General features: G+C 36.1%; 1 protein-coding gene across 1 annotated transcript; it reads left to right on the top strand.

Moving 5' to 3' along the window:
* Positions 1-19,949: 19,949 nt before the first annotated feature.
* Positions 19,950-49,480, top strand: SLC16A7 (solute carrier family 16 member 7). The gene is made up of 4 exons (XM_009491045.2): positions 19,950-20,163; positions 43,990-44,133; positions 45,738-46,550; positions 49,209-49,480. The coding sequence occupies exons 1-4, from the start codon at positions 19,950-19,952 to the stop codon at positions 49,478-49,480; spliced, it is 1,443 nt and encodes a 480-aa protein (XP_009489320.1).
* Positions 49,481-72,089: the final 22,609 nt, after the last annotated feature.

The following is a 72,089-nucleotide window of genomic DNA, read 5'->3' on the forward strand; positions in this document are numbered from 1 at the left end:
TATTCTTCATTTGCATTATCAAGGTGAACTTTTTCCTTAGAAAGAAAATTTTAGTTTCGAAATTGGAAAGTGGACAGCATTGCTGCTTGATGAATTCTGAATTAATAGAAAATTTCTAAATAAGATTCTTTTGCCTCTTCATAAAAAGAAACCATAAGGCATTTGAACAGGTTTAAGTGCAAAATAATTCTTTCTAAATGCTATTTATTTTTTATATGACAAGGTGATGAAGAAAGGTTGAGTGATGGGATATGGGATTTCTAAAAGCAAATTAAAAACCAGATGATAATATGAAACATATAAATATGATCCAAACTATTAGAACAGACAGAAGAAGGGTTCATCTATACATTTCATTGCATTTGGGTTACAGCTTAGTTCCGTACATCTAGAAGATATTTGTACCCTGATGTGCAGATCCTTGTTTCTCATCTGGAAATCTTTTCAAGTCAGAATTTTAGGACTTTTGACAATTATCCAGAAATCTCAGATATGTCTGTTGTGGATGCACAGTGGTCTCCTGCAGCTCGGTACCTGAGACTCACTGCTTCTTTGTCATGTAAAACAGACACTCATATTTCTACCCAGAAAAGCTCAGGCAGAAATATGCCAGGCCTAGGCATCATTAATCTGAAATCTGGGTATTCAACCCATAAATAGTCAAAAGTCTTCTTTAAGCCTAAGCTCTTATAATGTTTGGGATCAGATGATGGTGGGAGCTATACAAATGCAGATGTGTTTGCTTTCAAAATATGTTGAATTTTGTTAGTTTCTGTATTAGAAACTTGGTCAGTGCCTCGCATACACAGAACCAGTTTCGTATTGCCTTGCACTGTAGCTGTACTGTGTTACTTTGCACAGTGTGTTTTCTACAGTTTCTGGAAATGAGTCTTTTTTTTTTGTCACGACATAAGTTGATTACTCAGAAATTGAGATTCATGAAATAACTGGTCAATTTTAAAAAGTATCCTTTCTGAGTCCTCGTTTAAAGCTTAACTGTTGTGAGCAATTCTTTTTTCTAGAACAGCTTTTTTTATTTGCATGCACAGGTGAGACAGACATGCTTCAAATAGAGCATGAGTGTGGAGAATTAATTCCCAGGGTTTTAGAATCATATTGATTTTGTTTGTTTACCTATTTTAATCAATATATTTTTCTTCAACTACTTTGGCATCAACATTAACATTTCATATGACGTTTGTCTCAGAGACATGTTGGGGGAAAAACAAACCCAAAGCCCCAGTTGCATATAGATTTAATTGTTGGAAACTGCTATTAAAGGAATCTGTGAAAAGTTTTACATAATTGTGTTCTGATAATAAAGACTGGCTGGGGTTTTTTTCCCTCTTTTTTTTTCCCCCTCCTGTGTGTAAGACCTCTGAAATTGAGGGAAGAAAAAAGGTTTATGGTAGAGATTCCTATCCTGTGAGCCTAGTTATAAACTCCTCTGTCCTTCCTCTCTAATTTGATTCAGCATCTAGTTCTATCTTGTTCTAAGATAAAAAACAATTTTGCTGCTGTGTTTTCTTCATTGTAGCTGATCTTTGCTGTGCTCACACTACTCTGTTGGCCAGCAGTATTTTGGAAAAGGGGATCAAGCCCATACATCTGTATTTCTTGCAGGAAATAATGAATCTGATCATTGCAAAGAAACAACTGGGTGTATGCTGGATGCGAGGGAACAAGCTAAAGAGTAAGAAAACAGTTACAGAGAATAGAAATTATTTTATATTTGCTCCTAAAACTAGTGTTTAATCAGATGACTTGACACATAAGGTATAAACTGTTAAATTTCAGTGAAATTCTGTGTTCATAAATTCTATCAAATAAAACCCAGCAGTTTGGCCCAGATCTACATTGTTTCCTAAATCTCTTGAATGATTTCACAGTTGAAAGCTGTTTGGCATGGCAGTTCTCCAGAATTGCTGTGGCATTCTGTACTGGTCAGCTGAGGTGAGAATGGCTATCAGAAAAAGTGCTGCAGGTTGATAGCAAGCCGCAAATACTTTTTTTAAAATACCTGTGACTGTAGTATACTGTACAAAAGAAAGATACCTTAATTATTTATGTGGAAGCACAGAATTTTTCTCTGGCTTGACTAGAAAAGAACAGAAAGGAAGAGGCAACTGAAATACCACAGAGAGAGGCAAACCCTTCTGAGAGGGGAGAGCTGAGTGCTTCTTTTCTAAGAGGTGCATATGGTTTTACACATTACTGAGCGTGCCCACATTTTCTTGCATAATCCTTCCCACCTCCTTGCATAATGCTTTCCACCTCCTTGCATGACTTAACTCAGTATATAGTACAGGCAGGGTCAATGAGGGTGAACCAAAACATCTAGTCATGAGGCTGAAAGGTGACCTTGTTCTGTTGTGATGCCAAATATTTCATCTGAAATCTCAGCTGAGTCCTCCTGTGATATCCTTGAGTGTGAACACAGATATTAACATACTGGAGAAATAAAAGACAGTTTAAATAAGATAAATGTGATGATACAGAAGGAAGAATGAATGACAAATATGATCGAGGCTTCAAAAAATATGCATGCCATGCTAATTTCCCAGAATGCTTTCCTGTTTTGTTTATGGCAACTTTTTTATGAGTAAATTCTACTTTGGCACAACAAATATGCTAATCTGCTCCTCTTTCTGTGTCTTAACAAACACTTGCTCATGCTGCAAAATACAAACAGACAATACCTTGGCTAGTGCTGAATATGTGGACTTTGCATATATGATTTCAGCTAAGTGACGTATAACACCAAAGCTGGCATTGATTTTAATTTTTCCAGTAAATCCTTATCTTTTGGGATGAATACTCTGTCTTTTATGGATTACTACTTTCATTTGCAACAAGTAAAAGGAAGAGGTTATTGCTACATCATGATTTCAAATTTTCAAAATCAAGGTGTCATATTTTTCCAGTAGAAGAACTTGGACATTGGATTTCCACTTGGCACACTGAAGATGGAATCTGTTGAATTTAGGATAATCAAAAAGATACATTTCTTTGCCTGAGAGAGAGAAATAATGTGGGATGAACTGTAGAGAGACTGTTGCTGTCATACAATCAACAAATTAACACTGCTACAAGGCTTCATTCACTCTCAATTAAAAATGTGATTGGCATTGAAATTGCCAAGTTTATACTGAAGACAAAAGGGAATATTTTTGCAAAGTCTGAAACATTGGCTTTAATCTTTTATGGTTTCTCATGTCACTAAAAGTTCTCCTCATCTGAAATGTTGACTTTAATGCTTATTGTTCACCCTGCAAAATATATGCATGTATTAATCTTGAATGAGTGTGCTAGACCAAATAAGAAAGTTGCATTTAAAAATCTGTTCTTTGGTATATTTTTTTCTTTTTGAAAGAAAGAGTGAGAAAGAATGTTTCTGAAATAACCTTGTTCCCGTTGAGTTCAGGTTATTTGCATAAATAAACCTTTGATGCTTTTCCATTAATATGGGAAAATAAATAAATAAATATCTAAAAATATAAAAAAATTTGTTTGAAATTTGGGATTCCCCACTACCACTCTCATTTTTGAAAGTTTTGGCAGAGCCTAGGTTTTTTTCTGTGTCTCTGGATTGTTCCAGAGAAACATCATGGTATCACAGCACTCAGAACACAAAGATTCCACTGCCTACCTGCAGGTAGCCTGCCTGTTGTTATTTAATCTTTGTACACCATTCTGGGGGCAGCGCCACAGTGATAAACACTTTAAAATGCAGATAGATTAAATAGGTTTTGACATTGGCTTGTGCAAAAGGCAATTTTCAAGGGCAAAAATAATACAGTGTTAAAGACCTTGCCATTGAAAAGCATATATATTTTCTCACATTGAAGACTGAAAGAGGAAAGAAGAAGCTAATGGACCATATATTCTACAACAGTCCCACTCATCATGGAATTCCCTTAATGGAGAAAATAAAGATAACAAAACTGATCATATATAGGCACTTAAATGGAGAGCTTTTCATGGCTCAAGAAAATGGTCTTGATTACCATTTGCATCAGAGACGTGTATTTGGCCAGTTCTCATCATCCCTCAATTCACTACCATAAAGTTTGATACAGAAAGGAGTATAAGCTTGATATGTAAGCTTCATACATACAAGATAATAAATATAACCTTATATATAAATTTCTGTAATAAAAACCTCAAGGAGCTGCTGCCTGATAGTGAAGGCCCTTAAATTTTTTTTCCTAGATGATTCAGAGTGCTAATGTTCTGTTTCTTAGCATGGTCAGAAATGCCCCAGCCTTGATTGTGCTGGATGTCTTACTCTCTTTGGGGTCTATTAAATAAACAGCATGAAGTAATTTGATAGGTTTGGACTGTTCTCCTTTTTTAGAGGTTACCTGGTCAATAGGGTGTCACACTGTTGGTTGTGTTAGGTGACACCAGCAGTTCCTTTTTAGGCACTTGCTAACATTCAAGTTTGTTTTCTGTCCAAGAAATTCTAGCCAATATCTTTTCCATTTCGGGAGAGTATTCAGTTGTGAGACTATTCAGGAGGACATTGTCAGTCCATCTTGATAAAATTGTTCTATTTTGGAGGCGATTATATTCCTTGGCCACTGAAAATGCAAGTACTAACAAAGTTTACCTTGAGCAGGAGAAATTGCTGCTTTGGAGGTGGATACGCAAACTTTAGGTTTTCCTGAAGTGACTGTCTTTCTGCTACAGACGTGTTGGACACCTGTAACCAACAACCAGTTTGCAAAGCTCTTGAGCCTAAATGTTTTGTTTGAAATAAAAATGGATGTATGCATGTTCTTTAGCTCTTTATTGAACTGAGACATGAAGGCTTGCCTAAAATTACAAGAAAAGTTTGATGCAGAATGAGAGAGTGGGTCCAGGTGACCTGAAAACTAAGTCATTGCCTTGACTGGAAGACTATGCTTCCATGTCAGGCATGCAGTTAAAAATAGTCAGGTGTATACTTAATATTATTGGTACATTTATATGATAAGTATAGATCATGAAAAATTCAGCATTAAGATGAAAGAATAAATACAGTGGAATCTACTAAAAACAAGAAATTGCAAAAAAGGAGGAATTAAATGTATCAATCAACTTGACACATACCAATCAACACATACTGGAGTGGAAGTATGCTCCAGGGTAGAAGAGCTAATGTACACCTTGAAAGACTTAATACATCTCTCTGCTTCATGTTTCCTGTCATGGGTACATCAACGTATTTGTAAAATAAAGATCATACTTCAGAAGAGTTGCATATTCTTCACATTCAGTTACTCAGCATCGATATCCAGAAGAAACAAAAATCTACAACCAGTTATTATATTTAAATTTATCTGTAAGTTGCATTCTTCTGTGAAGTGTAATATCCTAGAATGCACATAATAATACTATTTTGGATAGTGGTTTGTTGTTAAAATATATCTTTCTTTGTAATTGCTAAGGATAAAGACTCCATCTTGGATTGTATAATAGCCATTTTATGTCAGTCCCATAGTGCAATGGTTTTGTAGTTACTTGGCAGCAAACTGTAGAGTAGCATCACATTATTTCACATCAAATAAGGTATGTACGATATATTATAGCAAATAAACCAGCACTTTGCTCTGTTAACAAACAAAAGAAATAATTTTCTTAAAGTAAGGTGTAGCTATGCATGTCTTCATCATAAAGACTTGTAGATACATAGTGTATGTGAAATATATAACTGTAAGTTATTTTTTCCTTATGTAATTATGGAGGGGGCACAAGTGCAACCTTATTGTCTAGCTCATGTCAACATCATTACTATTTCTAAGTAATTTTCACAATTTTGAATGATTTTTTTGGCATTATATAATCATTATTCACAAAGGTTATTGTCCTATTTCACTTTCTTAGGTTTTTAGAGAAAGATACTGTTTGTAAAGTTTTTCTTTCAAACCGTGTTAACTTGTAAGTAGTTATGCTTTTGTTACAATTTTTTTTAAAAAAATAATTAATTGTAGAGTAGTTGTATTAAAGTATTTGTCTAATGAACCTTGGAGGTGTGCCTCATGCAGAAGACAAAATACAGTGAATTTCAGTGAGTGATATAAAAGCTTTGAAGAGGGTGAGCGTGAGTGATTCAAGGCTCAGGTAATGGTCAGAGTAGCCGTTTACAACACTTAGGAGCAACCCATAGCCATGAAATATGCAGATAGATATAATATATTCTTCAAGAGGGTTTTATCTTGATCTTTTAAGCAATCAGGATAAGCAGGTGCATTTATAAAAGCACAATTTATACTAGGTGATCCAGCCAGTGGTCTGAAATATATGTGCTATGCATTAATGAGTAATCACTCAGTCTTATCCTTGAGTCTACCACAGTATTGCTTTAGTATGTTTTACATGTAATTTTATCCTACATGCCTCAAACGAGTTAAGTGCTTTGTTTTATGTTTTCTTCTGGATCATAGAAGGCATGCAACTTTATATGACAGGAGTGCTGGTTTGTTTGTTTATTTATTTATGTTTTCTTTTCTTACAGTGCTTCTGGTCACAATTTTGTTCAAATTCTCTTATTAAGAACTATATTGTATCTCTATGTTTGGCTGCTCTAATAGTACAAATTCAGTATAACCGAACAAGTATTCTGAGCGCAGAGCTTCAATCTGTTTATTTTATACCTAAGAACAATTCAAGAATCACAGTACCTGTTCTGTTTAAAATAAGTTTAATATTTTATTTTTGCAGGACTGATTTTTTCTGCCAGCTTTCCAGCTCAGAACTAATTGTCAATTGACTTTTTTTTTTTTTTTTTTTTTTTTACTTCAGTGAGCACTCATGCTTAAATATGCAGGAGATAGACACATAAAAACCCAGTTGTTAGAAACTACCACCTGCATGTTCAAACGTGGGTGTGAGAAGTGTCAAAAGTACATAAAAGTTTGCTATCATTCATAATCAGATTTTTGCATTCTATTCTATTGCTTTTCTGCTGTTTTACTGAATTGACAGATTGTAATGTACAGAATACCCACTCTGTCTCTTCCAGAAATATGACTGAAGGAGTGTACATTAGGAAATATTTTATTCATTTACATACAGAATTTGTACATCATCTTTGCATTACTATGTTGTTTTCATTTAAATAATTGTAAAAAATCTATGAATTAGCATATGAAAAAATCCTACAATAGTCTTATTTAGGGATGGTGCTAGAAAAGATTAAAACTTTCCTTTGATTGATGTAAAATTAAACAGTACTTTGTGTTAATTTACCATTTAAAATATGCACAGCTATCATAAGTAGTAATAATAGCTATTTTGTAATGTATATGTACTGCAAATGTATGCATGACTTTATAGAATGCAGCTAACCCTACAAGGCAGGTTTAGGTCTGACGCATAACAGAAGCTAGAGCCAATTGAAAAACTCATAAATAGCCAGAGCTAGACAACATCTCATGTGCTCGTCCTCAAAGTCCTATTTTGTTTTGCAAAGAAGATGAGTCATAGCTTTACTCACATTTTGGAGATGAAAATGTGAGTATAAACATTGTGTTGACTGAAGAGATTAATCTCATCCTACATAACTTACAGGGGGAAAAAAAAAGAACAAAACCCAAATTCCATGTTAAATATACAAAATGCAAAATATCATGAAAAGCGAATAAGAATACTAAGGTTGAAGAGAACACAGATTTTGTGCTTGAATCAAACAGATTAAAACAAGTACAACCTCTCCTTGGGAACACCTGGCAGTACGTCCAGTAATATTTTGAGAGATAAGTGAAATATTGAAAAGTGTGTTTGGAGAAGAATCTGTAAAGAAGAAAAAATGCTTACTTAAATCCAGTCATCCCAGAAGGTGGTTGTTGTTTCATCTGCAGCTATTGACTGAGAAAAGATCTAGCCAAATGACAATTAGAAATATGGATTTGTAGTTCAAATCCATCTAAGCCCCTTTGAAGTCCGTTGGGTTGTATGTGAAAGTAAAAGTCTATGTATAGGAAATCTAAGCATAGTCTATTCATAGTCTATGCATAGGTAGGATAATAGTTTAAGACTTCAGTAGAAATGAGTAAAAGAGATGTCTTTAAAGGTTTTAGAAAAACATATAAACTCCAGAGCTGGGCGTTTTGTACACAAAGAAAAGTATTATTGTCTTGAAGACTGAAAGAGTAATCTTCAGTGGAATATAATGCTCTTAGGCTGTGAATACCAGCATTGTATTGCTTTCTTAAGGAAAAACCTTGAGATTTACAAAACTCTGCTGCCGATTCCTTGCCTTGTTATCAAGACAAAATGAGTAGGTATGTAGAGTGTGCTGTACATGGTTTTGCCCATTATGAACAATTTTGTGTGTAGGAAGTTTGGCTAAACTCTTGGGTTTATGTGTAAGTTGGCCTTCAGTAGAAATCATATGATAACAACCAAATGTGTGTACGTATCTGCTTTTCACGAGGAAGAACACAACTCAATTTTTTGCCTCTCAACTGATTAAACTTCTGTTCTGAAAGGGACAACAGAGTCATTGCTTAGATTGATGCGCTCATTGCCCTACATTCGATATGGTTTGCTCTTGATCTATTAAGCTTCCAGGTAAATATGGTTTAACTAGTCTCTTCTGTGAACATTTTTACTGTGCCCTTTTGCTAATTGGAAGCATGCAAATACCACAGAGATCTTTATATTTCTTGTCTCATTTGCTATATATTTATGTAAACTGTACTTCTGTTTCTACTGCAGCTATTATAGTGAAATTTTGAGGATTTGAATGATTTTGATCTAGATTCTCAATAATGAGAATAATGAGTGTTATGTTAGTTCACAGGAGAACAATCTGAAGTGTAAAGCTTTTCTTGTGATGATACAGAAATGTAAAAGCTAATGCTTGTGAGTCTGTTCACTTTGGTGTGGTTTTGGCAAAGGGTTATTTAGAACAGTTAGAGTCGAGCATATGTCAACAAAAGTGCATCTTGTCGTGTATTTATCAGGCTGCTTTCGAGTAATGAAGCAATGCTACCCCATATTCTCTGTCAAAAATGAGTAATTTACCAGCTAAAGCAGAACTATTGCAATAGCAAGCTAATATCACATAATTAGCAGGCTGTTGCGCTTCAGGACTTCAGTTTTCAGGTCTGCTTTTTGGGTCTGCAACCCAGACAGTGGCCTGTTTGGATCATCCATTTGTAGTAAGAAAAGGAGTTCCTCTTGTTGTAATTTTTTTTAAGGAGCATTTTTTGTAACAGGCTAAGATAGCTGGTAAGTTCTGGTCAAAAGGCATATGCTCCAGAAGGCTTATGTTCTCAACTGTAAGATGGGGAAATGGATATTATATAAGAAAAATGCAAAAGAAAGTGGTGGGATTAAATGGAAAATCTATAGTGCGAGATTCAGATATGGAAAATATGAAAAAAAAATTGAAAAAAAATTGGATTTCTAGATTCTTCAGAAATTCCTGATGTCAGCATGAGAGGGGAGGGGTTTCAGAATTATGTAGCACTTCTCTTGCATTCTTCAGTGGTTGGTCATCTCTTCATCTCTTTGAGTGTATTGACAAGCACTAAACAACTTTTCAGTGCCACTGTGCCAAAGCAGAACCGCAGGCTTCATGCATATATTCTGGACGTTCTATGGGGATTTAGTAAATGACAGAATAAAAAAGTTGCAAATGATACTTATAAGCAATATGATTTATATTAAACTCTTGATGAATTCTAAAGCTTCTTGGAAATTAGTCGAAGACTTTTTTAGCTGTAGCATTGTAGAACTACTCTCTGAGAGGTACAGCAGTATGTTGTGCTCTTTGGGTGTTGTGTACTGTGCTAGGAAAAAGTGTCCTCCACAGTAGACAAGAGAGGTTTTTTGATCTCCCCATGTCCAGTTTCTCACAATGGGTGGAGGAGTACACATCAGAATTTGATTAAACCGTCTTGGACTTTAAAGTTGTTTTGTATATATATCAGCAGGTCATCTCATTAACACTTGGACAAAGTACATAGTAAGTTTGTAATTAAACATCCTCTTCCTTCCCACAGAAATCAAATACAATCATAACTTTTTCCTTCCCTGTATTTGTTTATGCTAAAGCATTGCCATTGCCTAAATTATATTAGTTTTGGTACATACTTCAAATGAATTTTTTATCACCATGTTCCAGACTGGACAAATACTCATCATACATGCACTTATTTTAGGTAGCACAATGCCATGATACCTGAGGAGAGCTAAGTTGCCTTGATGGTATATTGAACTAACATAGCTATTCTGTTCCTGCTAGCCATGTTTAGCCATCAAGAGATTACCTGCGTAGTACTACACTGTCCCATGTAAATATGTACCTCCCCATTTGTTTAGCTGTCTGCTCAAAGTTACAGGCTATCAAATAAGAATAGACCTCCTTTTACAATCTTTTACCAGCATAATTATCAGCATAAGAAAGGCTGAAAGTTGAGTGTGCTGAACATACCTGTCTCCTTTAATGCTAGGTGGTTAGAGATGTTACTTTCCTCTGCACAGTCCTCAAGGTACTATTAAAATCCAATTTCTGTACTTAAGAAATGGCAAGTGCGTCTTCAAGGATGGCCCCTGCATGGCCCCAAACAAGAGCACTGTGTTAGCATATCTGCATGATTATCTATCTGCCTGGAACTGAGGCAGTTGGAGTGAGGAGCATACCCTGCTGTCATGTTTTGCTTTTTCAGAGCCATAGGTATCAGTGGTCATGAGATTAATAAAATTAAAATTAATGTCTCTGGCTTGAGAAAACTCTCAGGTAGACTGTCTGTGAGAAAAATTTTGACATTTTTAGAATTCTTCCACTTTGTTTTATGAAGCCACATTGATTCAGTTCTAAAAATGTTTTTTTTATAAATGTATAAAAACTTTTCATCTCTGCTAAATTCTAAGGTGAATGAAGTTCATTCATTCATCTGTTCTCTCTTTCTTTCTTTCTTTCTTTCTTTCTTTCTTTCTTTCTTTCTTTCTTTCTTTCTTTCTTTCTGTTTTTCTGTCTTTCTGTCTTTCTTTCTTCTGACCTGATATGTTTTAGTAATTCTGGAAGGACCTCTGGATCAATTTATCTTTTGGCTATATTGTGCTTTGAATCAGTGGCTTATATTTTAACTTTCACTGGCAGAAAGAGTTCACACATCAAGCCTTTATGGGCACAGCTGTATCGATTGGATTTTTCAGTGTGAATTATCCGTATGTTTTTAATTTTATTTCATAGAAATAGATGACTTACTTTCTCTAGTCTCACACAGCTTTTAAAATCTACATTAACTGAATAGCTTCTTAATTATGACCTAAATCCTGGGGAGATTTTTAGACTGGATGCCTACAATTGCAGAAACTATTCTGGCTTTTCCAAGATACAATGATTCCCAAGTAATGTCTTTTAAAAGCTGTTTTCTTCGTTGTAAGATTTGTTGGTTCTGCCCTTTTCCTTTTTGCCTTATTTATGTAATTGTCTATATAGCATATAAGTTAACTGTAGCTTTGCTAACAGATAATTCATAATGCATTAGATTCCCCAGTTCATACTTCTAAAAGTCTCTATGTCATCAGAAGTGTTCCTAACTTTTTCCATTTGATTAATAATATAGAAAATATTTCTTCAACTAGTAACAATTTCCAAACTGGCAGGAATAAATGAAATGTGAACCCTGTACAAGCTTTTGCAGTCTGGAGTTATTTTCCAGCCTTGGCCTGTTATGTGTTTCCAGTCATATGCTCTTAGGAACAGAATCCAGATCAGTTTACTTCCTATTACATAATCTAAGTAGTTGTCACTGAGACCTAAGCATTAGTAACTATTTCCACCCATGGGAGTCATGTGCTGCACGAGAATAGAAGAAAAATATTTTCCCAGTATGTGTGAGATGATGCTTCCAGGCCAGGATTTAGGCAATTGGTTGGACGTATGCAGAAAGTACACTGGGCCATAATATTGAAGTAGAGAAGACAGGCAGGGGTTGGATTCTAATCTCAAGAGCACAGAGTAATTTTGATAACGTTTACAGAAATTGATGTCAGCAGAATTTCAATTGGAATCTATTGCATCTTCATAACTTCAAATATTAAGCTGATAGATGGTTGTGAATATTATCTTCAGCAATAAATGAATTAAATATTGCCACTTCCAAATTATATATTTATGTAAAAAGATATGAATTTTGATTTTGAAAACCTTAACTAATAGCACAGCCTAAGAATAGACTAGCTTTTCTCATCATTGGTATTTTTTTTCGGCAGCTTAGTATTGAGGGAATGATATTAAAATGAATATCTGTTATTATTGATAATGGAAAATCTGCTGCTTTGGAAAGATTATGCTATTTATTTTTCAAGCAACATGCAGCAGCTGTGCAGACAACTCCATTAACACTGACCTGAAACCTTAGTTCTTCCATTTATAAAATATTACAAATAAGTAAAAGTATAACTCCCCATCTTCCAAACATCAGAACTCTTAAAAATATGTATTAAACATACAGCTCCACATATTCTGGATATTCTTCTTTTTTATAACATGTGAATTTTAAAGAAGTTGAGTGTGCTGATGTACTGAAAAGGCTTGTATTACCAAAAATGGCTCAAAATCGGTCTATACAGAGTTAAAATAATAAGCTTATACAACAGGTTGTAAAGCTGGCAGCTACCTACCTAACTAAATATGAGGGAGTAGTACTAGAATTTAAAGGATGGTATGAGTGGTTAGAAATTAATTAATAAGTGGATCAATATTCTTGCAGTGTGGGAAGCCAACACTTTGAGTTAAAAAGGATGCGTTTAGCTGATCTTATTAAAACTAGTTCTTTAATGTCACAACAAAGTTTTGGTTTGGGTTTTCTTGAAACGTTGATTGACAGTTTATTTTTTTCCAGGTATGCAGAATTTTTCATCAACCTCAATCAACTTGTTGTTAAAACTGATTAATTCTTCAGACTGGATCACTGGCATTTTCAATTTAGCCATCAACATTTCATTTCAGTGCATTTCAATTTGGGTGGAGTGCCAACCTCTTTAGGCTAGATACTCTATTGGCTGCTTTTTTGAAGTAATTAAAACAGAATTGCAATCACTTTGGTTGGAATTCATTTCACTTAACTTTACTCATCTAGGCATTTAGTCATGCAGAGTAAGCCAGTCATTTAGGTTTCCCTTAAAGTCAATGAAAAAAGGTAATAACAGAAGACATGATGAATGGAAGTCCAATGCATGACTGTGATTATGAATAAAGGTTATGGTTTCCCAGGAGCATGTGGCAGCACAACTTATGAGGTTTAAAAAAAACAAAGCAAAAAAAACCCCATCACCCCCCCCCCCCCCCCCCCCAACAAAACTCCGGTGAATGCTGCATTAATATTAGTTTTGACAAGTTATGTTAGTCATCTCACTACTGACTCAGCAGTGCTCAAAATCAGATTTCAATGATATAACTGTTCCAATCTAGTTTCAATATAATTTTTTCAGATGGGGGTTCCAGTTCTGTAAAAACCTGACTTTAGTGACTGACTTAGTAATAGCTTTTGGCCTCAGCTTCTGTTTAAAGCATGATGAAATAGGGCCTTAGTGCGAATGGGATTTTAATTTCACTCTCAGAGTGTATTTTATACACTTTTGCTTTTTATAGGGCAATATCTTACAGGCCTCCCTTTTGTCTTGGTAATCCTATTTTGAGTCCTCAAACAGGAAGAAGGAATTACATGACATGTGCCTTTATTCCAGTCATCTTGGTAAAAGTGAATTAGACCTTTCATTATTCCCACAGCCATCAGGAGCTCACATCTGTAATCATCTTTGTTTAACTCAGCAAACAGTTTTTGCTTTAACATCCAATTATCTGCTCAGCTGATGCTGTTACTAAGAATCAGCCCATTACAATGCCAGACCCTAAGAAGAAATAAAGTTATTGGTATTGTTCATTTATTTTTATCTTACATGTGTCTTTCTCTCCCTTCTGCTTCCCTCCATGGAGCCTGCCTCTGCTAACCTCCTAGGCATTTGCAAGAATTATATTAATATGCCTGCTTTGGATGTGTGAGGGGCTATTACTTTCCCACACTGTCTTCAAGCACATACTTGTCTTGTTAATGCTTCAGTGGGATGACAAGTATACTACAATATTGATTCTTAAACGTAAATTATGGATGGGTTGAGTAACTCCATGTTTGTTTCATAGATGTGAATATTTAGAACTAGTTTCTTCATCTCCTCTTCAAGAAAAAAAAACCAAACGTTGTCTTTTCTCAGTGAGATATAGCTTTATACTTAAAATACCTGTAGTAATATATTTTAATATTGTTGAATATCGTGCTATTAAAGACTGAACTTAAATAGGCTTTAAAATTAAGTAAGACTGGTGATTTTGGGTTTTTTTGTGGTTTTTTTTTAAGATTTGCTTAGACTTTTAGCAAAAATTGTAAATCCTAATCTAAGTCCCATAAAAACAATTTTATATATATTATATATATAATATATATTTTATTGTCACATAAAAGTCTGGAAAGCAGTCACAGATGTGGCCCTTTGATTCAAGCCTGTTGGAGAAACTTTACAAAGACCAGCAGCTTTCTAAAATGCTCGATAGCCTGGGCACATTTTAGCAGTTTTAGTCTCACACAGGGTGTATTTGTCCTGCAAGTTAGTGGAAAAAACTGCAGTAAAGTCAGATTCTGAGTGTATCTTTCATCTACTTGGGTTTCATTTGTTGCATACCCCTCAGTCTGTGAATACGGACATTCAGACAAAATGTAGACTATTTTCCTCTTTCAGGACGATTAGCCAGTTCTTTAAGGCTGGGTACCAGAGCCCATTAGGTGCTACTTTGCCTCCAGAACTGAGTAGTTAGAGCTAAAAGCAGAGAACAAGCTCTCTTGATGCCTTCAGTCAGAGCCTTTCCACATCCCTCCTTTCTCCACAACAAAATCACAAGTCCAAGCAAAACCATCTCACAAAATGAACAAGGTATTTATTTCATCAAAAACTGAATGTTGCTCACAAGTTAATGACAATAGCTTGTAGAAGTTGGTGAGACAATACCATGTGATGAGATTATACCTGCTATCCTGCCATCCTGCTTGGAACTTGTTAATAAAAATAAGAAAACTGAAATTTTTGCAGCTTTTAAGCAAGGATCTTTTATAAGAGTATAATTCCTATATAGCTCATTATTTTACTAATGTGACCACAGAGTCATTTATTTAAAATACAGCAATGTAATTAACATTTATTAGGGGTAAGTTAGAGCAGCAGACTATTCAAACCTATAATGCAAACATCGTACCCAACCTGTGCTCCTAACTCAAGTATGAAGCAGTACAATTGCTCTGCATTTGCTACTTAACAAGCTTCTAAAATGAACATGTACTTACAAATCTTGGTCATAACTCACAGCTTACTTGGACATTAGTCCACATCCCAGCTCTGCCACTGATTTTGGACATGACTTAGTCAGGTTATTTAGCCTCTTACTGTATTTGTTTCCCATGTTTGAAAGCGGATGATACTTCTCAGTCACCCCACAGGGATGTTATAAGACTGAATTTGCTCAAGTTTGCAAAGCTTTTTGCGGTCTTTGGCTTACTGTGTGGAACTGGAATGCAGTACGCATGTGCCAAACATTCCTACTATCCTACAGCAACTGGGGACAGATTTTTCACATCCTAGCTCTTTTAGTCTGGGACAAATGGCTGCTGAGTCAAGTGGTGATGGGGCGCACCAAGGACGAGGCAGACAAAATGCCAGCAGAAAAGCAAACAGTTGCTCTAATGTTGCAGAAACCCAAAACTAAAACTCCCAGTAAAATCAGAGTCTTTGTAAACAAGAGAACAACATAACCCCTTCTCAGAAGAGTCTTTGACAAGCTGTTGTATTGATAGCTGATTCTGGCAGCTGGCAACTGCAGAATATTAATGAAGCATTGGTACAAGAGCAGTCTGAACAGGTTGATCATGACTGACTGAAGTCTATGGTGCATGATATCAAGATACATGATTTGTCTGTAGCATTTGCTCTTAGTTTGACCTTGTTGCTTGCTTGCTGCTTTCTCTCTTTCTTTTTTCCCCTTTTTTTCTTCCTTTCTTTCCTTTCTTTCCTCCCTGTCTCCCTCCCTCCTTCCCTCCCTTTCTCTTTCATTCAGTAGTTCTCATTTGCCCAATTAAGTTCAAATATGCTGAGACCTATGTAGTAAAAAATTTTGCATATCAGATGTTTTAAAAGTGTCCTCTTGCCCTGTTTCTCTCCTATTATTTGTTAATAGACTCATGCAGCTCTTATTACAGTAAGCTGTGTTCTTGTTCACTGCTTACATAAATGGGATTTATACAGGGGAACTAGAAGGAGCTTAGGAGAAAATCCTTGTGCACAGTCTGAGGCGGGGTATGGAAAGGCTGAGCAACCTCTCTGTGTCTGACAGAGAGAAGAGAGATTGATGGCTTCACTCTGGACACGCTTCAGTCACTATTCCGCTGCTGCTTCCCTGGGCAGAGGGCAGGCAGCGTTCCTCACGCCCTGCATGCCTATAAAAGCATAGGTATGAGCAGTGCTCGCTCCTAGCTTTAAGCACATGATGGAATTCATATGACTGGCTAAAAACACTGGTGGTGGCTTTTATTTACTCAAGTGCTGTGCTTTTTTTTTTTTTTTTTCTATTGGTACCATGTCCTTCACATGAACATCATCACACGTGCCTGTTTTTATGCTTTGTACCATATTTCGTAATTCTTCACAGCCCATAATAAGCTCTGAGAGCTCTGAAAAAGGCTTTTGCTTGTCACTGCTTCATTCTTCCCTCATCTGCCTCTTCCCTTGTCAACACTGATATCCACTCACCTAAAATGCTGCTTTGTTTTGGTTGCTAATGGATTTTGCACTTGTCCGTATATTACCTATTCTACCCAAACCTTACTAGTTAGGCTTGGATTAGAGCTAGTAGACTGATTTGGGAGGAGTGCAGTTTCAGGGATATTAAGTGCAGATTTTACAGGAGAAATTTGCTTTAGCTGCTGAGCAGGTAGGGGATGTTTGGGATGTTGGATTTAATGTTTCTGACAAAATGAATACTTTTTTCCTCTTGCTGCAAACATGTATTTATTATTTTTTTCCATTTCACTTTTTATTAACTGGGGCTAAAATTGGCTATCATGATCATAAAGGAACATGAGGGAAGCTATTATTAACTCTACTCTGTGGGATAAACAGGAGGTGTGAAATACAATGATCCAGGCTCTTTGTGACAATGTGATGTCTAGCGTAGGTTAGCAGACAGCCTTTTACTGCAGCAGTGCTACAAGCTGGCCATGCAGTGGGCTTTGCAGCAGTTTGCCTCTAGGCTGAGGCATAGGAGCAGCCAGTGCCCCTTTGCTCATCTCCTTAATGCCCCCTTAGTTTACTGTGAGGCTTTTGAAGGGAGGAAAGCACTGAACTGTCAGAGCCTGTTCTGCTGCCCTAAAGGGGTGGATATAACGGGATCTTTCCAAATCACCGATACCTTCGTGACATTCGGGAACTTTCAGCATTCTTCTGTCTAATGTGGTGGCAGTGATTTTTCGAAGTGGTTGTGTATTATTTTTAGGAAAAGGAGTGCTTCCTCAATAAATTGATAATACCTTTCTATTTTTATGGCGAGCAATGCCTTGATGTTGTGTGGCATTACTAAAATTTATAATAGAGATAGAAGTGTTGTCATATGAATATGAAATATGAAAACAAATATGCTCAAACCTTTGAAGTGTAAGAAAACAATAGTTAACCTTTTTTTAGGAAATAACCAAAAGTTTTCTCAGATGAGCAGAACAGCAGCTTTCTGGGACAGATAGCAAACTCTGTTGTTTACTCAATTCACAGAAATAGAGTGCTGCTTTCCATGCCAGTTTGAGATTTTGTGCTTTTAAAGGCAATCAGCCATCACTATGTGTGTTATAAGTTACAGCGGGCTTTCTGAGATACTCTTTCTTCTAATGGGTCCTGATTCAGCAAAGAACCAATCTGGTATTTAACTACTTTGCCAAAGTTAAGTCTCAGCAACCAGAATTGTCTCTACTTGTCCAACTTCTTCTAGTGGCAGGCCCGGGTTTTCCTCAGTGATGTATGTCAGTAGACTAATATTAAGCCGAGACTAGGATAAGCAGAAACAAAGTACGTGCCAGAGGTTCTTTCTGGATGTGCGTATAAAAAGATTTATATGCTCTGTGTGCAGAGCAATAGATGTCTATTGTTGCCGGCAGCAAAGCTGTATGATACGACACAGAAGCCAAACTACCTGGGCTTTTGCAACCTTGCATAGAGGCTAGATGTTTTAGTGGTTGATTTAGCTTCCCCCTGGAGGTCTGCCAATATCAGGGTGATGTTTACAATCAGCTTCAGTAAAGTGGAGAATCAGAAGTACAGTGGGTTTCTATCACTGGGCTAGCCTAGTGATAGATAATCTTAAAAGCAATACTGCTAGTTTTGTGGCATATATTGCACGCATTGCTACATGGCGCTTACCCTGAAAGTACTCCAGGCACTATCCCGAGAGATTAATGTAAGCTGGCACAGTTCGTTTTTTAGTTTTTGTTAAAGTAATCATATCACTCCCACTGCTAATGTGGTTTGCTGTGAGAAATTGGAACATGCCGTTAAGTGGCACGGAAGAAATCACATAGAGACTTGCTGGTAATCATAAGCATAACAGCGACCTACACACTGTTATCATCCACAGCTTTTGATACTGGTATGGCAGGAGACCAATCAAGAGTAATAAGTTGCCTAAATGCCCAAGAAAGAAACAGGGAGGAAGGAGGAATTTTCAGTTCATGCTGTCTGTGTAGGCTGGATTACACAGAAGAAAACACAGTGGTCTCCAGCTCTGTGTTTAACATTAAAGGGATTTGATAGTGGAAGAATCTCAGAATTACAAAATGGATTCTTGCTGCTACATGTTTTCTAAAATGGTTATGCAAAATGTAGAAAGCTTAAGTTTTTAGGTAGCAGGATGATAATAAGAGTATGAAATTTATTTCAAGCCTTAGAAGTTTATGTGGATTACCTATGATTTCTTGAGCTGCCTGAATGTGTTGGTTGCATCTCTCAGAACCTGTACACAATATCACTCTGGTGACATCTATTTTGGTAAATTCTAAATTAGAGAATAGCTGTGGAAAGTTTGTGAGGTTCTTACTGAAAGACTTCCTGATGTCTTCTGACATGTGGAAACAGAGCAAAAATAGTACCATCAACCTCCACCTTGTTCCTGTAAGTAATATCAACATCAACTAATATGAAGATGAAAATTTTAAAAATAAGAGTACAATATGGAGTTATAATATTTTGTATTTATTTTGTGGATACACAGGGAATTTTAAATCTCTGTTTAGAACCTGCTTTTTAGATGTTGTCATGAGATAAGCAAGAGATATCAACAATGACCAAAAATTGGATAATTATACCATATAATAAAATAGTGTAATGAATTTATTGCTTGCTGTCGTTCCTGATGATTTGGCTGAGGTACCGGTAAATCACACAATAGCATCAATAGCACTTAGTGATAATTTACGCTAACTTTTTTCCATGGTTTCCTATAAGTCCAATTTCCTTTTTTTTTTTTTTCCTGTTTCATTCCTGTGCTAAATCCACACTGTAGATAGTAGAGCTACGTAAATTAACCCACACAAACACGTCACTTTCCAGTAAGTGACTAATTGGAAATACAACTTCAGTGACTGAGATCAGTGATTTGTAACAGTTGCCATATACTGGATAGGATATTCCAAATATTCTTGCCACAAGTTTTTTTGCAGACCAGATTTTGCTTCTAAAAACAGGTACTCGCATTCTGTGGTCCCATGAAAACTGGAAATTGGTCTCTGTTCTGAGGATTCTTTATAATCCCTGCAGATGATGATTGAATGCTGCAGTTTGATAAAGAAAAAAGAAACCCTGTTTGAAACCTTGTTTCTTCTCTTCTTTTTCAGCCTAGCTGGAGAAGAGACAAGAGACCAAAAATGCCACCACCAGCAGCAGCACCACAGTACCCACCTCCAGATGGAGGCTGGGGATGGGTTGTGGTCTTTGGGGCTTTTATCTCCATTGGATTTTCCTATGCATTCCCCAAAGCCATCACAGTGTTCTTCAAAGAAATACAAGAAATCTTCCACACATCATATAGTGAGATAGCTTGGATATCGTCGATAATGTTGGCTGTTATGTACGCAGGAGGTAAGACATTTGTGAAATTTGCAAATATCATAGTTGGTTTTTTGTTTGTTTGGGTTTTTTTCCCCCATGGTCTTAAAGCCACTAAAGTTAATTACTACCTGATTTTATCATTATTACCTAAAGAATTTACTAAAATACATGCCTCTTTTTGTATCATACTTTATCAGAGAGTACTGGTAGCCACATCATCATTAAAGTGCTGTTTACTTTGTCTTTTAAAACTTTTTATATTCTCTTCCATTTTGTTTTCCCTAGGGCCTTTTGTTTGTTCCTCTACCTAATTCTATTTTGCAATTTTGCCCTAAATTCACAGTTTCTGAGAGTCACATTTTCCAACAAGGCAATGCCCAAGTAACTTCTCCTGGGCCTGGGGGTACATTTGCTCAGTTTCCACTGCTTCGGTGAGATCTCTCAGTAGATCAGATGATGGAGCTTAGACACAGAAAATTATTATGGCAATGAGGGTTCATTGTTCAGGCACCGGTATTCCTCAGTAGACAGGGGTGTGTATCTTGTCCTTATTTGTCCTAAAATAAAATTGTACTTTCCATTTAGGCCAAGAGCCATGTTTCATACATGCCATCTATATGACAGCTAAGATACAGACAATCTTATTCTTGGGACTGAAATGAACAGTGAATATAAATTCTCTGATTTTTTTTGTTTTTTTGTTTTTTTTTGTTGTGAGCAAGCAAGTAAATAACAAGACAGATGAAAAAGGATTTTAAAGTATAAAGCCATGTTTAAGTACTAAGTGTCAAACCTGCTTTGGCAGGTTTTCTGTCTATCAACCTCAAAGAGTAACCGTTAAATTCTTCTTGATTTCTTCATTCTTTCAGAGTTTTTTTTTTAAGCATTGGTGGGAGCTAGCTGCTACTTAGGCAAAACACTTTTTTAGGCAGCCCAGAGGTCTGAATAACAGGTTATTTCAGGCAATAGATCTGTCATTGCCCTTTCTTTGGATATTATGAGGTAACCTCTTGGAACATCTCAGAATGTTTGCAATGATGGAACAGTTAAATGTATACATTTATATATGTGTGTATGTGTATGTATAAGTACATATGTATAAATGTGTACACATAGAAACTGAAAACATTGTCCCAATAGCACATCGAGATTCCATATCTTTAATCACTGAAGAGCATCACTCCAATATTTTTCAGAAGTGGTATCTGTGTAGGAGTAAAGTATGGTAATATCAGGTCCAGTAAACAATCTATTAAAGGAAGCATGAAGTCTCATTTTTAGCATGGTAATTTTTTATCTCTGATTTCAACCTACCTAAGTTTTGACACCTGAATGACCCTAGATCCTTTAGCAGTCAGGGAAGAAAGGTAGGTGCCTACCAAGGGGAATTTGGGCTAGCTGTTTTTCCCCTCTGACTAGAAGAAAGAACCTGCAGCCAGCATAGCATTAGCTTAAGCACCTCAGGTAAATATTTTTCAGTTAATGGGATGGAAAAATGGATCCTTTTTTCAAATGCTGGCAGAGACAGAGACCTTATAGAGATGTCTTGACAAGTGGTGTCAATATCAACAAAAGCTTGCTGTTCAGATATTTTGATCCCATTTTTATTCATATACTAGTAGAGAATCATAATTTATTGATATACTAGTAGAGAATCATAAAGGATTTTATAGGACCAGCAACAATAACCAAGTGATTCCCCAAGATTCACCAGGTGAAGAAGTAACTTGAACTAATGCAATCAAGAGTGGAGTAAAAGAGCAGGTGTGTTCCATCACATTCAGGTCCCCTCTAATGTAGTTGCTTCTTAAGGACGCGTCAGCACTTGCACTGTGGAGTGTACATGTGTAACGGTGGAGGCCCCTGAACAAGTGCTGGACCCATCTGGAACAAGGGAAGAGCACAGGTGTTGAAAAGCTGGACTTTGTTTCTTCTTTCCCTATGCTGTGACTTTTGTCCTGGGCTCTTTTTCACCACATTTTCTGATCTGAGCTAAATTTTCTAAGGGCAGATTTGCTTTATAGTACACGTGCTGTTCTCTTGTTCTAATCTTTGAATAAAGTTTAATTTATGCCGTTTTTGTCATCTCAAGTTTTATTAACAGTACAGATGTAAATCGCAGGACGTTCAGCTGTGGTCGTTTTTATCTGCGAGGTTCAACGTGCACAAGTTTTCATGTAAAATACAAAGCATTCAGTACTTCTGCCTTTTCTCTAATACTTCTTTCACTGTTCTGAGTACCAGCATAGTAACTTCACCTGTACATTGACGTTAAAAATTACAAAATGGTTTACTATTTATTCTGCTAGCACCTACCCTAGTCACTATGAAGGTTATCAGCACAGGAACAGTAGGCAAGGTTGTTTGGATATCTTGTGACAGACTCGTGGTTTTAAAATGCTGAGACTGAGGACCCTGGCTGATATAAACACTCTTTGAAGCCATAGCTTCTCTAGAACCACTTCCTAAAAAATAGGCCATTTAGACAATCATTGGCAGAATATGAAATAGCAATCAGGAAAAACATTTCTGAAGGAAATCACTCCATTGTTTTTACCGTCTGAAGGTGGTTTGATTCCTTAGCATTTGATGTGCTGTAATGTGAAATACACACTCAGACCGTGAGTACAAGGTGTATTGTTTACTATGAAGTGTGATACGTATGTCTGCAATGAACACTCTGTTCATCATACTACTAACGAAGGTAACCTGAAAACATCTAAGATCTGTCATCCTCATTAGAGCTTAGCATTCAACCTATTAATCATCACAGTAGGTTCAGTGAATAAGTTAGAGTCTGTGCAGACACTCTTGCTTTGGAGGCTGCAGCCTCTTGCAGTAATTAGCTGGCATCTGTGTTTCAGTAACAAGGTATTAACTTACCTTTCAATGCCTGAGAGGAAAAAAAAAAGAAACTAATAAAGGGCATCCAGTAAGGAGCTAAAAGAATGTTAATTATGTTTATCACTTACTTCATACTTAGAATAAATGGCATTAAATTATAGCAGACCATCTGGCAATCCATATGGTCTCCTGCAGTCCTGGTTAATTCCAGCAAATAGGTCAAGCACAGCATTCACCCTGTTAGGAAAGCACTAAGCAGAGGTGACAAAGCTGATAAATCAAATCAATATGAAACTCTTTTCCCCTCTCAATCTGGCATAATATGCACTTTCATACTGTTTTTTGTTGTTTTGGGGGATTTTGTTTGTTTGTTTGTTTTCTTAAGCTCTTTCCCCCTGCCCCCCTTGTCTCCTGGATGTTTGTTAGAGTTTACTAAAAAGCCATCCCAAAAAACAAATCCTGGGATGTGATCAAGGTTACAGGTATTGCACAGCCTCTACTGTTCAGCCCGTGCTTGAAAAAAGCATCCTCTGGAGAAGAGCAATAGTTCAGTCTCCATGGCAACTCCTTCTTCTGCCTCTCTTGAGCAGAGACTGTCAATTGTATTAAATTAAGGGTGATGGTTTTGTGATGGACTCCTACACCCAAGGGACTGTGACTGAGACCACCAAACTTTTGTTACTGAAGGACGGAAGCTGGGATAAAATGGAATTAGTTGAGTTATTCTGACAGGGCAACCTGTGTTTCTGTATGTGTATGAACGCATATGTATATAAAATGAGTGTGCACATATGTATTCTTATATACATAAACTATATATGTATTCATATACTAATAGAGCTGTATTTATGCTCTAACACACACAAGCATTAGGGAATTCAAGAAAAAGATCAAATACATTTGACCTCAAGTTCTCTCAGTTCATTCTTCTCTTTTTCAAAACTTCACCTCTCACTTGCGCTGCTTTAACAGCCAAAGGTGATTAGAGAGCTCCTTATCAAGGCTCGATCTGTTTCCAGTAAAAACGTTTTCTTTGCTTTCAGTGTAGGTTTGATAGGAGCCTTAGTGGCAGCTCTGAAAGCCGTGTGACAGGGCCGGTGATTTCAGGCAGAGCTGACCTTGAGTTTTAGATTTCCATAGGGAAAAAGCAGTTGGTATACCCACTTGTCTTTAACTCGTTTTCTGTCATTTTTCCAACAACAATTTCAGTTTGGGTTTTTTGTTCTTTTTTTTTTTTTTCGCCAAAATAACTTTTTGGGTGTGACATTGGGTTATAGAGATTAGGTTGAGAGCTGATACCATAGCCATACCCAGCTGTGAAATGTGGAATAGTCTTGCTGGTCTGAAGTTCAAAAAAGAAAGGTCCATTTAAATTCTAGATGATATTTCTAAGTAATTAATTTAAAAGGCACCTTTGGACCCCTTTTGAAGAAAGGTGCTATATAAGTGTAAGTAGTGTCCATTACCATTTTTCAAAACATGCTTCTAATTAAAAAATGCAGCATTGAATAGCTTCCTCTCTCTTCTTCCGTATTTCTTAAGTTATTCAAGTTTGAGGTTAAGTATTTCCAAACAGTAGCAGACCCTTAAAGGATTTTTCAGGTGACATCACAAAAGTAACCTATAGACAAGTTCTCATTTTGACTTTGTCAAATATTAATTTGGAAAATAACATATCATATGGTATGTTCAAAATATTTGTTATTTTATCTCAGTGGGTGTTTTGGTGATATTGCTGTGAAGATGAAATGGTGTGCACAGTGCAGATGACAGTTGCGAAATCCATGTAACACAAACAACAGATGGTTATGGATTTTTACTTTTGGACAGGACCTGGGCTCCTACACTTTTCTTCCTCCCTGGTAAATTTTCTTATTTTGGTTTTACAAATACTGGCACCAGGAATTCAGTGGCCATGGATAAGGAGATTGAGAAACTTTCTTATATTGACCTATGTCCTTTGTTGTCAGGGACAAGCGTTTTTCTCCATCAGAATATGCAAAGTGTTGAATTTTAATAACCTCATTTAGAGTGTCCTTGAAAGCAGAACTTATCAACTTTCTGAATGCCTCATGGGCATGAGGGAATACTTGACATTTAGCCTAAAATATATGTAAAACATCTATGTCAAGTTAATTTGAGACTCGCAGATAAAGGAAAAGAAGTCGTAATGAGGTGACACAAGAACAGAGCATTTTGATTCTTACTAGCAAATGGAGATAAGTACAAAAAAGAGGCATCAAGAGTAACAAAAATATTATAAATTTACAGTAGTTCAGCTTTTAAAAAAGAAGCCCTGAATGCTAAGGAAGCCTGATAAAGCTTCTGAAGGGTGATACAGACACTTCTTACGTTTCTTGGAAGGCTTTGAGTTTTAGTAGAACTGTACTTCGTAGGGCAGCGTTTCTGTGGTAGCAACGGCTGTTTTAAACAGAGGCCTTACCTAATGTTTAGAAAACACTCTTTAAAATGGTCATGGGAAGAAAGATGAAAAAAAGCTCATCTGTTGTAGATGGTTTTATACATTTTTTTCAAACGGATTTGTTGTCCTAGCTACAGGAGCAAGCCGGTTTTTTACTCTGCAACTTGTTATGTTTGGCTGAACAGATAAGATCTGATTTTTAATTATACAGTGCCTTTTGGGGAACCAATGTTGTTAAGTTTTCATGAAACATAGGTTTTACTGGGATCTACTGACACACACTCAGGAAGCCAGTCTAAAGTTACGGACATGCTGCCACAGAGAGAAATAAGGTTTTTTGTCTTTTATTGTACAATTATGTTAATTTTAAATAATTGTCAGAAAGACATTACATGACAAAGAATTCCCACTGTGCTTCTGCGAAGCTCTTTCAGTATCCAAACCATTTGTTCTTAGTAATGATTTGATGCATATCATAGAAATATTTGTGGTAACTTAAATTTAATTAACTCAAGCTCTGTACTAAAACAGTTCTCATTTACATACAAGTAGGCAACGTGGATTACATAATGAACATTAGTTAAGCACTCTTTTCCTATTTAAGGCTTTGCATTTGTCTTGATCTTCATTTGGTTTTGTAGCCAGGGGTTTCTATAAGTAACATACTCAATATTGACAACTTTTTTATCTGCAAAGAAGATTCTTTTTTCCCTCCCACTTAGCTTCAAGTAATGGGTCAAAGTCAAACAATAATAAATAACATGCATCATAAAATACATTTTCTAAGGGACTAAAACTTTGGGTTTGTTTAAGAAAGATATCAAGGGACAAACTTAGACCTTTGATATGTTCATTGAGCTTGTAAAACTTTGACGAAAGAATGCTTATTTTGTGTGTACTAATAATGTTGGATTAGTTCCCATGTAGTTTTTCATATCACTGGATCATACAATAGTTGTATTTGTGATGTGTGTCGCGTAATTCAAAGGTAATGAAACAATGGTCTAGCACAACTGGTAATCATGAGATATTTAAGCAGATACCAGAGAACTACTGTGGGGAAGGAAAAGTCTGTGTATACCATTGTAGTCACACCAACACTTCAAATGAAATAATAAACCCAGCACTTTACAAAGAACTTATTATAGAATTTTAGTGGTCCATTGTTTTGGAATGTCTAAGAACTATTCCCTTGTTTATTTTGAAGGGTATATTCAAGGGAAACAGAGTTGTACTGGTATGTTTAGAAGATATTCTAAGCCAGTATCAAATGGCAACAGCTGAGATTTTTACCGTGATTCATAAAGATAGGTAGATCTGTAGTCGTTAACAGAGGTAAGTGGACCACGGACTTAGTAAAAAGGTTTATGCTGATGCTAGGGGAACTACAGAAATCAGAGAATAAAGTGGTTTTAAATTGTCTATAATTACTTTCAACACTTTTTTAATTGGTGAACTGGTTTTGAAGATTTTTGCAGAGATCGCATATGACACATGTAGATAAACACATATACCATACAAAGAGTTTTTGATCCATCAGAACCTTTTCATATAACAGTGATATTCTATTAAGATTATGTATGTCAAAGAGCACAAACAACTGCAGCTTTAGTAGGTAATATATGTTTCATTGGTGGATACAAACAAAAGAAAAGCTTATCTGTCTTTTCCACAAATTTTGGCAGGTTTTTTCTAATTGTCAAGAAACGGTTAAGCATTTTCACTGCAGTTTTACCTGACTTTTGTTCAGGTGAATATGTACTGTGACTAGACAACCGAATGAAAGAATGCGATTAAAATAGGAGGCTGTATTGTGAAATAAGACGTTGATTTCCTACTTCAAACACTTCTTGCAACACTTTCCCACTAATGATGGGAGCATGTGCCCTGTTTGGTTTTCTATGTGTACTGCTCTGAAACACTTAGCATTGTGCTTTGGCTTTTAGAAAACTTTGAAGGAAGTAGGGCTACCCTTACAGCTTTTTAACAGTAGTAACTAAAGGTTATATGGACAGGATTCATGTGTTTAGCCTTCTTCAGCATAGGCACCTACATCAGATCTAGCTGCCTAGACATCTTCTGTTGTCAGTCAATAAGAATGGGAATTTCTGATTCATCCTTTCCTAAGTTAAATGTCTGAAACACATCAAATGAATACTGTTTTAGAAAGACTTCTCCGTCTTTTGAGTGCTAAAGGAAGCTAGAGGAGAAGTTCAAATGTCCATTTTGCACAAATCTGAGGTGATGCCACCCTATATGATTGTTGCCCTATATTAATATGTTATATTTCGCTTCCTGGAGACCTTGACATCTAAGAACATTCCTAATAGAGATATGCATCCATGGTTAGTGATTTTGAGCTTGTTGTGGTTAAGGTTTGATTTTCTTCTTTAATTTTCCTCTTGTATGTTGTACAGGTGGTAATTCTCCCATGGTTCAGTGACACTGACTCAGTTGTACTAGTTTTGATACTATTAAAAATACCTGGTAATTTTAAGATTACTTATTAGCTTGTAAATCTTCTCTAATCTTGTAATGACTTATCTCATACCCATAATTCCCTTTTCCATCACTAGCTAAGAAAAAAACACAACTCTGAGAGTAGCTGGTTTGTCTAATAATTGACCAAGTTTACATTCTTTTGTAGCTAATTATAAGCTGATAGAAATCTATGGATCTGTTATATCTTCTTCTGTTCTGTGAATGATTTGAAAGTTGAATACACTTCAGCCTCTTTGTAGCAAGATCCCCAAACACTTCCCTATCAGTATCAGCTGGCAGCAGAAATTTTGTCACAGTACAAATCTTACTCATATTGCTCTCCTGTGGAGAATTCCTTTGCTTTTCTAGGAACAGAACTTACTTGACTGAAATTTTTTCTTCTTTTACAAGAATGATCTTCTCTATCCTGCACATGCTGCTTCCAGATTTGCAGATGTATCCTAGCTTTTATCTTCTTATTAATATATCTTAATGTTAGGACTTCCAAAGGACTCTGCAATGGCTTTCAGGATAGGACTGGCACAAGAGAAGACAGTGGATGTCCTGTTTGGCCTCCCCTAGAAGGAGGAGTAATCTTGTGTCCTTGGAAGTCAAATTTCACTCAGAAAAGCTTCAAGAGCAGTTCTGTTCTAAGTTGTTTGAATTATTGGCATGTATCCAAATGGAAGAATTTATCCCTCCTTATTATGACTTTGCTAAGTTTTGAGTGTGTGTAATTAAGTAGCTGAATCTGTTATTTGCGTAATCAGAATAGTTGTAGTATCCAGAGCAGCAAGTAAGTAAATAAAGTGCAGGACATTTTACTTCTGGATATTCTACTTAAAGATTGTCTTTGCAGGAACTATTCAATACATAAGAAACCAAGACTCTTATAGCCGTTATCATGAAACATTTAATTAAGAAACATAAGGCTTTAAAGCTGGTGAGAAGCAGCATGACATTACTTATGGTGAAATAAGATTTTGTTAATTAGTTAGTTAGTTTGTTATTTAGTTAGTTTACCTGGACATCTGCCCAGCAAAATGCAGTAAAATAAAAGAATTAAAGTAAAATAGCTACATTATTGATAAAGAACTTTAGGTCATGTGCTACATATGCATTCACCAATGCAGGTCTTCTTTGAATTTATAGCCAAATGTTCTGGAGTCACAGTCTGGCTAGTGACGCTGGAAAAAATAAAAGATGACAGTAGGAAAACTTACAACAGATCCATTGATATACATAGTGATGAATGACAATTTTCACTGATGATGTTATGCTCTTATCAGAGATATGTGAAATAACTGCCTGGGACCCCATTTCAAGTATGGGCACCATGGTGCTAATTCTACAATATGTGCTCAATTTTAAATACCTTAGTGATCTCATAAAGTTCAAAGTTAAAGTAAATTTTTCACCTGCTTAAAGTCAACATATAAACATGCTTATATATTTATGCAAATATGTTTATCCATAGGTGTTTGTAACATCAAGATCTCTTGACAGTATACCTTCAGTGACTTAAGTGCTCCCAGAGGCACTCATTAAAATCTTATTTTTATTTATGTCAACCTTCAAAAGACATTATCCATAAATGATTCATGTCTTTTCCCCAACATAAAATATAAATAAAATACAGAAGATTAGCTTTGAGGATTTACAGTGTTTGAGCAAAACCGGTGGTATTCACTTTATTAAAGTAATCATTTGATTAAACTTTTCACTTATTTGTCAGTAAGCTTATCTCTGCTTCATAAATAAAAAATAAAAATCTAAAGGACACAGAACAATTTGACCTTAAGTATGAGTCTCCTAACTTCAATTTTAATTTATTGGATTACATAGAGTTCCAGTGCTGCAAAGTGCACTGAGGAATGGAGAATCAGGCACCATGACTGTGGGGATTGTTCTGATTATTCACTGAAGCAACAAACTATGTAACAAAACACTTTCAGGTAGTGACTTGAAATTGCATGATTCTCACGTGAGAAGAGAATGTAGTCAACATTAGAGATTGTTGTAAGGGGCTCACTGAAAATGAATAATCATTTTTGATTAAGACATTTTTATTGTCATAGAAAGTTACAGAAAATCAGAAAAAAAAAAAAAAGTTTGACAAAAAACCCCACAAACCCTTCTCTCCTATGGGCTGGACTTGCAGAAGGACTACACCTCCCAGAATGTGATGAGGGCAATTCATTTCAGAGCAAGGTCCAATGTGTGTTATGTGACTGCATATAATAATGAGCCACATAGTCCAGCCACTGGCCTTATACTAAACTAACAAACTGTAGAGCTGCAATTTTTTAAGACGGTTTGGTAATAAAATGCAATATAGTACCGAATGACCTGAAACAAGATGTTTGCAATTATTTTGAAAAGCTAAGAGAAAGAATTAGATCATGGGAATGCCAGATAGTTATACTTCTAATTTGTTTATTTCTATGACAGAAGACATTTGAGATATTTCAGAGTGACTTATTTGAAGGGTTTTAGTTCTACTGAAAATTCTGAGACTTGAAATTTTTCTTTCAGCTTGGGAATAAAATGGATGTTAAAGCATAAGAGTGTTTCATGAAATGCTGGTTCTAATTTTATGTATCGTTCCTTAAAAATCAAATAGCATGTCGCAAAGATAGTACATGTGGGAGTGATTCTCTTGTCTTTCACACAGCCCCATAGTTTATACCTGTGCAAAGAGTGTGCAAGGTTATATAAACCATTGCCATTGTGATTTAGAGCTTTTCATATTTATTTACTCAAATGTAAACAGTAACCTGAGTGTAAAGCACTTGACCCTACACTCAGAGAAACAGATCTGAAGTGGCATATGGGATTAAGACAAGAACAAATTTGTACCATAGAATTTCTTCTGGATCATTTCTCCTGATGTTATAAAAAATTTACCTGACAAGGTGTTCAGATATACGTATTGCCTAGATCAGTCAACTTTCTAACCAATTACATTTCAGTAAGATGTATTAAAACTTACTAAAGAAACATAGTTCCTTCTGTGGGAAGAAAATAATTCTTTCATTAGTAAACCTAAGTAATATTCTCCTCACAGGCACACATGCTAAATCCTTGCAGAAATGAGTATATTTCACTGGATTATTTTAATATGTTCTGGCTGAAGAATATCAACATAACTCCTTAGATGAAAGGTGGCTCCAGGAATGCGTGATGTTTAGGCAGCATCTGTAATACAAATCATGAGAAGCCTATATTTTAATGGCCACTAATTTATTTTGAATTTATGATGTATCACAATCATTAGAAGTAAGCTGCTTGACATTACTCGGTGGAGAATAAGGTTTCTGCTAGTGGTGGGTTGTTTTATTTCTTCACACTAGGTAAGAAAATATGTCTAGTTCAAAAGCCACACAAATATTATCTTCAAGTGCAGTAAGATGGCTCTAGGTCACCAAGCCACTTCATGTTGCTTTTTGCAGCAGAACTCAAATATTCCCTGTTCATGTAAGCAGACCCGATCTAGACTTCCCCCACCTCTTCACCCTCCCATTTTCAGAAGACCTTGTCTATGGAGATGTATCCTCTGCTGCTACAAGAGAAAGGACTATGTAGAGAACATTATACATGTTGTTTCCTCTCTAGTGCAGGCAAAACACAAATGCCATAAAGACCTTTGCACAAATCCCTCATACTATATTCCTTTTCCACTGCTGAAGTCCCAGGCTTCCTCTACTAATTTTTCATGATTGTTTCCCTCCTTACTTGGTCATATTTTATGATTTTTTTTTTTTCATAGGGGAAGGCATACTTTCCCCCTTGTTAAAGGGAGTCATGTTTTGATTGATTACAGTCCATGGAAAGTGTATTTGTTGATCCAGTCCACAAAAGAAATGGCATGAGACTATACATAGGAAACATCTAAAAATTTGAAAGACCCACCAAGTAAAGCTCTTTCCACTGTAGATAGAAATACACTACATTGTCTGCACTTACACTCTAAATACCTTAGGTGCCAAAACCTAATGAGAATGCTCAGTTCCCATTTTGTATGAGATTTTTGAAGCACAAATAAATTCCCTTCCCCCTCCTCTTTCTTTTTCCCTTTCCTTTCCCCTTCCTCTTCCTCCTTGCTCTTCCCCCTTCCCTCCCTCTTCCTGTTCCCTCAGTAGGTTGTGAACTAAATATTATTCACATATTTACCTTACGCAGTTCTTCAGACATGATCTAATTTATGGGCTGTAAAGGAATTTGGGAAATTCCCACTCTTAAGCTTCTAATTGTTACCACTGAAAGTCACCATATGCATTTTATTGAAAATTATTAAAAATACAATTATAGTGAAAATAATGATTAAATAATGTTTTAGAAAGATTTTTCTATAAAGTATGTTTTAAGCTTAATGATACATACGTATTAAATAGCAAATGCATTTGGAAATAATTTTACAATGTTATTGACAATGACCTAAATATGATGACTTCTCATGACACTTCCAAGTTATAAATACATTGAGATTTATACTTCGCATTACATATATTCTGAATATGTAGATGAGGTTTAATGATCCACTCATGATCCATAACTCACAGTAAGTGGTCCACAGAAACATCATAGGTAGTAGATTGAGTATTTTCAATTTGAAGTTTGATTATACAGTGCAAAATTGAGACCAGAAAGGAGTATGATAAAGGAGCAACTAGGAAGAAGCATGTATTTTGTGCTTTCTCTGAAATTACATATTATTGCCTGTAACAATATATAAGGAATCATTTCCAAGTTGAGTTAGTTATAGTATTATTCTGGAAGAAAACAAATAAACTGTAGGAAGATGTGCAGGGTAAAAATGGGATATTGTATGAACATTAATATGATGGGCAATTTGTAAAAGACAGAGAAATCCAAATGCCAATATTAATCTTAAGTGCAGTTGGCTGAATTTTTCACAGTAAATGAATTCTCTAAAAAAATGTAATTATTTGAGTTGTAGACAATATACACTACATTCATAAGAACTACTAAATAGCCTGTGCAAGGTCTTCTGAAAGTGTTTGCTATGACTTTTTGCTCTCTGTGATGTCTCCTAGGCTTCCAAATGACAAAGTATTGTTCTGCTTCCAGGAAAAGTAGCCAGAGATTTTTAAGAAGGTGTATAAAAATCATGAATGATAACAAAGAATACTAAATAGGAAGTGGTGAGTAATGAACATTTAAAAATATTGTGTTCACATGTGCATACACAGATTTGTAGAAAAGACAGTCATTACTCAAAAACAAAGAAAGAAAAAAGGGAAATATTTGTAACTAGCTAATAACATGGTTTAGAAGAATGCCTACGAAGAATTAAAATAAGTATTTGCAAGCATTGGGGTTTTTTTGGTTGGGTTTTTTTTTTTATTCCCAAGAATTAGCTCTGAGATTAACAATATAACTCTTATTTTCAAGTTGCTATAATTGTAGTTGTGACAATGGTGTACTGTAACCTCCATCTTTCTTTTCAGTTTTATGATCTGCAACAATACAGAAAATCATCCTCCCTTTGTAACAGCAGAATATACAGAACTTGTTTGGCAATCTGGTTCACACAGTTAGCAAGCTGTAAAGACAAGTTTTGTAGCTAAAAATTGTAATCTGCTTTGGCAAGGCACAAACTACTAAACACTAAATCTTCTTCAGTTACAAACTTTCAAGTTCCTTGAACTTGAAAGAGTGAGTTCAGAAGCTTCCAGGTGAAAAATACTTACAAATGGGATGAGTACTTTCTATTATCCCAGGAGAAACCAACTCTTTTATATCATTAGGAGTCCAACAATCAGATGAGGAAAAGTGTTGGGGTTGTTTTGGTTTTTTGTGTGTTTGTGTGAATAGGTAGTCTTTATGTCCAGGCATAGCAGTTTTTTGTAAGATTATTTTTGAGACAGAAAAACTAGTAGACATACTGGGTAGCTATAAATGAACCTCTATTTTCAGATTAGTATTAATTTTTCTTTGTTCCCTGAAAACAGACGTATTAGGATTTATTTTAAACTTTTCAGAAATGTGACGCTTCTTTCAGTACAAGTGCTCAAACACAGGTATTACCAAATTGAACTGTCTTTCACTTGCAAACATCCACAGAGAAAGAAGGAGCACCCACTGAGATGAACAGATAATACTTAAAGGATGAAACCTCTGGAAGAAAACCACGAAATATTTTCATTGGAGCATTTCTATACTTAGAGTTATGCCTCCTGAAATTCCTGGTGAAACCCTGAAAAGGATATAAATTCAGTGAAGTTTATTATTAATACGTTCATATTAACTACTGCTATAGAGAATTATATTTACTAATATTTATATATTAGTATTGTTATATTTACTCTGTTTCCGGAGAGGAAAAATGAGTAAGTCCTTGTTTGGTTTTTCATTTGAAGGAGAAGTAACCTTTAATGGCAGAGGTTCATTGTGCATGTCCACAGTAATATTACTTAAGTGAAATCCCCAACACATTTTTTGGGTCTGAAAAGCTGTTTTAAATTTAGATTCATGCAAGCCTATGAAGTCCTGAGTAGTTAATTGCTGTTAAAGACTAAGCTTTAAAAATTCATTGTCTTTTCTTCTGCAGGGAACTTTCATTAATTCTTCCAAGTACCTCATATTTGCCACTGAATTTTCTAATATTCATGTTGATACTATATGACATTTAATGCTTACATTACAAGCTGGTTGCATTGGTTTTCTGAGAAGAAAAGAACATTTTTCTGAGAAGACTGTGATGAGCATATCATGTCCTGATGCTATTTCCAGCTATCCCCATTACAGAGGCATGCAGGCCACTTTGTGAAAAATATGTGCCTCCTGTTACAATGTCTCTATTTATATGCATCTCTCTTAAAAGTGCTTTGGTTCCATCTCGTCATTAACTTGTTCCCTCCTTTTTTCTTCCTTGCCTTTTTCAAGTTGAAAGACTAGTTTCTGCAAATATCTATGCATGGGCTTCACTTTACTGCGTGATACTGAAGGTAACAGGAATACAAATATAAAGAAAGTTTAAAAAAAATGCTGAAATATTTTGCTGCATCTGACTTCATTTCACAACGTGAAATTTGGGCAATTAATTTTGGGACAGAACTTTTTTTTGTAGTCAGTGACCGTATATGTTTCTAAAAACTGCTGAGCGTTCAGCAGCTCGTAGAATTACACTCATTTCCTATTAAATATTATGAAGTTTCATATTGCTAATTTTAAAAAAAAGTCATAAATCATCTTAAAGTCTTCTGCTTTGTGATCAAGTGTTTTAGCCTTTTATGAAAAAAATTCTGTAGCAGAGCATGCAAAAGATAATTAATATAAAGCATCGATATATATCCATGTAAATAATAATCAGCATGGCTACTCCTTGATTAAAAACTGGGCAATTTTTCAACTTTTTTAAATTCATAGATGTAGGGTAATTTGCTGACGTGAAGATGTTTTCCAAATTACATGGTCCATAACTCCATACAAATTCACACCCTAGCAAATAAGAAAAAACCTGTATGCCAAATCACAGCTTTAATCAAAACACATAATGCCTTTGGTTCATGTCTCTGATGTATCACTGGAAAAAAACCCCAAAATACCAAAACAGATCAAGGATCTGCAATTTCTATATAAAAGCAATACTTTTAGAGCAAGCACCAGCACCGCTGATGATTTATTTTGTTTCTTCCGAACATTTCAGGAAAAAGACAGCTCATATTTGCAGCCAGACATATGTATTCCTGACTTGAGCACATCAGTTCAAAATTATCGGATGTAACCTTTTGGGAGGAGGAACCATGAAGAAGTAGCCAGTGTGTTGAGGCGCTCTACCATCAGCCAGGCTCCTATGCCTTACCACACACGATTACTGTATTTCTTATAAAAGTCCGAAAGAATATCTGAAGGTCAAATTAATCCTCATTAGTAATCAAAAGATAGAAACTTAATAGAATTCAAGGATCTTTCAGGACACAAGTGAGAATGTGTGCGTTCAGGGTAATGACACTGAGGAAATGTAGTGAGAGCAGGGGAAGTGGTGAGCAAAGTGTGATGGATGGTTGAACGACTGACTGCTTACTCCCTGGCATGCTGTTCTTTCAGCTGCTGAGCTATCTTAACTCATAGCTTAGCGACCCTAACTCAATGTTAGCCATTTCTTTTTGGTGATATTTATTGCAAGAGCTTTTTTTTCTCTTTGCTTTCTGTCAAGGTTACTATATTATCTAGGTTTATGGCATCATTGTAGCCAGTTGTAAATGTTACATGAAATGGAAAAAAAATACTGCCAAATGCACAGAGGAACTACAGAGAAAGCTTTCCAATAATTGTTGGACTATGTTACCTTCATTGCTGTTACACAAACACATAGGATATGTCAGAAATGCAGGTTACCATTCCCCGAAATGTGATAATCTAACACAAAAATATTTGCATGACATTTTTAATATTTTCAAATTAATCGATACTTTTTTTGATTTTTTGCTGTCTGCCTTCTCTAAATGCCTATCCAAGAGTACCAAAAGTATTTAGCCAAAGGTTTGCGAATTAGAGATAAGACTGTCACAGAATGCTCAGTATTTTGACTTAGTCCTGCTTGGAAAAGCAGTGTATTTTTAAAATGTTTTCCAACTTAATGAACAGGTTTTAAACATGATCAGTTTTGAGTTGCTTTTCCTCTGGATGCCAGAGATGACATTCCAATAGCAGTACTAAGTAGTTGCTTAAAGCATTTGTGGTTGAAGGAGTTGTTTTAAAGCAAAAGATAAGGCTCTACTTTAGCAAAATATTGGGGATTCTTTACCAAACAAAGCAAATCAGCTCCTGCAAGTGGATTTTATATTTTGTATAAAAAAAAGAAAAAGAAAAACAAGAAGAAGATGAAAAAGAAAAAAAAAAGAAAAATAAGAAAAAAAAAGTCTGACATATTAGCAAGTAGTTTATCCTAGTGTTAATTTTTGGAGCTCCTTGGGCTTTTCCAGCCTTGTAGGAAACAGAAATGAAAAATAAAGCTGGACTAGAAAGATAACTGTATTGACTCTGCAGAGCAGATGGCTAAAAATGTACCTGTGTTTAAATCACTTGACTTGACAGGATGCAATCTACAATATTGTATTAGTGCAACTTGAAATATTATTGCATTTATTTTCAACTTCATTCAGCAATTCACTTTATTTAAATAAATGTCATACTGTTCAGACTGAGTCATTTCATGTTGCTTTGGATCAATGACACTACGAACACTGTATGACATTGTCAATACATGTTTAAAAAATTACCTTTATCTCAGGAAGGTTCATCTCTAGTTCCATACTAGAAATAATGCAGGTAGCAAAATAAAAAGCATAAATGCATTGGCTGTATGTGAAACAAATTACAGGTGTGAATGATCTTTACTTACATCACTGTATTACAGCAGTGAGAAATTGAATCAGGACAAATAAATTAAATACTAAATACTAGGTTATATACTTTTTAAAGAAACTTCTGTTCCTACAGTGAATATCATAGAATCATAGAATCATAGAATGCTTTGGGTTGGAAGGGACCTTCAGAGGTCATCTAGCCCAACCCCCCTGCAGTGAGCAGGGACAGCTTTAACCAGATCAGGTTGCTCAGAGCCCCGTCCAACCTGACCTTGAATGTTGCCAGGGATGGGGCCTCCACCACCTCTCTGGGCAACCTGGTCCAGTGCTTCACCACCCTCATTGTAAAAAATTTCTTTCTTATGTCTAGTCTAAATCTATTCTTCTTTAGTTTAAATCCATTATTCCTTGTCCTGTCACAACAGGCCTTGTTAAAAAGACTGTCCCCATCCTTCCTGTAGGCCCCCTTTAAGTACTGAAAGGCCACAATAAGGTCTCCTCGCAGCCTTCTCTTCTCCAGGCTGAACAACCCCAACTCTCTCAGCCTGGCCTCATAGCAGAGGTGCTCCAGCCCTCGGATCATTTTTGTGGCCCTCTTCTGGACCCGCTCCAGCAGGTCCATGTCCTTCTTGTGCTGAGGGCCCCAGAGCTGGACGCAGTGCTCCAGGTGAGGTCTCACCAGAGCAGAGCAGAGGGGCAGAATCACCTCCCTCGACCTGCTGGCCACGCTGCTTTTGATGCAGCCCAGGATTTGGTTGGCTTTCTGGGCTGCAAGCGTACGTTGCTGGTTCATGTCCAGCTTTTCATCCACCAGTACTCCCAAGTCCTCCGCAGGGCTGCTCTCAATCCCTTCATCCCCCAGCCTGTATTGATATTGGGGGTTGCCCCATCCCAGGTGCAGGACCTTGCACTTGGCCTTGTTGAACCTCATGAGGTTCACACAGGCCCACCTCTCCAGCTTGTCCAGGTCCCTCTGGATAACATCTTGTCCTTCTGGTGTGTCAATGGCACCACTCGGCTTGGTGTCATCTGCAAACTTGTTGAGGGTGCACTCGATCCCACTGTCTATGTCATTGATGAAGATGTTAAATAGCACCAGTCCCAGTACAGACCCCTGAGGGACCCTACTTGTCACGTCTCTCCATGTGGACATCGAGCCATTGACCATGACCCTCTGGATGTGACCATCCAGCCAATCAATTCCTTATCCTTCGAACAGTCCACCCATCAAACCCATATATCTCCAATTTAGAGAGAAGGATGTTGTAGACTGGGCCCAAAGATGAGCTCATTATGGACATAAAAGACAATTATGGCACCTTGATACTTCTACAAACCGGTCCCTGCTGTTGTAACCATCCTGACAAGTCGCAGAACATTTTTTCCTCCGTCACAGAAAGTGGTGTCTATTTATGGAAGAGCTGTCTAAAGTAAATATGGTGGGTTTTTTTTCATTTTGGTAAGAAAAAAAATGATGGGAAAAAGAAAAGGCAGCAAGAATTCTAGTGTCCTACATTCCCTTCCTCTTATAAATTAATGGAGTGTACCTAATACATTTGGACTTGTAAATGTTATTCTACCTGAGAGCTGAGCAAGATACAGATTTTATGCCAAATAAATCTTTCTTTATTCTATTTCATGGCCTTAAAACTGATCTGCCTGTACTATTACCTCAAGGCATTATGAAATGGAAATATTGTTATCTGGTTTGCATCCTTTAAGCTTTTAGAGATACTAGACATAAAGTTGTTGCATTGTCTCCAGAGGCAGATCATTTTTTGAAGTGTATATTTTCTTAGGGCTGAAAAAAGCATATAAATGGATAGGTGTGTGTATATGAGTGTGTGTGTATCTCTGAGAATGTAACTATATGAGAAAGAATATTAAAGTTTTAGTGCATAGTTTGAGCCCTCTATTTGTTTCCACAAAAATAGCAAGCAATATATTTCTTTAAAAAGAAACTTTAATGTTCAAGTTATGTTTAAACCATATTAGGACAATAAGCATCTTTTAAGGGGGTAAAGTGATTATTTCTTCAAGCATCTGCTTTTTAAATGTACTACTTACTCAGTTATGTAGTCTTTTTTATTGCTTTTCATGTACAACAGTATGGCTTAGCAGAAGAAGGAAGATTTAAATGGTGATTGAAAAGCTAAACTTGGAAGTGAGAGGAAAGTATGGATTATTGCTACCTTTGTTATTATAAGAAATAATTAATCTTGTTTGTAAGTAATATATTCCTTCTGAGAAGTCTTGGTATTCACTGAAGATCAGCAAAAGCAGCTTTGTCCTCACATTTTGCACAGTACAGATGTGCAAGTGAATGTTCTGCTGAGCCATCAAAACAGAATGTAGATGTCACATTATTATAGGCTTTGTATAAAACATCGTAAACAGCTCCCAAATGCATGCTCACATATCTCAATCATGCTCACATATCACAGTCTCTGCTCACATAGCTGAAATGACTTTTGCCATCTTTCCCTTGGCATACGATGAAGAAAATGAAAAGCTGCTATTTTTTCTTGTCTTGTTCTAAAGCATTTGTGTCTTGCTGCACAGCCCTTCCTGAAACTGTTCTTCAGTGGCACCAGTTACAGTTGCTGTCTTATTTCTTCTCGCAGTCTGGTCATTTGCCTCAAACAGAAAGATATAAAACAAAAATACAGCCAGGAGACTGTTAGTGTATTATGATAATGGTCTTAAATTTGGTTTAGCGAGTGCATAGTCTTTTGTGGCTGATGGTTTGTAGGTGCTAAGGGAGAGATCAGAGTAAATATTCTTGTGGGCTTCCTGACTTAACATCTGTTATGTAATACTTCAGGCTTCGGAAAAGTAGACTCAGAGATCCAGCAGTCCTTTAGTGCATTAATGTGCATTAATGTATAGCATGATTTTGGCAGTGTTACAGTACTTAAACAGCTTAATCTTCCTTCTTCTAAAAAGAAAAAATATGCAAGGAATATAGATACATGCTGGCATGTGAGCATTGCTTAAATAATTGTAGAAGCTGTTAGATGCGAAATGAAATTTGTGCATGGCTATAAAACGTACGACGGCAGGCAAACAGCTGGAATTTATGTAGATTCATATACGTTAAGGTATGAATATGCATCATTTTATGAGACTCCAAAACCAAGCATATACACACAAGCAAATGTTTAATCTGCTCATCAGATTGGAAGGGTTCCTAGACAACTTAGGGAGTAAGCTTAAACTGACTTTATGGCTTATACAACAATTAATATTTCCCACCTGCACAAATTTTAAATCAAAATACGGTTATATACTAAAAGAAAACCCAAAATGGAGCTTTGGTGGTAAATATACATCATTAATTTAAGGAAAACATCTCAAAGAGAATACTATGTTTCACAGAGTTTTAAATACAAAATACATTCCAGATTTAGGTCATTTGAAAGTACAGAGCTCACAGCCATCAGACATCTTTGTCTTTCCTCTGGTGTTTTCATCCACTGCCTACCTAAATTAAAACATCCATATTTGACCTGTAGGTAACAGGTCTTGTAGATGAGGCTAACATTACATGCTTTGATCTGAAAAGCTGTAACTTACAGTCCTGGCCTAACTGCTACAGTTAAGATCCACATAGGTCCAGTTTTCTTGTTCCTAAGAAGGAACTGTTTGCAAAATGATCTCCTTCAAAGGACTGTACTACAAAACTTGCCATTTCTGGACACCTCCCAAAAAAACCAACCAATGAAACACCAAAAAAGCCTTCTTCCCCAAACCCCTAATCAAACAAGAATCTGGCTCATTTTGCTGTTCTACAGGAGGAGGAAGGAAGGATTGATGGAACAGTATTAAAGAATGTGATTATCATAGTCAGTACTCTTCAGGAGTGAATATTACAGCAGAGCTCATCTTTGTCCTTGATTATGGTTGGAAAACTTTGTCAGTGCTGTGCAATGCTATCTTTTTGATCCGTAGTTTTATTTAAAATGCTAACAATATAGCAATATTGCACAATAATCTTTTTTAGTACCATTCCCCTCTTTCCAACATTTGGTAGCCTCCTATGTGTGGATTTACCTCATATTTTTCCTTTGGTCTTACACCTATCCTCCTGGCTTTTCATGCTGTCTTTGTTTAATGAGAAAAGAAACACATTGCTAACAGGTCTATCTACATCATAACTGAAGTATTTATGTAAAGGTACAATTACAGGTGCTGCCTATAGTGAATAAATCTGTAAATAATATGGTCAAATATTTACCTGCTATGATTCATCTTTCCTCCATTTTTTTCCAAGGATCAGCAAAGGAACATTTTAAGTAAGACTACAGCAAAGCAGCATTTATTACAGCAGTAATTTGTGGGGAGGTCAGAATGTTAACAAATACTACACAAATATTTCATTTACAACTTTGTAAACACTTCCATCTCATCACAGAAAAAAGAAAATAATTTTTAAAATCATTATTTTGGTATCTTTGAAGTGAAATACTGTTATTGTGTTTAGCAATGATAACAATTAAAACTTTTTTTTTTCAGAAAATTGCTTTAATTTGATTTATTTTCAAAAATATAAATATTAATTGATATAGGGATGAAACTTTTGCTTTGAGTTAAACAAAGAGTTCAAGTTAAAAGAGGCTTTTTTGACCCTGAGGAAATATTTGTATTGTTCATGTATTTCAAAAGGGCTTTCTTTCTGATTCAAACATGATCCAAACTACTGATTGTCCAAACATAGCTCTGTAAATAAAAAAAAAATTGTGATTGAAGTTATGCTTCAGCGTAGTTATGAGAACACAAGTTTATTAAGACAGGAGAAGTAAGCATGATATATTTGGGAAGCGTTTGGAGTGTAATTTGTCCGTCCTTCATGTTTCACTGCTTTCTCCATATGGCCTCAAAGGAGAAACCCCACCTCGTCACTGTTCTGCTCAGTGGTCCCCCCCCAAATGGAAATAAAGAAGTGTTAAGTATCTCATAATATAAGCTGTCAGCAAAATGTTTTAGTGCTTCATATGTGTGTTAAAGTCTTTTAATAAATCTCTGGGCTGTTGCATATTTGGTGGGCCATTCCATGCTGTGGATTTTCAAGTCTGTTGGTTTCAATATACGGTTATGCTTAAACTGCAGTTCAGCGAGCAGCAGAGCCTGGTCTCCTATGTTTATGTGTCTGTAAGATGAGCCCTAATGCCTTCAGTCAGAGCATCCTTTACCTTCCCACTAAAATAGCCACCCTGTTTATCCTCTGTGCCCCCACCTACCTTGAGCAGCACAGCTGCCTGGGCAAGAAGATAGATTGCTTTTACTGGTGGAAAGCTGAGTGTATTGGCCAGCGGGTGTACTGCCTGGACAGGGACCTGCTTTTTTGAACAGACTCCTTGTGACCCAAACTATTTCATGAATGCACAAACCATAAAATCTAAACATCACTCAAATCTTTGCTTTTCAGTCAAGTTAATTTCAAACTGACGTCTGGATTCACAAGCTATTAGAAAAGATGGACAGGCACAGGACAACACTATTGTAGAAGCTTATTTCCATAAGGAAGTAAGCTAAAAATTGTTCATTTGACATATGCTTAAGACTTTTGTTGTTGATATGCAAGTAGTAATTAACATTTACAGTACATCCATAATAATACTCTAATACATTTAAGGTAATTCAAACAGCGGAGTCTAAAATAACACTGTACCCATGAAAATACACTTTTCAATTTGGTTGGATTTGGCTTTTTCACATCACGGATTTTCTGGCATTTATTCCTTCAAATATTTATAACTGTTACCAGTACAGTGAATGATTTGCTGTGAAATCAGATGCAGAGCTTGGCATTCCACTTTATGCCAGGTGCCTGCTTTATCTTGAGTTTGAAATTTATTGCTTTTTATTAGTGGGTTTTTTTATTATTTTTGAATTGGATAAGTTTAGTTATTGCAAAAGCAAGACTATTCGTAATGGTTTGAGCCAAATATAGTGCAGTCAGATGGTATGCAGGTTTGCCTAAAGAGCTTTGATGACCTCTTAATCTTGATATGTAGCACACCATCTATTCTAGTCGCGGTCGTTTAAAAAACATATAATGCATGTCAAGCTAAATTGCACACTAGCTGTTTGTTTAGTATGGACGTAATTACACTATAAACTGAATTGCAGTTGAAACAGAAAAATGGACCTGTAGCAATATTTTCAAAGTTTATAGGTCTTTATGCTAAATCACATCTTAGATTTTCCCAGACAACTTACAGCATCTTACTGCCCATTAACACTCCTTTCTGGGTGAGGTAAGGGAAAACGAGCCTCAGGGACCAGAGATTTACATTCTGATTTGACAATATTTTTAAGTCTATGAGTAGTTTTAAGTAGGGGTCCAGGACATGCTACAGTATTAAGATCAGTTATTAGTTTGCTTGCCTGGAGATTCCTCCTGTTCTGTGGAGTTTTGGTATCTGTCTCATACTTGAAATTCTTCACTCCCTGGACTTTCAAAACTTTCATTGACCGATCTCAGTATTGATTGCTTGTGAACTGTAACAATCCCTCTTGCTTGTCTGATGTCTTTAATCTTTCGATCCATCTCCATGACTAATCAATATTTATATTGTCATGGAGGCAATATATCCACATCCAGGCTCTTGTGTCTGCAAACTCGCAGTGTGCTTGTAAGACAAATTGGTACAGAAACAGCTAAACATTTTCCGGGATGGAAGAGTAAGGTATTCCAACATATTCTGAACACAAAGACATGTATGATAGAGTTACTTGTTACCTGTTAATATATTTTCTTTATACCAACAGGTCCCATAAGCAGCATTTTGGTGAATAAGTACGGTAGCCGGCCTGTGATGATAGCAGGAGGTATCCTGTGTTCGTTTGGTATGATTGCTTCCTCTTTCTGCAATAGCGTCCTGGAACTTTATCTATGTATTGGTGTTGTTGGAGGTAAGAGTCCTGTTTAAAAGGGATTATGATATGATATGATATGATATGATATGATATTATATTATTTCTAATACTGTTCTACCAATGAGCCTTACTGATCAAGAACCCACTGTGCAAGGCATTGTACAAATGTAAACCAAGAAGGTAGCAAGATCAGTTCATTTCAGCTACCTGAACTATCTAATCCTTTAAATTAGCTGGTATGATGTTAAATTATTTCTTAGGATATTTCAGGAACAACTGATGATTTTATTCAATAAATGCTGTATGTATGTACTGTTCCACACTGCACTGTAATTATGGTATAAAAATTGATTGGCTCGTGACAGCACTTATTACAGTCATTTGTGTAGAATTTCACATTCAGTCTTTTAGCTTTCAATCATGTTGCACTTCAAATGGGGTGGTAGAGGCTAGAAGAATTCTAGCAAAAATATGAAAGCTAGTACCAACTTTCTGTAGGTTTGTGCATACATATACTCTCAGAGATAAGTATAAAAACTTTCAGTTCAATAGCTTTCTGTTTAAAATCCCCCTGGGGTCAGTCCCCAAATAAAATTATTCATACATCATCAAAGGCCTGGATATTGCCTAAGGCAATGAACTGAAGTGATTATAAAGCAAATAAATTAAATAACCTCCTTATCAAAAGTTGTGGTTTTTTTTTTTTAAACTACCTCCTCAGAATAAGGAAGGCAAGTGAGGTAAAATATTGGCAAGTAACAAATGAATAATACTTGTTCTTATATTGAGGCTCATCTTTCTTTATGTTGGGACTAAAGGAGTCCTTCTTTGTTCAGTGATTATTTCTTAAAGCTCTTATTTTTTACATCCTAAACTTGGGGCTCACTGAAAGAATAAAGTCGGGGTCCAGGAATGGGCCTATCAGAGATGAAAACTTCTCTCCTGTGCCATCCAGCAGATGCATAGATACTTAGACCTTATTGCCTAGATGTCTTAATACAGAGAGAAGGCCTAGAGGTTCAGCTTATACACTCAGATGATGTCGATGCGTAGTCTGCTCCTATGCATGTCCTCTACAACTCTTCCACCTTTAGTAGTGACTTCTACACCTAGAGAAGTGGAGCTGAATGTGCTCTAAAATAATTAGCCATTTTAAGCTCCACTTTTGTACACAAGTTTGATCTTAAATAGGGCTGGAAATAAGAAATTAGGAGATATATGCATTTAAATACACCCTGCATTCACTGTAGCTGAGGTAACATTTAATAACTTCTGTGAAATAAGCCAAGAGAGAATTGCATTATAGCTTAGTAAATATAAAAATGGTGAGTCAAGGTGCTGATACCATCATTCCTCTGTGATTCCCCTGTCTCCATCATTGCTGAAACACAACAAGGACTTTTGGCTTTTATTGCAGTACTACAGGGGGAAATGGCAGAATGCCACCATGACATAGTCTTGGCATTAACACACATGGACGGCAATGAAGCTGCATTTCTTTCTCTGATGCCAAGTTGTTTTCTGTCTTTATTGGGAATCACTGGATTAGATACTGGTCATTTTAAAAATAACTTGAAAGAGGTGTGGTATGTTTTTTAGTGCATGGCCTTCAATAATACTGTCTTTTATGTGTTGTTTAGGTCTGGGTTTAGCATTCAACTTACAGCCTGCCTTGACCATGATTGGCAAGTATTTCTATAAGAAGCGTCCCATTGCTAATGGATTGGCCATGGCTGGAAGTCCAGTGTTTCTGAGCACATTGGCACCTCTCAATCAATTCCTCTTTAATGCATTTGGCTGGAAAGGAAGCTTTCTTATTCTGGGAGGACTTCTTTTGAACTGCTGTGTGGCTGGGTCACTTATGAGACCTGTTGGACCGAAAACAGTCCCTCCTGTGAAAAAAGATGTTGAAAAAGGCACAGGAGACTCCACCTTGCACAAAAACAACAAGAAGTCTTTTTGGCAAACGATGAATAAATATCTAGATCTGTCACTCTTCAAACACAGAGGGTTTCTGATCTATTTGTCAGGAAATGTAATTATGTTTATCGGTTTCTTCGCTCCAATAGTATTCTTGGCTCCTTATGCCAAACACAAGGGAATTGATGAATATTCTGCTGCTTTTTTGCTATCTATCTTAGCCTTTGTAGACATGTTTGCTAGGCCTTCAATGGGACTCGTAGCAAACTCCAAGTTTATCCGGCCAAAGATTCAGTACTTTTTTAGTTTTGCTGTCTTGTACAATGGCGTCTGTCATATTTTGTGCCCTCTGGCAACAAATTACACTGGCTTGGTGATATATGCTGTATTTTTTGGGTTTGCGTTTGGAATGGTTAGCAGCGTTCTCTTTGAGACACTGATGGACCTTGTTGGGGCTGCCAGATTTTCCAGTGCAGTTGGACTTGTCACTATCGTGGAATGTTGCCCTGTGCTTGTAGGCCCTCCTCTAGGAGGTAAGAATCTCTTTTATTCCATTTTTTCACACATTACGGCATAATCTTGCAATTTAGTATTGAATTAGTATAAACATTAAGAATAATGTTATTTAATGTTTTCTGTGTGACTAGGAATGTACTGTAGCAGCAGTGCCCTGCATCAATTATCTTTGCACTTTACAGCTGCAGATCCACATGAGAATCTGAAGGCGTACATTGCTTGCATGTGCAATAGATAGATTAAGAGCATATCTCTACTGGCCCATAAATCCATGTGATAATTGTATTTTCCTGCTAGCACGTAGTGCCAGCTTTGCAGCCTTGACTTATGTGTATTCAGCTCCAATTTGCTTTTTGCCAGCCACAGTTCTTACCCTCCTGAATTGGTCAAATCCACTGGTCAGTTTTTGTGAAGATCTCACAGTGACTTATAGTTTCTCTAACCTGACAGCAGCTAGAGGAGCACCCACGTAGATTTAAAACAGCAACTTTAGTTTGCCTAAACAGAGAGGATAGGCATTTCTAGAGAGAAGAAACCAGTAGGGAGGTGCCAGAAAGGACAGGGGAATGCTCAGCAGCCGAGGCAGGGTGCGTGCCTAGTAGGATTCCAGTGCAGTGCCGTGGAGTGTTGCGCCCTCACAGGATTTCACAGCACAGCCTTGCTCTCAGCCAGTCCTTTAGCCTGCTTCTGTAGCCGACAGGTATGTGTAAGGCAATTCAGAGTGTGAACCATCTTACATTGACTAAAAAGATGGTAATGTTACCAACTTCTCTCTTTTGAGTGTGAGGGAAGCTTAAAGGGAGCCTAGGTGTATAGCTTGGACTATATTAATAACTTTTGGGATTCTAGCACCAAAAATGATGAAAAGTCTTATCCAAAGTATTTTGTTTGCTAGCTTTTTAGTCAGGATTTAGTAATGCTGTTAGTAAGTTTTATAAACTTAAGGTTTCTGATGATGTAAGAGACGAAAGAAATAGATATTCAAATCTTATTGAAAAGTATCTGTTAAATGTGTGTGTGTGTTGCAGTGTAAGCCCAACAATGTGAAAATAGAAAGATACTGAGATTACCAGCCTTGTGAACATACACTATACCCACATAAGCAGAGCCACAAAATTCAGCAAGATTATATGTGCCTAAAACCATTTATAATTATCAAAGTATTTTAAGGATTACTCTCAGTATTTGTATGAAAACAGCATTGTTGAGTGAAATTTTAAATATGAGAAAACAATTCCACTCACTTCAGTACAATAATATTTGTACAGGTAAATGTTTAATAGTCCTCCAGATATTCCATATTTCCCTCATCTTTTAACATACAAATTCATTTTCATAATGGTAGAACAAAATGTATTCTCACACAGACTCTTCCTATGCCACCTACTGGGGGGACTGAGCCTGTGACTGCTGGAGTCCAGCCTTTTCAGTCAGGTTCTGAAATCAATGTTAATATTAACTTTAAAGATATTAAATCTAATATTTATAGAGCAATAACATATGCAACTACTTATTTTTCAGTAGATTAGCTTTGCAGAAGTTTTGAAAAGCATGTGTTTGTGCTATAACTGTATGAATAATTGATTTATCTTGTTAAATAGAGACAACAAAGGGAATGAGCACATGGAAAACCTAAATTCCACTTTTGACTAGTTCATATCCTTTAAAATATTATGCTGAAGTAATGTTAATGCAGAATTTAATTTTTAATCATCAGTTTTATGAGACTGCTCATCGATAAAAACCAGTAAATTGTACTATTTGCACTAATAGGTGAATTATACAGTTGCAGTGCTATTTGAGTTTTTCCTAATACTAGGCTTGTGAAATAAAGAAAGGACTAAAATAATTTGATGGCTTGTAAATGTGTATCAGGTGAACAGGCTGGCATTATGGCTTCAACCCAGTAAAAGCATCTAAATACATACTAAATTGAAGTGCGCAGGTTATCCTGTGAATTTCAATGATAGTGTAGCAGAGTTCAGAGCTAAATAGTTGGATACATACAAATGTTGATTTGGCAGTTGGGAAAATTTAGAAAGAATGGCTCATAAAGTGGAAGAACAGTTATATTTTATTTTCCTTGTCATGACCAAATTAATCTCAGAGGTGTGGACGTAATTTTTAGGTACAGGCTTCAGAGTTCAAAACTCAGCAGTTGAGCATGATAGGTGAAGGGACAAGCTTTTCTATCTCTTTCACCAGTCACAGGAAAGTAAAAATGAAAAGCAAGCAGTTGATGCACAGTGACAGCAGCCTAAAAAGGCACATACCTCCATCTTATTGTCTGTATGCAGCCTCTTTGAGTGTCAGACAGTCACTCCAAAACAATAGGAAACAAAATTAGGAGGTGAATAAAATAATAAGACAATGAAAGAGTGAAAATAAAAGAACTAAAAACCTGCCTGTCATTATTCGTTAAGCTTTACTTACTTTGTTCTTCAATATTTTATCATTGTCAGTGATTCCAATGACAATTGCTAGCTTGACTAATACAGGTTTTGTTAAGTGTTCCACTGTATATGTTAGACCATATGAACATGTTGAAAATGCTTTTCTGCTCCAACTTCAAAAACAGGGAATATATAGGTATTTCTCCTAGGGAAAGATCTGGATTGTATTGGGTATTCTATTCCTAAAGAGTCTTTTTCTCTTTTCTTGTCTTTGTATTTCAGGTTGGTTAGTGGATGTTACTGGTGAATATCAGTACATGTATTTTGTCTGCGGAGTGATTGTGATTGTGGCCAGTATCTGGCTGTTCATTGGCAATGCCATTAACTACAGGCTTTTGGCAAAAGAAAAGAAGTTAGAAGATGAGAAGCAGAAAGCACAGAAGAACGCTGACTCGAGGGAAGCAGAACCATTGACAAACAATGAGAACGAAGATGCTGCCAGCAGAGCTGATAAAGCTCTTGAAGATCCTTCAGAAAGAGAAACCAATATTTAATCTGCAATATAGCTCAGAAGGCAACATTTATGACTTCCATTAGAAATATGTCTTCAAGACACAGGCCAGGTTTTGTGGTAATAATGATCAGTCACAATATTGGATGGGAACAGATTTTTGCCCCATGGCAAGACTCTAAGTTCAATTACTATCTACAGTTTATTTATTTCAGTGATACAAAATTGAGATTACAGAGGTAGTGACTCCATGCAAATGAGTCCGTCAAACTATGACTCTGGACAATCAAGAGTCAGGTAAACCAGACTATATATAAATCCTTCCAATGTCAAACAGTTTTGTTTTAAAAGGATATCTAATGCAAAAGTACCTCTTACCTATATTTGGGAAGATACTTTGTGTTCATCTTTAGAGTACTGTTAAAGTCTGTTTAAATAATCTACCCAAACTGTATTTACCACTAAAAAAAGAGTATAAGATCAAAGATTTGTTTCAAAAGAGACAGAGTACCTGAGTGAAGCACACTGAAACTTTTTTCTCTTTTGTATGCCCACTAGATCAAAAAGATACATTATGTCTGTATAAACAATTATAATAAGGATGTAACAGTTAAGGCTAGAAGACGAACAATTGGTGGGCACCATCTCTAAAATACAATAAACAGCTGAATTACAATATATTCCAGAAGTTGTTTCCTCCTGTGATAGCTGGCTACATTGTACTTCAACATACAAATTTGAACACAAAGTATGTTCAGTCCTCACTAATTCAAACTAAGCTAAAATCTGCCTGTACATAAAAGGATTTAAAACCAAGATTTACATTGCTAACAAGAGTGGCAATTAGTTTGTTCAGTTCTGTATTCCTGTATGGCTGAAGGAACTGGATTCGACTGTGAAGCCGCCTTCCTAAAGGGACTAGATTCAGAACCTGCTGATGTTAAAAGGATACTTACCCTTGGATTTTGTGGCCTGAATCAGTTTCATGGCAATGACTTCAAAGTAGATGCTTGGGTTTATAGGCAAGTCATTAGTTGTTTGATGGTCTACTGAGAGGAGATTTAAGGTCTAACTTCAGGTTTTTGCAGACTAACTTTATACCAGTTCTCACCTCCCTTTCCCATGTTTTAGTGAAAAGCTACTTCTTTTTTGTAATGCCAGTTTGAGAAAAAATGCTGCAAGGCACACTGACAGTGCCAGTCTGGAAGCTTTGTATCATTGTATCATGTATCATTTTTGTGCAGGGTATTTGGTCTTGTGTCTACAATTTCACACAGACATATCAATTAAAATGTACACAATTGTTCCTCTTCCTTTAGGCAAAAGAAAGTGTAAGTCTACAATTTTACTTTAGAGAAACTAGCAGTGCACTTGAAAGCTGAAAGTGCAGGCTTCTGAAGGTATTAAGTGAAAATATTTCTGTTCTATTTGTAGGTGAGGAAAGGTGCTATTCATTTTGGAGATATGCATATAAATGCCTCAGAAATTGTGAGAATTAAGGGTCTGATTCATAAAACATTTATGCACTCTTTATGCAGAATACACATACATTCAATTCAGGGAAAAGAATATAATTCATTTTAGCCCTCTTAAATCTCAAAAAGTTGCAAATATATTGGGCAGACAGCTAGCTCTGCTAAACATAATTTGAAGCACCAATAGCAAGAAGAAAATTAATAGTAAAATCTGGCAAATATGTGAGTGCTTTTAAGAAAAAGTAGTGGTCAATATTATTATTTTCATTCTTCTAAAATTTTTGGTAGTGCTTGCTTCTGTTTTGCTGGGTTACCATCTTATATACTATGAACTTCCACAGTAATGCTGATCTTTTTCATTATCTCAGCACCATTTCAGGGGATAAGCATCATGAATCTACTTGCAGCATGGTACAGAAATTAATACCTACTTTTTACCTGATTATATGCAGGAAAACCAAACACTTTCTACAAGTCCTGTAATTTTATAAGCACATCAGCAACAAAATATGTGCATTTCAGAGTTTTGGGAGAAAATACAGGTTACATGCTCAGATTTGAGAGTGAACTGTGTAAAGAAGAATGGTTTAGTCCCTGTAAAATCACAGTTCCTCTCCCAGCCCCCAGCTTCAGGGAAGAAATAAATACATTACAACTCCTTCTGAACTGTAGCCCTGCCAGCACCCTATGAGGTAAAAGCGTTGCTCTGTTTTTGGTTATACAAACATCCAGGTTGAATTCCAGGATCTATGAAGGCCCTATGTGCCCAGAGCCAGTAAGTGATGAGGAGTTTCATAGACACTAAGCTTTCATACAGTGGGAAATATCACTTATAAATACTGGATTGTGAAAGATGAACTGAAATTTTAGCTAAAGAGTAGTCATCAGGAACATCACTCTGCTCTTGACAGCAAGTGGTAGAAAGGCAGAGATTATTTGAAAAGAGATGAATATAGAGGCTGAGCCAAAATGACTGAGGCAAAATTCTAGGTGCTTATTATCTCTTTGCAAAAACCAGCATGATTAAGAATATAGGGCAGAAGGCAAGAAGTGTCAAGTTTTGACTTAAGTCTGTTAAATTTGCTGTTGAGTAAATAAGGGACTCAGAAGAAAGCTGATAAAAAAAAGGCTCTCAGGAAACATGCAGGCAACTTACCTGTTCTATGCAGGATCACTGAGTATGATGCAACATGGCATAGGAAATAAGGGGAAAACAAGGTTCCTTGAGCCATAGACACACCTGACCACCAGTAACAAAAATTATGTTACTATCTCAGAGGAAATAAAAATTTATATAAGCACAACCCTCTGCAGAGCTACAACTCTGTCATCTCTGGTCAATTATGTTAAAAAATAATAGGAATGAAAGAGCTACTTTACCACCACTCACCAATGTGCAATTTTTAATCCCATAGGGTAAAATGATGTAGAAGGCAACTGGAGCAATATAAAGCATAAACTGAGTCAAGTGAAACATTTCCTTACACCTCTTTCATTACTCTTCCTAGTAACACTAGCAACAAAATAAAAACCCATCAGAATACTCTTGATATTACTGAATATTAAGGAAGTTAAAATCCAGAGATGAATGAAGAAAATTGGAACCATATCTATTGGAACTATGCAAAAACTGCCTGGAATTAAAAAACTGTGTCTTCCAAATAACAGGTCCTAAAGGGGCAATTGCCTTGTATAGGTAGCTCTTACTTTTAAAAGTAGTAATAATAATAAATTGTCTTGAATCAATTCTATACTGAGCAGCAAAGTAGCAGCGAAATAGCAAAATGAGTATACCTTGCCTTCAAACCCCTGAATATCATTCTTATTTGCACTGAGCTGTAATTTGTACTGCAAATAATTTCATCATTACATTTCTGCTTTCAGAATTTCTCTCTAAATTCCCCTGGTTTCTTTTAATTACCTCACCCCCGGTCTGGACCACTGCAGGGTCAGGACTAAGAGATGTCCCTGCCCTACAATCAAGAAATGTACTCTCAAACTTCAAGAATAGCAGATGTATCTGTTATGCACTATGGAGTCTGTAGTCTCCGTTAGTCAGTGAAAGCAAAGCCTTAATTGCTCTCAGTCTCATTTATACTCATGTATACTTCATCCTCTTCATTTCTCTGCCACAATATCACTGAGCCTAATTATCGTCTTGCTCTTATTTGATCAATCAAGAAAAATAATGCCAAAATTTTAAAATTAGTAGGAAAGGGGATAACATCAATAATATTTTTCATATTTAACATCAAGTAGTTTCAGAGTAGACATCCAGATACTCTTATCTCCTTGGGTTTTTTTGACATCATACCCTCTAGTAGCTGGAGGGTTCTTCTGTATTGCGCTTTCCAACTCCAGAGAAAGACTTCTCACCGATAATTCTCAGTACTTTTTCAAGAACATATCAAAAGTTCACCCTTCCCACCTCTCACCATTGAACTGTGGTTGCAAATGTTGTCAGTTCTGTATTGCCATTAAGTTCATAAAAACATGGTTTCATATGAACTCCTGCAGCATAAGTAGTCAGACTACGATCCTTTTATTTCAGGAGTGTGATTTGTGAACCGTTCTGACAGAGTTAGGGAAAGTCTTATTTTTTCTTCAAATAGATTTTTTTTAATGATGCTGTCCTTATGAGAGGCATTTCAACGTTACTTACTGCTGCAGTGAATGGCAGCAATTTCACTGACATCATGATTCAAAATTCACATGAATTTTAATGGTCTTTTTGCATATCAGCATCCAGTGTGCTTAAAAAACATTTGGCAGTGTGTACATAATTGTTCCTCATTCCTCCTGAAGGTTCCCAACCCCCACCCTGTTCTCCATTGTGATGTAACACAAAGAATTTGGGCCTGGCATGTAGTGACTCTTAAATGCTTTCTTGTTGTTCTCTTTCCTCAAATGCCTAAGCAACATTTTCACTTGCTACTTTCAGGTCTGGATGGTTGTGAGTATTAGTGGGGAGGTATTATTCAGATACATCACAAGTTACAGGTAGCACACACAGCCAGCTTTGGGGCAGCCATCAGGATTTCACTAATCAAAGCCAGAGACCACTTTTATAGACGAACATGCTGTAACGGATACTGACAATTTCGCCTATAACAAAATAGAATTGAGGCAACTTTTGTTAGTTTCTCTATAGATGACTATTTTTCTACTCACAGAGAGGAATATAAAGGGAATTTTTTAATAATTATTTTCTGAGATGACATATCAATTTTAACAAGGCTCTCCAGATTTTTTTGGGGGTGGGTGCTTTTCCGATATTTGTGCATAAATATATATTTTGAAAGTGTTTGCATGTATTATCACCTTTTTAATCACAATTTGCATAAGCATTGCTATGTAATTTCAACATAATTTGCATGTTGTTGTTTTGCAGTTCAAATTTTTCTCGTCATCTACCTCTCAGTTGAAGTTTGGAGACTTGCACAGTCCTGGAAGAATAGTTAACAAAAAACATAATGATAAAACCTGTACAGACTATTAGAAAGTCTCCCAAATATTTGAAGCTACTTACAGTTCTATTTTTAAGGCAATGCATATTTATGACCAAATTCTTGTATCAATTGACATAGCTTTATTAAATCTAAAGATTTAACCCATTCTGGTGTAGCTTTTACATCACTGAACTGGTATAAAAACTCAGCACGTCATTTAGATATCCAAAGTCTACTGCCCTTTCTGTGAGATGCTGGCCCTCCTTTTTTTTTTGGGTTTTCTTTCCGTTTCTGAGTTAGTGGAAGTAATCAAATGGAAACATTACATAGTTAATACATCCAAGCAGTTTTAAAAAGCATTGCAGAATACTTTGCATTTTGCATCCCTGAAAAAAAAAAAGTTTCTTTGGTTTAGAAACAATACAGAATTTTATCTTGCCCCCCTTTTGTGGGGCAGTTGAGGGAGATGGTCACAAAATGTTGGACTGGGGCCAAAGAATAATGATTGTTCTTCATATGCTCTTTACAAAAACAAAGATGATTGTTTCTTCAAAGATATTCTTCTTTCTAGTCTGCAAACCATTCTTGCCTTCTAGGACTTAGTACAAAGTCCACTGAAGCCAACAACAACAAAAAAAAATTTCAAAGTCAAAGAGCTTTATTAGACATTGGAGGTGATGTGGCTTCAGTGGAGTCTTCAGCCTTATTTTCTCCATATCAGATCTCAGGAGTATCAGATATAACAGCAAATTCAGGATTTGTTGCAACAGGCAAATTTATCTATGCCTGCATAATATTCCTAATGAATCAGTCCCTAAATTAACGCACAATATGTATTATTTTAATAGCCTATGTAAATAAAAAAAGTCAAACATAAACTCTGAATGTAGATTATAAAATATAGAGGATATATTTAAATAAATATCCGAACAAATATTTAACCCCAAAGGAAATTATCTATTTCCTTTCAAGCCTTCCTTCAGCAATTTATAATCTTCATTTTTGTTATTTCCAGAGAAAATGGTTTATGTCTTTTGGGAATGTATATATAGATTTATATATAAGGGAATATATATGTGTATGTGTGTATATATGTATTCCCTTATATATAAAACTCTAATTTATATATATTATATATATTTATGTATATATAAAATATATATAATGTCTTAGAGCAAGTTGCATACTGTGCCTGATAAATGGAGCATATTTGTAAGCAGATAAAAGACTACAGCAAATGACAGAAAAATTTAAAGGTTTTCTACAAGAGTATATTTTATTATTTTTCAGTTTCTGCTGATTTTATTTATATTAGAAATGCATTCACAAAAATAGCAATATTACATAACACTGGTATTCCAACCATGAGTCAGTCCAAAGTGGCCTAAGATCACTGAGAATTTTCATTGTTGTTAGACTGTAAAACTTACATTGTTGGTGAAGGGGTTGGTTGGTTGCTTTGCTGCGGAAGTATTAACTAGATGGTCTCTGAACAGACTGCAACATGTAGACTGAGTTTTCATGTATTGCAGTATGTATAATGAGATCATATGAGGTATTGAGGGACATGATATTCCTGTAAAAAATATGGAGAATGAGCATACTCATGGCCCTGCAAACAGTTTTCCTGTTAAATTATTGTGGGAAACACTCCAGAACACTAGGCTCTAAAAACACTGACAATTTCTCATCCCTTTTCCAGGTTTTGGGTTTTTTTATTTTGTCTGCAAGTAGGCAAGCCAGTGAAAAGTCTACATTTGTCTCTGACTCTTTAAAAGTTCTACCTTAAAGTTATTGAGAGATTTTTTTCAGAGTGGTACATGAACACTTACATAAATACCCTTCCTGAAGTGTGACACAGGTGCATTTTCCACTATAGCCTACTTGGAATGTTCACTGTATCTGCAGTCTACCAACAGAACTTGGTATTGCTATGCAATAATTAAACATGCAGTAGCCATTGTTGTTGACTAACAAATTTTTTTCTTCCTTTTTGTATTTTGCAATACTGTACGGTTTTTACTTGAAGATATTGGCTTTTTTTTTTTTTTTTTTTTTTTTTGACAATCATTTATTAGCTAGAGGTGCTATTTATGTTCCAAAGAGATCTGGGTGAATGATAACATTCTCTTTCTAGATGCCAAATCCTTTTTTTGACCTGACAAAAATCATTGTTCATAATGTATATTAACCCTGTAAAATGCTTATGCACTGCATTACATTGTATTTAAATGCATATTTGCTCATTAACTTCTATTCCAGGCTTGTACTAGTGTCTAATATGTCAAGTTTGTCCAGATATATTTATGGAAAATTACAATGAAAAATATGTATGATAAACAATTAAAAAAAAATTAAAATAAAATTTCCATGTAAAGTTTCTGAAAGGATGTAAATGCTGGTTTTTTAGACTTTTTAAGATTAAGTTATTTACACTTTTAAAGTGTGCAAATATTCATAGATATATTAATTGATTCATTATTCAATTGTAGCTAAGATCTCAAAATCACTTCTCCTTGCATACAGAAGCAGAAATGCAAGATTTCTTGTGTAGGAAAGATACTACCAGCAGCAGAACATGCTACCAGACCCTTGCTATTCCTAATTCCACCATAATTATGATTTAATCTCATACATTACTCAAATACCATCTGGTCATCCAGGATTTTCCCCCATTACTCTGATTGGGATGGTTTTCTATATTCCATGTACAAGCAATATCATTCATTTATCACTAATACACATTTTTGTACAGAAGAGGAATTTATTCATATGGCTTGAAGTAGCAGATGTAGATAACTCTATTTCTTCTCATCTTTCTAAGCGTTCCCAGATGCTAGTATTTGTCAATTGCCTTAAGGTTATGATTGCTTGCCCCAGTTAAACTGGTGTTTATTTATAAAATGTGACTGGATATTTAAAATTAGAGACATTAAGGAGATATTAGAGATAATATTAATGTTAGAGATACTCACATCCTTTACATGTTATCTACACACCTTTTACAGAGAAGCACAGTAAGCTGCTAGGAAACAAAGGTGTAAAAGATGTACTATTGAATAAGAAAGAAATTACTTTGTCTATGAAAGCAAATGGTCTTTATTTCTAGATTTCTAATAACTGTAAAATCTATTTTTAAAGAAAGTTATCTATGATCTTCTTGATATGGACGTGCTGATTCAGCTACCAGAGTATATTTAGATTTTGTTTAGATTCTAGCCCCTTGTAATATTTGCATATATAAGTATTTGTAATATTAATAAATAATCCATTTTCAGGCATTGACCAAGCAAAAGATAAAAATCAAGTTAAAAAGGCATAGTGGTAAAATTGTCCCTTTGGCACAATGAACCAGGTATTATATTTAACCCTGCTCAAAGACATTGTTGATGTCACTTGCATGCCTAAAGATATGTTGCCTCACTGAATCCAGAAAAATCATACCTATTCCTGAGGGTTTGTATTTTGATAGTTCAGTGGCGATATAGATGAAGACCTCAATGTGTAGTTTGTCTCTAAGGTCAGCCGTTACTATGTTTTCCCACAAATGGTATTTTGTTGTAATGAGCCCTTTTAACTCTACTGGTTATTCCAAATTGAGTTAATAGGTTGCATTTACCACTGCAGCTCAGCAGTAATCACTTCCACAGTTTTATTCCTCTGATCAAGACTTAAAAGCATTGCCATTCAGTAAAGTTCCTAATACATAATATGCATTACTATAAGACATATAATATAATTATGTCGCTAGTAGTATGTATGTGAACATTTATTTTCCCTTATGCCTCCTCTTCATATGCCATGGAATGCATACATTTGCCATAGCACATCATGTTTCAGTTCATCTTCTTAAATTGAGATAAGACAAACCCCTAGAGATCAGATACCAAGTTTCTTGTTTAAATATAAAATCAGAATCATAAGCCAAAGAAAAATAAATGGTATATGTAGTGCATTAACAAGAGACACATAATTGGTGATTGACATTCACTGGTTGAATAAGTAGTTCAGTTTTCATTAAGTGACTTCTAATTTCCAGTGCCTCGTGACACCAAACTGTAAGTCTGTCGCATGAGGTAACAAATATTTTGTTAGAATATATCCACCCCTTCGAACAACTGTTTTTCTCATAGAAACTTCCTACAGGATCCTATTTTAATGACATTTTGTCCTCAAAGACATGATTCTGCTGTTTCTTTGACTAGCATGACACCTCAGTTTTGTAGTCTTTACTGTACAACGGAACTCTTGAGCTAATCCACAGTTTCACTGTTTTTCTCACAAGATATTAAAAAAGATTATTTACCTGGAGAATATCCAGAAACACTCAGGCAGAATGTTTTAAGGAGACTTCACCCACTTTTTGTCCATTAGCACAAACGGACCTTAAAACATCTGGAACTGTACTGTCTTCAATTCAGTTTAAAATCTGAGCATTGCAGATTCCAATTATTATTTGCAAATTACCTCAAATCAGTATTTCAAATTAGTATATCTGAAAGAAAAGTTGTAAAAACTAATATTAATCTTAAATTATTTTCTTTTTAGCATTTTGTCAAAAATTAGAGTAAATGGGCCTACCAAGTAATTAAGTTACTTCACCTCGTTCATGTGCTCTTCTGCTCCTAACTTGTTCACTTATACTGACCATGCTGAAAAAATATCCATCAAGTAAAGTAATATATTTTAGCTGCTAAATATGGATATCTTTTCTAAAATTGCACCTAAACAACAACAGTAAGTGAAAAAAAAAATTGGAAAAAATAAATTATTTTCCAACCATTTGGAAAAGCAAAAACTCTCAGATCTTATGTGATAAAAAGCATCTCTGCAAAATTTATTGGAAATGACCAAGTCTCCATAAAGGAAAAACTGAATCAAAATGCATGACTGGGGGACATACTGTTCAGCATTTGTAGATATCATCCTAAAATCTTGCACGTATTATTTCAATTAAAGATAGAATTAGATCCTAACGTCTGGAAATTGGCAATTTTAATTTGAGTGCTTTTAAGCAGTAGTATCTATGCAAGGGTTTCTTTTGTTTTGTTACAAAAGCTATGACTTTTCTTTCTTTTGATATGTCTATTTTTTTCTGAATTTAATTATATTTTCTTCCCCTGGAAATTGTGTAACTGTAGTTAATCAAGCAATATATATTTTCTGTATAAAACTGTTGCCGATTTATTGTGACAGCAGAAGAGTTTTGGTGCCCTCTATGCCAAGTATGTGCAGTCCCAGTCAAGTCTTATGGTTGTTCCCTTCCCTACCTTCCCCTTCATAAGCTGGAAATGTGCACAACCTATTTGAACACTTTAATGTCTATGAAATTGGAATGGGAAATTTGCTAATGCCACTTTCCTTGTGTCTTAATTTAAGACAGGCAGAAGTTCATCAGCACAATCTATTTTGGTTTTATTGTCCTCATCAAAGTTCATGGAGACCTACAAAAACCACAAGCATTTAATAAAACTCTTTATATGGTATTTGAATTCTGAGCACCAAAGCTCTGTGAAATATTTAGGAAAATGTGTTATTCAAACATCCTAAAACTCTCAAAAGTTTCTGTTAAAATAAGTTTAAACCAAATACTAATAGAAAAGGTTTGCCTTACATAATCTGGTTCAGATATCCCTAGCTTGTATGTGCTTGAATTTTCCACAAAATAAATATTTTCAGAAATGGTTCTGTAGAACCCTAAAGCTGTAGCTAGGTACCAAAAGAAATGGCAAAATTTCCTGAAATATCACACATGTATCTGTTTTCACTGACAAAGAGTTTATTTTGGAGGAACAGTGATTCATTTTGCCAACCATCATAATATACTTTGATTAATAACTGCAATTCCAGTTTGGCCTGAATGATAGATGAGTAGCAGTTAGGCAGTGTAATTATTCAGTTCAATCATTGAACTGAATAATTGGGGAAAAATGGTTGAGGTTGAACTGAAGGGGTTTTTTTCCCCTCATAGAAAAAGTGTTTCTGTGCCTTAATTACAAAACAAAGCTTTTAGATTCCATTTTGGAGTTTCTGAATGGAAATAAAGGTGGAGTTGGATACCATTTATGAAACAACAGGATTCAGCAACGATCACATTATTCATCAGACATAGAGAGAGACAGATTCAGTTCTTTCTTCTGCCTGACATGAATGAACCCATGATTCCCTCTTCTAAAGCTGCTGGGGATTCGGGAGTGAGTTGCTGTCCTGCTGATAATTTTTACTGCTGCAGAAACTGGCAATCTTTTGTTCCGTTTTCATGGCGGCACTCTAGCACCTGGACTATATGTCTTCCAACAGCAAATATTTTATGCAAAGTGAATGAGCACCCATAAAAGAAATTGCTAATACCTGCACACCAGAAAAATCCTATGGAATTTTGTTTGGGGAATATCCTAGGAAATGCATTGGTTTGAAAAGATACAGCATTCATAGCTTTTGAAAGACTGAAATAAAGTAGATTGGCATTGATAATATCCTCTTTCTTTTTACTCAGCTGACGTTTTATTGTTGAGCATTAAAAAAATCCACACTCGTGTGTTTTTTGCTTACATGGACACTGGATTTGTTGTATCAGAGGTACAGTCTGAATTGACTGAAAATGACTGCCTCACAGAACTAGATATTTATCTCCCCATTGTCAAACCCAGAGGTGTGGAAGGTTGGTCTGGGTACAAAAAGTAACTGAAAATGGGAAATAATGCCCCAAAGTAGCAATTATTTTCCAAGAGAGTTAATCTTTCTAGCAACATTTTTCCCACAAGTAACAGTGTCACTAAATGGTCTTAATTCTGGGTTCCACTCAGGTTTATTAAAGCAAGATTTTGTCTTAAAATTAATCAAGTGGAAAGATATTAAAAACTTATCCTTAGACTGCCTTAACAACAGCAGCAGCAGCAACCTGGAGATTCTGTGCAGCTGGCAGAGGGTGGCAAGTAGCTTGTTAGAAGAAGTATATAGTCCCAGGGGCTCAAAAGTGTGACATACTTAATTGCCCTCAAGAATTTGAGATTAACAAGAGTTTGCAGCCAGAGGACTGCTTTAAATTCTGCAGTTGGTGCAGGGCGTCAACAACAAGCATGAAACACCCTGGAACCATTTACAACTCCATTTTGTGTATCAGTTAATAACTTATTCCCACCTCTGTGTCATCAGACTCAGCAATGTGTTTTCTGTTTACTGAAGCAACAGTCAGTGAGAGGCCTCCATGATAACCTTTCGCTCACCTTCCTCCGAGTGTTGACCAGAAAGCTGACTCCAGAGCCTGGGGTGGCAATTGCTTGCCTGCCTCATACCTTTTGCACATTCTCCAGCTTACAGCTAAGCATCCACAATACACAACAACTAAGCAACGCCTTGCTTCAGCGCTGCAAAGTGCTCAGTTCAGGGGCTCATCTCACTGGGTTACATCAAGAAGTATCTGTTTTGAACACAGTCCAGGTTCTTCTTCACTCTGCCCCAAACCATATCAAGGGATGACCATAAAACTTTGAGGCTGAACAGTTCTTTCTGTGGTAGTGTTGGTCAAGAGGGGTTTGGAAGGTACCCAATTTGTCGTTATAAGTCTGGTCATGTTCAGTGTACTGAACTATCACAATTACGGATGTACAGATAACGTAGGCACCTTTCAACTAGTCGCGTTGCATGAACTACCACGGCCACATTTAAAGCATCTGGTCACATTCAGTGAGAACTATCACAGCTAGAGCAATGAATTAAATCAATTTATTAAGGCAACAGACACAGAGGTTCTTGGATTACCAGTGATAAATTCACTGACTGCAAGGCCGTGCAAATACCAAAAGCATGAATAACATAGATGCATCAAAAGATATACAGCGACTCTATAGAGGTTTCTAAATTGCCCAGGGAGGCACTTGGTATAACCAAGTGTTCAAATCTTACCCAAAGGCATCCCGATGGTGGGGAAGAGAGGCTCAGCCCGTCGACTGATCCCAGCAGTCAGAGTGGTATGCGATGGTATCTTCCCTAACATCCCCTCTCTTAGGCTAATTTATACTATTTTTACCTTTCAGGTGGAGCATGAGTGACCCTAGTCATACATACTTTTGTTATGATTGGTGTAAAACTTTCTCGCTTTGCTTTGAAGGTATAGACTAGGAAAAATTCAAAGCGCAAGCTCAGTGAGGAGTGGCCGCACCTTAGAGGCAGGTAGGTTTTGGGATGGAGGTGTGTTTTGGTATTATAATGATATTATAATGAGCAAAGTTTACCAAAGGGCAGCATTTTGTCAAACACATGACAGGCTGTTGGCCCAGGGCCTCATATTATACCTTTCCTATTGTCCTCCTTCATTCATCCATCGTTTGCCCAAGTTCTCGCAGTGTTCCATTATACTGCACTCTGTTCCTTTGGTAAATACATCTACAATAGATCATTTGCCAATGTTCTGGCATGGTCAGGTCTATACAGGGACCAAAAGAAGCAGCAATAAGGCGACGAATGCTTCGTCTTTCCATGTCCGTAGATAGACCAAATCTCTAGGCTTGAAGGAATGTACTGGGGAATCCAAGGGCACAGGAGCTGCCTAGGTGGGGAGAATGCTTCACAGCAGTCCCATCTGGGGTGCCACACAGAGCCTGGCTGCAGCGTCTCCACCCCGCCCCACCCTCTGGGCAGTTCCTTTTAGAGTCAACACACCCAGCTCCCCTGGTGTTGCCGAAGCCTAAGGTTGCAGGCCCAGGGAACTTCCGTGAAATGGAGTCCTTGCATGCCAGCCGCACTCCACCCTGGAAGATTCTTCAGTGCTGTGCCTTTCCTAAAATTGTGAATCTAAGTTTAATTTCTAAATCACCTCCAGCAATTACTCCACAGGTAGCTGTAAGAGTCAGTGTGCATGAATATAATCCACAGGAAAAATATAAAGTTTTTAATTTAGGGACTTCTCTTTCTGATGGGTTTTGCCAAAAACCTTAAGAACCTCACGTGGAACAAATCAAAAAGCTTTATGAATAGATTTTTCCACTTCAGGATGCCTGTCCTTAGGAGGGTTTCTCTGTCAAGAAATTCTCAGTCACTGTATGGAAAAATACATTCTGGAATAATTTTTTTCACCAAACACATGTTACTGTGAAAATTATAAGCAATCTCATGCTGGAAGTACCTTTGGATGGGTGGAAGGAGCACAAAAAACCTTCCAATATAAGACGCAGATATACCACATTCAGAAGTCCTTCTTCCACTCCTGAAAAGCTTTCCTCTTTTGACACAGACTTTATGGGAAAGTTTTTATATTTAGAAAGTTCTCCTTTTAAAACAGGGTCACAGTATAAATAAAAAGAAATTAGAATGCAAGATAACTGGAATTTGTTTCATATCTGTCTCATGGATTATTTTAGGAAATTTCCAATCAACTTTTTGGACTTGATTTGTCTCTGTTTTCCTACATGTCTAAGCATACAAAAAATTATGTCTAGAGACCTTTGTAAAGAAAGGTGAAACCTATGAATTCAAGGTGTAATATCAGTGATTACTAATATTTTTATGTTCTCAGAACACATGCTGTTTTCCTTGTCACCTTTGTAGCAGCTGACAAACCACTTCCCTTGTTACAAAATTGCAGGCAATAAGTTTTCAGCATGAGGTTGCTAGCATCCCTGAAGAAAGAGTACCACACAGCTACCCACTTTCTAACACCTCTGGCCTAGAAATAACTTTATAGTTCAGCAAAACTCAAAGCCACATATTGAATTAAAGGCAAGTGTTTCTCTACTCAGCTGCTTATTTCCAAGTGGGTTTTATTACCATAGGAAAAAGTTGATATGGACAGTTGTAACAGTTGTAATGGATTAGATGCTAAAGAACATATAAAGCTCTGTGAAGCTAAAAATATAAATCAAGCACCAGAGTTTCAGGAGCAGTAGCTAATCTGTATGAAAAGTCGTCTTGCTCACAGTCACCATATCTCCTTTTCTCCTATGAAAACAAACATCTGTAAGTCCAGCTGGTTACCCCTACATTGTATTAACTGGTTAACATTATACAACTTTGTGGACCTGCAGAGAATGTGGATGGAGCAAAGGGAAGGTACACACAGCCTCCTACTCCCTTGAGCTTTCCTAGGTGCTGTGTTGAAACACAGCTCCTTTTTGCCACCAGTGGTTGAAGAGAAGGTCATATGCTGCTAAGCTGGTATAATGTGTTCTTTTCCCACTACTTCTTTCCCTCCATTTCACAACATAAGGGATGCTCTCTCATAGTTCCCAGTCTGGAGACAGGATGCAACAATGGAGAAAGGTTCCATTTTCCCAGTAACGTGTGAATAGCGCCTACCCTAAAACCTAATAAGTGGAGTCTAGGAGCTGGTCCTTATCTGGCTAGCTCTTCTCTCACTTTTTCCCTTCACAGGGACTTTCCAAATGCACTGTTGTGTCTCAAAATGCTCTTTAACTGAAAATATATGTGACTCCTGCTGAGTAGGAATAATCTTACTGCAATATGGTTCTGCTACTGCGTGACAGGTTGTAACATATTATGTTGTAACGATTCAGTGAAACATCTACATCACATCAGCCACTTGCTTCAAGATGGACAAGTAGATTACTTAGATCTCTGCTAAGATATCATCCACATCATCTCTGTTGTATCTGCTATCCTTAAGGCTGGCTGATTCACATCACCAAATAGCCCTCTAAACCACAACATACTTTGCTGTTTCCATCCACCTGAAATCAACAACTTCCTGTACAAAGATGAGCATCTTTGCAGAGGGTGTGTGTGAGGAGTCCTCACAGGCAGCATATGGACTGCTGAGCAGCACTTCAACTAGCTTTGAACTCTTCATTAGTAAAGTTAGAAGGTGAGAGGGGTGAATGGGGAGGTCTTTAGTGCCACATGCTGTGATTACTTCAGCTTTACCAACCCACATATGTCTGTACATGTGGCTGTGAGACAATCATAAATGAGTTGCCTGTTGGGACTCTACAATGAAGAAGACAGTGTATTCTCAGGATTGGGAAATAAGCTGTTCTCCAAAGCCTTCATTTAATAGTACAAAGACAAGGAGAAGGGAGGAAGGAAACAATGAGTGCAATCCACAAAAGACATGGTCAGCTCTGTTTCTTAGTTATTTTCTGATTTATGAAGTTCAAAGGGTAGCAGTCTCTTTGCTTCAGTTAACAACAGTGTTTCTGAAACTGATGAAAATCATGATCAGCCTCCTGCCTTCACTTGCAGTACATGACAGTGACTCACAGGTGCAATGCAGTTTCTGCCTGCTGTCATGTGATTCTGAATGGCGCTTTTTATTTAAAACATTATTTCCATTATATTATAGAAGAGCTGAAACAAACAAATCTCTAAGAAGTTAGTTTATGTCCTTCTACAGTTAACCTTTTAATATAGAGCAAGAATGAACATGCCCATTCTGATGTTCATCCAAACCTAGCACTGGATTTACAACTGAATTTCTGAATATGTATGAAGACCTAGGGTCTTCATGAAGCTAGGAAAACCTCAGTCTTGTCCAACAGTTTTGTTGCTTGATTGCAAACTGTTTTAAATGAGTTGGTGATTCTCAGCTGGAGATGTCAGGAGCAGCTTTGAAAATACCAGCCATGTGTTTCATTGGGTAAATCCTACCATTAAAATCTACCAGTTGGATAGGCAGGTAACAGTTCTGAAAAATGTGACTACAGTGAATTGCAATTTTAAATTAATCCCCGTGAACTTATCTAGATATGTATGCATATATATATTTATATTATAAATAGAAAAAATATGCATACATTTGTAAAAGTTGATTTATCACATGCTTATACACATTTTATTTAATGTTCAATGTCTTGTAAATGTCCCTAAAGACAGAAGAAAGAAAACAATTTGCTTCAGAAAGCAGATACTTCTGAGAGATATTCACTTGGTCTCTTTCACATTTAATGAAAATAGGGTCATAAAGAAAGGTCAGACAGGTTTTCACTCAGCACTAAAAAAATTTTCGCATCCCAATCAAATAATTTAAAATTCCAGTACTGAATACAGCTTTTATATCTATTCACTTTCATTTTCCCTAGTGTGTATGCGTGAAGGTCCATAGGAATCTTCTGTCCGAGTATACATTTTCTGTGGAGCTCTCCAGGTAACTTTCAGCTGAATTTCCATTTGATTCATTTCAAGTTTAAAATATTAATTATTAAAAAATGTTTCATATTTCAACTTTTAAAGCTTTCCTGCTCATAGGGAACAATCCTCATTTAATTCAGGCAGTTTCTCTATATTCATAATTAAGTGTCTATTTTATATTTCATCTCCTTAAGCTCTTCTGTTGGGAAGATTATTAAAAAAAAGAGTATATATAAAAGTGTCAGAAACTTAGTCTGCTTGCACTGATCAGTAAATGAGATCTATCCTTACAATCTGAGTCATCAAGAGAATCTTCTCAGAAGATTAAAGGAATGGACCTGAAACATTCTGGTAATCGAAGTTGCATAAAGTCAAAAAGCATACTTGCTGCTCTGTTCATGAGACCCATACTTTAACAAAAGAAATGAAAGGCATCCTTGGCCTTCTCAAACTTCAAGGCTGCGTCTTAGAATTGAGCAGAAGAGAATAAAAATTTAGGTTTAAGCCTTTAGAGAGTGATTCAAGTCTTCCTGTAAGAAATCCAGTTGGGGCTCTGCATCTTTTAAAATAGTTTGAAAAGGCACACTAAAGTAAAACAAATTGTACCCACTACAAAAAAAAAAAAAAAAAAAAAAAAAAAAAAAAAAAAAAAAAAAGTTAAATCTCATCAAAGGCTCAAAGGTCAGGTTTATGTCCTGAAACAACTCTTTATGCAATCATGTGAGAATTTTCAATTTTATGGCCATCTACAGCTTTCTGACCCTTCAACATGTCTCTGTTAACCTGATCTTCCAGTGTGCTGCCCACTGCATTGCAGTGAATACCTGTGCAGTCACTAGTCCTCCAGTTCTGATTCTTTTATTTCCACGGCATTATGGAAAACATTTCCATCATGACTCTCATCTATCAACAGCTTCCTTGCACCCCAGTGGCATATGCTTTTCCTTGAAATTTCTTGGCTTATTTCTGCTAGATATTTGTATTCAACATCGTGAGCGAAAAATAAATTGTTGACAGAATGCAAGAAATAGTTTAAAAATAAGATTACTTTCCCAGAATTAAATGAAATTTGACTGGTATATAAAAGAGATATGTCACCTGATATTTGTCATTTGAGGAGCTCACCATGTAAATCATACATCATCTAGAGCTTTCCAAGCCTGGTGCTAAGAGCTGTGAATTTGTCACAAATAATTTGGGGGAAAATGAGAGGATTTGATGTGTCACATGTCTAAACTGTGAAACTGCTTGAATATATACAGAAAAGCGAAAGCATGTTTTAAGCAAAAATAGATCCAAGTAAAAATGTATCCATAACACTCGATTAAATAATGCTCTTTGAGAACCTAGATCCTCGTCTGATGTAAATCAGCACAATTACCATACTTTTGCACAGCACAAGCATAGTCTATTTCTTTTTTCAAATGAGTTTTTTCCTACGTAATAATTGCAGTCAACTAATTTAAAAAAGAGCAAAGGTTACACCACAGGTTTTATCTAGAACCAATGAAGTTTGGTAAAGGAATATTTTTCAGTCATAGCAGAATGCATTCCAAGAAAATGGAGCTTTTAGTCTGCATGGGCTCAATAACTGAATCAAACATTTTCACTAGAAATGCATTAGCTACATGACAGATCTGATTTTGTACCCCTACTCACAATAAACCTAATGGTTATTTATGCAGGTACTGTGCTATTGAACTAGTTTTGCACTATTTGAAAATAACTCTGTACTAGTCTATTACCAGCATTTAATACCTCAGTCATTTGACACATCAAGTCACTTTTCTCCTTTTCTTCATTAATTCCAGAGGGGGATTTCTGCTGTCCTCAGATCTCTAAATAAGGTGAGATTAATTACTTTTTAGAGATGTCTGTCTACTCCTGCACACTGCAACTGTAGAATACCTCTCCCTCTCCCCTTTCCCCTTCCCCTTCTCCCCCCCCCCATAAAATTTAGTTTTTCTTCACACTTCAGGTTTCATTGAAAAAATAAAAAAAAAAATTGTTTTCATTCATCAACATCATCAACAAAAATTCAACAAAAGCCTTATCAAACTGAAAAATCGTGTAAGAACTATTCTTTTAGCAAGCAGTAAAATCCAGTATTATCATAAACCTGGTTCACCCCTGGGATATGGCTAGATCAGGCTGAGGTTCATAAATTTATCTTTCACAGAACCCTGATCCTGCTGCCATTTTGCACAGACCAGTCTTCCTGAACCGTTTTTACTCTTGTCAGGAATGGTCTAACAGATTTCGGAGTACAGTGATCACCAGCACCAATGTGAGAGCAGAAGTCTGGTCTAGGGGTCTTCTTCCCTATAACATTAGTGGCAAGCAGAGGAAACGATGTAGTAACCTTCACATTGCTTCTGTATCTTTTGAAGATCATCATGTTTCAACTCTTAGTTTTTTCTTGCCCTTAACTAGATTCAGTATTAATATTCAGCAGGCTGAGAGGAAGTTATGATACGATATGCTGACTTATTCCTGTTGAAATGTTAAACTGAAGCCCTACTATTTGTTTGCAAGTTTACTATTCCCCATAACTTTAGCAGGGAAAGGGATGGCTGTAGACTGGCTACCTTATTAAAAATAATTGTAAGATTCAAGACAAGATGTAAATTTGACTACTGAAGAGTAATGACTACTGCATTTGCTTCTGTATTTTCACATTCATTAAAGTACATATCTTTATACATAACACAATATTGAAAGTAAAAATGTAGAAATTAAAAACTTTTTAAAAAATAAATCAAGCTAGAATTCATTCATCACTCTTACATAGTAAGAGAAAAATATGTACATTTTCTGACAGTGTTGCTGGCCGTATCTTAAATAAACAATACACTGTTTACAGAGAAAATTTCTGTTGATAAAGCCAATTAAAGTAATCACAATTGGGAACATTTAGACCTGGACTTTGAGCAGACACTCCACTGACTATGTCTTTGCCCTCTTTATGTTCTTTAAACTCCGCAGCAGAAGATGCAGCTGGACAGTCAGCCCACATATTCCAGCTAGGCTAGGAACGCTAATCAGGTTCCTAACATTTTTAAAAAATAAAGTAGCTGTAATTGAGCTAATACATTGATAATCTAGAGACAAAGCCATTAGCCCAGCTGTGCAAGGGTCAACAAATGAGAACTGCTGCATCCTGTGTGTTTTGAAACTAATCTGCCTAATTGGCTCATGGAGTTTCACTTCAAAGATGTACTTTTTTGTGACAAAAGACATGTAATTACTAAGTGTGAGATTGGGTCAGCCTTGGTGAGGAACAGAAAGAAAACCAAAACTGCTTGGCACTACATCTATTCTCTTTGTCACTAAAGAAGTGACTGAAATCTGTGTGACCATTTCAATCTTTTCTAATTTGTAAATAATATTCCTTCTTTTCCAGTCATGTTGCTATCTTTGCCTATCTCTTTTTTCTTTTCTTTATTTTTGGACTTCATCTTTCCAACTCTACAAGCATGTTCTGTTCTTTAGTATAATATCTCAGAAATGAAAGGAAAATAATGTCGTTTTTTCCTCCTGATCATCAGTCAGAATAAGATTCTGCTGAACCAAGTACAAGTCAGTAATAAAAAAAATCTAAAATAATACATGAATCAATGCATATATGTCTTCAAATCAGAATTGGACTTAATATCTTTAATTTTCTAGTTGCAGGTTTTTTTCTAGGAACTAATTTTCTTCTCAGTTTATTCTTTTGCATCTTCTACTACAAAGTTCTTTCCAGATCTTCTATCCCACTGAAATTATTTTCTCAGCAGTCAGTGATGTTTTATAGAGTGTGGAGATACTGGGGTTATTGTTTGTTTGTTCGTTTGTTTGTTCTTTTCCTTGAGCTAGGAAAATAAAATTGATAAAGCATAACTGTATCAGAAATTTGGTGGAAACAAAGTATCCTACCATGAAGCAAAATGGCTTATTTATCTCCCTCAGAGATATAGGCTATGCCTTGTGGAAGCACCGTTCTTGGGCAGTAGAGCATGGATACAGAATGAGCTAATGCTGACAGCAGGAAGACTGAAGTGCTGGTTGATTTGTTGAACTTACATTCAGTAACAGATGCTTAAATTTGTCCATTATTTCATTTGAGAAGAGGTAGAGAAGAATAACATACCTAGGTGGGATTAAAATATCACTTTGAATGGGACATCATAAGAGCCAAACAACAGCATTCAGTTAAGCCATTTTTATGTATTCAAAGGGAATAAAAAAGCTTTTATTTTCACCTGTTCCTAATTCTTTCTCACTTGTCACTCACAAGTAAATGGCTGCAGAGTGGCAAGGGATTGAGGGGTTTGAGAAGATAGAGCAAGGATAACTCCCATCTGTGTACCACACTCGAATCCCTACGTTAATAGTTGAAAATCTCTTTCCTATCACTGGCCTTTGAGTCACCCCTCATAACTTCTCCAGTTCAAACCCAAAAATGTCATAAATTAATCCTTACATCTTTAGAGGGTATATGTGCTTACAAAATACAATTTACTGTCCTTTTGTAATAATCAGAAATATGTACATCTGGAATTATTACAGAAAAGCATGTGAATGTACTATACTGCTCATTTAAAAAGACATAAGTCTTCCTAAATAACCCCTTTGGAGGTGACCTTTGTTTTTGATTAGTATGAATAATGCAACACTACATTGAATGCGGTTCTCAAGAAAATCCTAAGGAACTTCCCCTACACAAAAATACTTTTAGTAGAAAAATCCCTTTTATTAGCTAATTAATGAATAAGGCATCAAGCAGCTCAGATGTGATGATGTTACTTTAATTTTAGTGAACTAATACAAAAATTGATATTGCTTTATGCTTCATCTTCTCTCACCTATTTGCTTAATTTGAAGTCTATAATTTTATTTGAAGATATTTTTTCTTTTTACTTCTTCTGTGGAATTTTGCACTGTTCTTTTTTTATTATTATTTACTTTAATCAGCTTCTGAAAATTTTGGTATGACAGAATCTGAAAGCTTTTGCCTTTAATTGTTAGTAAGAACAGAATACACTTACAGGAGAAATCATGGTATACAGGTAAATACACGAGCCAGAGGTGAAAAGTTTATTATCAAAATTTCTATAAACTAAAAAAAAGCAAATACTGTAGAAAAAAAATTCCTAGTTAGAAAAGCTATAGAAAATACCTCTTCTTATCTGACACTTCAAGGAATGGGCAAATGTAAATAGAGGGAAAAAAAATGTTAATATTTTTAGGAGCATTCTTTTATGTCCCAGGGGAGTTCCACGTAGACTCTCAAATATAAGATCTTGATTTACTTTGGGAAATGCAGTCTCACCAGTTGCATTTGATGGGGTTGAGAAAAATCACTTTCAAGACAGGACAAGAATATTACATTTGCAAACTGTATTTCTTCTTTTCATCACTCTAAGAAAACCCTGAGTAAAGGGTAAGGCACACATACTTTTATACTTGTTAGCCAACTTAATTTGTGGACTGATAAGGAGATCTCAAATCTGTTAAAAAAGAGTCCTATATGAGACCTTTACAGATGAACATATAGAATCATAGAATGCTTTTGGGTTGGAAGGGACCTTGAGAGATCATCTAGCCCAACCCCCCTGCAGTGAGCATACATGGAATTTTCTCAATCTGGTAGAGTGGAAGAGAA

Source organism: Pelecanus crispus, chromosome 1, assembly GCF_030463565.1.
Source record: "Pelecanus crispus isolate bPelCri1 chromosome 1, bPelCri1.pri, whole genome shotgun sequence".
Taxonomy (NCBI): Eukaryota; Metazoa; Chordata; class Aves; order Pelecaniformes; family Pelecanidae; genus Pelecanus; species Pelecanus crispus.

What these genes read in the sequence shown, in the direction of transcription:
- SLC16A7 (XM_009491045.2), top strand. Translation starts at nt 19,950, where the DNA reads ATGCCACCACCAGCAGCAGCACCACAGTACCCACCTCCAGATGGAGGC. An exon ending in GGCTGTTATGTACGCAGGAG is followed by an intron (nt 20,164 to 43,989) that starts GTAAGACATTTG and finishes TTATACCAACAG; the next exon opens with GTCCCATAAGCAGCATTTTG. An exon ending in ATGTATTGGTGTTGTTGGAG is followed by an intron (nt 44,134 to 45,737) that starts GTAAGAGTCCTG and finishes TGTGTTGTTTAG; the next exon opens with GTCTGGGTTTAGCATTCAAC.